The sequence below is a fragment of the Polypterus senegalus genome, chromosome 14, assembly GCF_016835505.1.
Source record: "Polypterus senegalus isolate Bchr_013 chromosome 14, ASM1683550v1, whole genome shotgun sequence".
Taxonomy (NCBI): Eukaryota; Metazoa; Chordata; class Cladistia; order Polypteriformes; family Polypteridae; genus Polypterus; species Polypterus senegalus.
Window position 1 is genome coordinate 9,903,606 of NC_053167.1, and position 72,089 is coordinate 9,975,694.

Genomic DNA, 72,089 nt, shown 5'->3' on the forward strand with positions numbered 1-72,089 from the left:
AGAAGATGGAACTTACAATTCTGCTCAGCTTGTCCATTTCTCAACAGACCTGGTATCAACGTAATTTTATTCTGTAGTGCAATTCACTTTGTTTTTGAGTTGTACAAAACCTTAATTTTCAGAAATCAAATTGCAATATGCAGTGCAGCTTTAACTGGCATGGCTGCGCAGCAAGAGAGAGAGAGAGAGACAGAGAGATTGGCTTCACCTTGTCCCACGTGACACCGGACTTGTCCTTCACCTCGCCTACCACCATGCAGCACGACGAGAGACAATGTCTCCGAGAACTTACTGGGAAGTAACCCAAGAGCTGCCGAGCCCTCGGGGCTTCTTGTTAACACAGCACAGATCAGATCAAGACTTCTAAAGGAGAGCAGCGGATGAGAATCACTGGGCAGGGCGCCAAGTGCTATGGGCTATGGCCAAGCCAGGGAGCGTGTCATGTCGCGAGAATTCCCAGCAGGCTTTAACACAAACAGCTTTGGGAAATTCTGCGGTGCCTCCTTTTCATTTAGTGAGCCCCCGGCTACTCCATGATGGGCGAGTCTTGCATAGCTTCCCAGGCAAGATGACATTTAATCTCACCTGGAGGTTTTGGTTACTGTGTGATGACCCTTCATAGGAGCCGGGGACCGGCAGGCTCGGCTGGCCTCCTTCGCGGGACAAGTGACGAGCCTGGCTGTCCAGCTGCTTAGTGCTCGGCTGCCACCCCGTGGCCAACTGTGCGCACTGCACCCAAGGAGACGGCTGTTCAGTCAGCCTTCCAATTTAAACAACTGGTATTCATTTCCATTTAGGAGGTGTGCAATGGTTAAAACATGAATCGCCACTAGTTTGAAGCATTTCGTACTGATTGAAATATGTTGCTATTGACCGTTTAAGTGTTGTGCTTCAGAAGTAATGTTGTGTGAAACTTCCAACAGAAACATTTAGACAGAACGTACCAAAAAGATGGACTGCAGTTCTGCTAACTACATTTGTTTAAATACAAGTCATGCTAAATAAGTTTTTCTTGAAAAAGCAAAACAATCTGGCACATCGTTTAGCATAAAAAAAGTTAACAAGAAGCGGAAGCAAGAAAATTAAATTTTTCTTCAAATAAAAAAAAAAATTAACCTTGGACTAAATGGTAACTTTTTCAAAATACTGCAGAGCCTTCCAGGACAAGAAATAAATACCAGTAATGTGAGGAGAAGTCAAGGGGACACGAACCTTTGCCAATATGTTTAAACACCATATCCTCAACCTTCCAACCATGTCTGCCTGCATGTTTAGATGTAAAGCTTCAGTAAATTCTGAAATTCAACTCTGCTTCAATCAAGACGACTTCACCAGCAATACTGACAGAAGAGCAGACGGCAGCACAAAGGCATCGCTTGAGCCTCCTATTGCTAGAATATCTGCACCAGGTAACTGGCAAGAAGTGCACACTCAGTGAGGGCCGCTAAGCAGCTTGGCTTCTTTATCACATTAAAAACTGAAATTCAAATGCATGCAGAGCTGTGCACTCATGTCCCGTGTCCTGCTTGGGACAAGATCAGGACATACAATGAGGATGTGTACCTACACTGGCCAGGAGATCATTTTAAAAACTGATTACCTTCTGAATGTTTCAGTCAAGCTCCATATAGTACTACAATTGCTGGACTGGAGCTAATATGGAAGCAGTGGGCGTCAAACAAATTCAAGTGGCAGCTCAACTTATGCCTAAAACCATGCTATCCAGTAACTGGCAATGTCATTGCAATCATAATCTTGTAAGCTCTGGGCTTAATGGGTAATCAGAATTGTGTATTGTGGCTAAGGTCTCCCTCCTTTCCTTTTGGGGGCAAATCTTTGAAGTTAACCTTAAACGAAATGGCATCTGGATGGGTAAAATGAGCTCAAACCCCTTTTTTTTTCTTCAAATTTCCTAAGTTAAACAACGTCGACGTTTTCAAAAGGCAAACGGATGGCATATTGCAGCTTCCTCCCAGATACCCCTATTGCCAACACATCTCTCATTCAGACACCAGTCACGAGGACCCCAGCAGAAGTCTAGCCACACCTGGGCATTAACAGAATGAAAACTGCCTGCTCCTCTCAACTTTCAGCAGCTTTGCGCTAGACATGGCCAGATTGAAGTCTACAGACCACTCATGTCTACTTTGATTAAGCTGCCTGAGGACACAAATTCAAATACTCAACTGCAATTAAACAAGGAAACAAAAGTTCCATTAAGACCATTCAGTGACATTTAACACAATAAATACCATCATTTGCTATGTAAACTTTGGATGATTCATATTAAATAATAAATTTGGATCCACTCTGAGGGCACAACACATGCCTTGAGGGACCATAAGATCTACTTGAAGGACTACACACTTGACATTATTTTCAAACTAGACTTTAAACAAACAAAAAAAAAAAATAAAATAAAAACCTTGTGGGAACCATGGATAAGATGCCATGCTGAAGTACCCAGTAGGATTAAACAGTAGTACTCCAATTTGGTGGCCTTTCAGCACAACTTTTAAAGATGGTCCCAGTCCCTGGCACCGAAAAAAAAGTGCTTTTAGTGGCATCCCACTGTAACTTGCTTGTCATACTGAAGGACGTAAATTCTTCTCCATATTTCCCAGGCCAAAGTTCAACAGAGGTCCCTGTGGAATGGAAAGAGAACGGATGATACACTTGTGCCACATGTAAATGGGAGGGGGTCTCCTCTCCAACAGGGCATCCACTTAAGTGCAGCATACCATAGGGGGCCCTGCGAGGATATTGGCCAAGCCAAAGGGCTCTCTAAAGTGCACGTCTGTGCTGAAGGAAGAGCTAGTATCTTTCAGTTTCCGTTAACGCTGCAGCCTGCTGGGGCCTCTTTTTAGATCAAGCTAACCCTTCCACACATGTGCAAGCGCACACACGCACACACACACATACACACACACTCCCACACACACTAGCACGTGTGATCACAACAGAGGCTTTAACTTGACAAGCCTTGGCTTGCAATTTATATTAAAAATAGTGCAATATTTCAACATTTATATAAATAACTCTATAATCGTGCTTCTTTTTACACAAAGGTTAAACACATCTTTGAGTTGGCACTCAAAAAAAAAAAAAAAACCAAAAACAAATCGACAGTTCACTTTCCTAGCTATCAAACAAAAGCAAAAACAGAAATGACTCTCTCTGCCCCTCGTTTCCCACCCACCCCTTATATCCCATCTGGTACAAAAATACCCTTGTCACATGTACCATTCACTATAGATATTGCGGGTCTTCAAATAAACTTCCTTTTGTGCAAATATTTCTTCAAAGGTCAAGTGAAGTAAAGAAAAACAAAAGCACCACGCAAACTGACCAAAGGGGGGTGGGGGGGGGAATCAAGTTTAGAACTTTAACACTTAAAAAAGAGAATATAAGAATTAATATAAAAAGAAGAGAGAAAGAACAGAAGATGAACATCGAGGCAAGCTGTGAGCACGCAGACGACACAGGACACGCAGGTATGGACTCTGTACAAAAGGGAGCAGGAGCCCCAGCTCTTTGGACACCCATGCTAAAAGGGGCGCACTTTCTGCTGCTCTTTGTTGCGTGCATTTGTGCTGTCAAGGCCACTGAGCTGTGATTGGTTGAGTCTGTTGCCCCCTAGGATGGGAGGAGTCCCCTGATTGTTGCTGTGGTTGGTGTGCTGGTAGAAGGCGGAGCCAGGGCAGTGTCCAATCACTTCACTGTAGGTGGGTGGGGGCCCCTCCATGCGGCCCTGACTGCCGTAGCAGGTGGCACTGATGCCAGAGTTGCTGCTTGGGGGGCAGGGCCCCCTATAGATTGAGCTGTCAATCAAGTCACTGTCGAAGATAGTGCGGTTGGGTGGGGCACGGACCGACTCACGGTTCAGCTCCAGCTGTTGCTCAGGGTCCCTCAGTTGCAGGGTGCAGGGGCCCTGATAGGGAGGGGGCTCCTCACCATCTGAAAGAGAGATGGTAGGGGGAAGGTCGATCTCATGCTGCAGGTAGGGGTATGTGGGCTGGAAGCGGTGAAATCGATCCCTCTGCATGTATGATGGCACTATCAGTCTGTCCGATGTTCTTGGAGTGTACATCTGCTGATAAAACCAAAAGGAAGCAATTAGTGTCAACAGCTCATTAGTATAATAAATCCACCTGGACTGCACCCACAACCACCAAAAACCTCCGAATATTAGTGACTGAAATCAGAGGCTCTCAAGTTCAGTCCTGACGCCTGCCAGGTGGCTGTGTTTTACCATATCTTTTGATGCTTAAAATGTATCATTTTCTTTTTAATTTACTTATTCTGTAGAGTTTGCTCACTTAATTATATCTGCATACTCACAATAACTGACAAGCACAGCAGGGCAGACAACACTCACTGCTGAAAGACGGCCATTTTACCGATTCCCATTTGTGTGCTTATTAGTAATACAGTAAGTGTCATAACCAGAAAATTTAAAAAGAATAAAACGGCAAAAATCTAAAAGCCTGAATTAGCGTAAGCCATCCTATTTTAGGTTGTTTATTTGAAATATTATGATTTACGCGTACTTAATTGGGTAGAAGTACATAATAAACTAGAACAGCTGCATCAGATATTTGAAATATTAAAATGTCTGCTTCAATGTTAAAGTCTACATATTCTCGACTGTAATAGAAATTTGTCACTTTTCACCCTCTGATAAAGGTCCATAGCAGGCTAGATTGCTAGTAAAGGATCAAAAATGAAAAATAACATCATATTCAAAATTACTGGCCTTGAAATATTTTACAATGATAACCCACATGCTTATGCTTGACATTTGTCATTTTTAACGTTCAGGGACTGGCTCTTAGAGGGTTAGGACTACCGGTAAAGAATAAAATATCAAAATTAAAGGTTGGCCAAAACAAAAATTACTGTAATATTCATGACCAGCAACCTGAAAATAGCATAAAACAATGCTCTACATGTCTATAATACTGATGCCCATTTTTTTGAAAGTAAATTTGACCCCTCGTGTCCCATTAAGGGTTGAACCCTTGGGCTTGGTTGATGTAGCAGGCACAACTTCAAGTCCTTCTGATCATTTTTGTTGAAGACACCTATTGGTTTACTCTTTATCATAGGGGTGTCACTTCCTGCACAAACATGGTCCAGAAATGGTCTAAAATGAGGGGGTTTCTGGTATAGAGGGCTAAAAATAGAGGTGAACAGCAAAAAAAAAGCTTCAAATCATGCATAACAAGTCAAACTGTATATCATATGTACAGATGTTCATTTATTGGTGAGTCAGGAGGCACCAGACAAAAAAACTAAAGTGAATTAAAGTGTTTGCATCTAAATTTCTGCTTTATTCAGCAAAAGAAACTACCAGTTTGTAATTTCAGAACTGAAACGTACACTAGGATGCAATGTCCTGCTTAATTAACATAGCAGTCCAAATAAAAGAAGAAATTGGTTGGAATGAAAACCTGCAGTGTTAGGGGGCCTCCAGGACTGAACTTGAGAACCACTGATGCAAATTGTCGCACTCTAGTTTGTCTCCAAAGCAGCGGTTTACATGCCAAGCTCATTTCCACAAAGAAGCTGCAATCCACATTTTTTTGCTCACTTTTTGTTGGAGACATTTGGTGCAGAGTAATGGACTCTTTTTTCAAAACATTGTTGATGAAATTGTGATTAATTTAAAATTTACAAATCAAAATTTTAAACAGTTGGACTGGATACTGATAATATGAAAAAAGTACATCACTTAATAAATAATGTGCATCATACCTAACAAACCATATAGATTGAATAAGATAAAATAGCATGGCTGAGAAATAAACAATAAGCAACTTTTAAAAGGGGCCATAAAAGAATAAATGGTGATCATTGTAACATATAGTATTACAGAATAAAGAAAAGGAAATGGTCACACTTAATGATGGGTGCATACCATGACAATCTAGAAAATAATTTGGTGAACAATCTACGTACATGGGAGTGCACAATGGTCACAGAAATGTACAATTTTGAAACAAACTAAAACTGACGAAAAAAAATTCCCTTTTTTCTGTAAACGGAACAATGTAAGCATGGTGACTAATAGCCAGAAATTAGTATTTTTAGAACTGCTTTCACTCAGAGGCTTAATGATGCCTACACTTATCCATTTGACTAGCCTCTCTTTTCAAAATGCATTATCAAAGATGCTGAAATATTTGCTCAGAAAATGGGGCAGCTCATTCAGTTCTACTTAAAATAAACTTTTAATGTATGCAAAAGCTGTGAACCAAACTACCTTGATTTTCGCAAGCATTGACAAATTAAAAAAAAAACCTGAATGCAGATACAAAAGTCATTACATATTCTAACAGAAAGCACCAGTCACATATCTTTGTAAAGAGTTCCAGATTTTACAAGGAAGCCAAAGAAACAGATTTACAAAAGCAGCTATTCATACAAAACAAAACCAAACCAAGTAAGAACCCTAAAGGCTTAATCATTTTAGACAGACAATTTGAATTTAGCATCATGGTGGAATGGTGGCGAGTGCTTCTGGACTCCTGAGTCAAATGCTGGCCTGAGCACATTCTGTATGCTGGCTGCATGCTCTCCTCATGGCTACTTCATTCTTCTTCAGATACTCTGTTATCCTCCAACTGGCGACTCTTAACTAGCCTCATGCGAGTGTGATTGCCTCACAACAGATCGGAGCACTGTTCATGATTGCCTTGTGCAAAATAGTGTCAGGATAGGCACCAGTTACCCACATCTGGAAGGGTTACGAAATGAATGGATGGAATCATTGAATAGGCAAGAACAGAAAGTGTTTTATTTGATCTTGATTTCATTAATTAATTTTAATTCACCAAACATTCGAATGGGCAAGACTCATTATCTCCTTAGCTTTGACTGTGGTCAGACATGATGGTCCAGCATCTCAGAGACAGCTGCACTATAGTCCCTAAATGTTTACAGAGAAAGGTGTGACAGATTTGTGTTTAAAAACACCTTATTAATGACAGACATCAGAGGAGAATGAGCCGAGTCATTCAAGTCACTCACGTAACTTTTTATAAACAGTGGTGTGCAGAAGGACAACTGCGGATGTAAAGTGAATTGGCTAGGAAAGCACAAAATCATGTCTAGTTCCAGTGTTGTCAGCTAAGAATAGGAAGATGAGGTGGAAGTAGACAAGACCACCAAAATTGGATGTATGAAGATTAATGTCATCAGGTTCACAAAGCTCAATTTCTGCTGAAACATGCAGATGTTAGAATCAGAATCAGAACAAACAGAATAAACAGCATGACTCTATGGATCCTTCATATCTTGTATCAAACATACAGGTGGTAATAGTGTAATGATGTGGAGAACATGTACTTGGTACACAATTGATCTCCTAATAAGAGCTGAGCATGTTGGGAGTGCTTATGCCTGCCTTTATTGTCATGATCTAGCCTTTTTTAAATGGATACTTCCAGCAGGATAAAGTGTCATGTTACAAAGTACATATCATCTTAGGCTGGTTCCACTAACAACCCAGTGACTTCAGTTTTCTCAAACTGGTCTGCACAGTCACCAGGTCTCAAATCCAATGAAGCAGCTTTGGGAGTAAGTGAAATTGGAGAGTCACAGCACAAATGTACTGCTGAACAGTCTACAGAGTGTGCAATGCTATATGGTCAGTATGGACCAAATCCCCGAGGGAATGTTTCTAGCACCTTGTTGAATCCATGTATCCAAGAATGGAGGCAAATATTGGGTCCTACCTGCTAATAAAAAAAGTATTGGAGGTTTTTCACATTTTATGATTATGCAGCAGTGGAATCAGAGAGAATTTAATCCAATTTTTTTTTTTTCCTTTTTACATTAATCAACAGTAAAATCTCTTTTAATGTCATAGTGATCTCCAAAAGGCATTCTAAATTAATTGCAAATATAAAACAAAAAAAAAATCTTCCAATGAAGTGAACACTTTCAGTAAATACTGTAGGGTGAAGCACAAAAGAGGTCACAGAATGTATAATTGCTCAAAAGAGGGGAGTCTTTAAATGTGGACAGTATCAACAAGTAAAATGAAAAAACTAATATAAAATACTTTGTGAATAAAAGCATTTACATTAAATTTTTAATTACAGGCTTTCCATTGTTGACAGATTTTGTCAAAATTAGAAATACAGGATAAGCTTGTAACTTTTAATGTTTGTCACACTGCACACAAGTACTACTACTGAATATCAAAACTGGATGTTTTACTTTAGGTAATTTTGCAGAAGGTTTCAGAAAGCACCACTGGTTGCAGACCAGTTTAAATTTACTGTACACAACTGTCTGTTGGTTTGTTCTATTAACAAATGAATGCAGATCAAACTGGACATTGTGATTGTAAGAACAAAAATGTGCATCATCAAGGCAATTACAACACCATTGCACAATGCCATTTGTAACCGTTTTTCCCTTAGACAATCCAAAAGTCTCAGAATGTAGAAATGCGCTCACAGATATCTCTCACGTCCTCAAACAGAGGAAGAGAGGTTGTCTTAAAGGGTCTTCGTTATATTTCATGTAATATATAATAAGCGGCACAGCAGCCAAAACAAGGAAACATATTTCCAGGCAAGAAGTACTCAAAATTGATTAGTGTAACGCTCTGAACAGATGACCAAATGATTGATGGGTGAATATTGTGTATATTGCTTCAGTAATTTTTCTTTTTACAGTTTAGAAAGCCTGTTACTCTTGCAAATTGTTGAGTTTGAAGGACAGAGCTCAAAAGGCCTTGACGACGGTAACAAATATAGGTATGAAAAAGTGTACCACATAGATGAGGAGCATGTTAAGGCATTGCAAAAGTGCTTCACATTGTTAAAAAATAATCTCCTAATAAGCACCACTCCACCTTGTGGGCTCACACTGTCTGCCTACTTGCGTTTAATTCTGTTGGTGTGCTAAATTCTCGGTATTTAATCCAGTCAATATACTTCAATGCGCTTTTGCTTCCTTTTTGACAGACTGATAAAAATATTGTGTCTAAAACTGAAATCATTGTTCATACTTCACAGCTGGTCTACATAATGGAAGTTTAGAAAAAAGTCATTACTGACAAAGATCATTCCTAAAACGTATGTGGTGCTTAGGACAAAGCATGTAATGGATAAGGAAGGAAGGGTTGTGTTCAGACTAAACAAAAGTACAAGTAAAAATATTAAGTCGGGCATCAGTCCAATCTAGCATACAGTCCAGCCAGCACTATTGTAGCAGCAGGGGGTTCGGTATTATACTGGAAGGATGTTTCTAGAACATGGTGGAAAGACTGCTTAAAAAAAAACAAAAAAAAAAAAAACAACTCACTAAACCAATTCATGTTTTATTCAGCCAAGGATCTATCAATTATCCTAATAAGACAAAGGTGAAAAACAAGCACAATAGTGTATTAAAGCGATTTAACAAAGTAAACAAAATCTTTCTCTCCAAAACCACAAATTACCCTAACCCAAACAACTTCAACGAGGCCCAAAAAACTGACCTAATCTGCCACTCACAGCAAAACATGTCAGCATGCACTTGATAGACATAATAAATAAAAGGCTGTCCTGCGGCCTTACCTCATTCATGTTGTGTTGGGATGCTGCACTATCAGAAGGCCACAAGGTTCCTTCCTAAAGTTGAGCGAACAGAAGGAAAACAGATAAGAACTTCATGGAAAATGATGTTTGGAGGACATGAGAATATTGTACTCGGAAGAGTGGTGTAAGAGTTAAACCCTGCTAGGTTAGGATTTCAGGAGGAGTCCAGTTTAAACGAACTTGGGTTATGGTTTAATTGCTAGTACTCATCACTTCATATTTGACACAAAGTTGCCTAATGGAAAAAATATTAGTATGGGCATGGAAAAAAAACCAAAACATGACATGTCACAACCAGCAAGCCACCCAACAGTTGGTTCCTTGACAGGACAAGTCAAATAATTGGGCTTAATTAACAAGCCATATGGCAAAGATGGAAGCTGAGAACAAGCTGAAATTGAACAGTCTCATTATAGAAAGGCTGCTGGCACATAAAAATGTCACATTATTATGGCAAAAGTAGAAAAACATTTTTTATTGTAGCTTTCTAAGTGTTCATACGGTGAAGTTAAAAATTGTTGTTTTTGCTGTATATTCAAGAAATTTGCAAAATCACAAAACTTTTAGATTTTTACTTCTGCCCACTCAATGCATATTTTATACCGTTCTAAAACAAAAGCAAACACATCAAAGAGCATAAATACATAGAAGGCTTAAGAATTATTGGCATCAATACAAAAAGGGCTTAAGAATTTTAATTAAAAGGAAAATGCATACAATAGCACTGACTATATAGTATACTTTTGTGCCCCAAACTGAGAACACTATAATCTTTTATTCAAATATTTAAAAATGTTATGTTTTGTTCAAAAATGTATTGGGTAGGTGATAGATCTTCTAGTTTACCCTTAAAGAAAAAAGTCCACATTTCACTATGGGGCCAATAATCAATACTGTCATAAGGTTCAATTGCATTTTGTCTTTATGCACAATGCAGAAGATGGTGAAGGAGTCAAAAAGAATCCTAAGGTTTGAGGTGCAGGATCTTGTTGTATCCTGGAGTGTTGAAGTAGGCACTTCAACAATCTGATGGTCCTGGCATCCACAAAGGGCATGGAAGAGACACCAGAAAAACATAAGTTACTGATAAGGACAAATAAAGTCAAGTTGATGGAATAACCCTAAAGCTACTTTGTGAAAGGCAAAAGCAATAAGAAAAATATGTTTAAAATAAAATAAAAAAATAATAGGAACACCTGTTAATCACTGAACTAATACTCATGCCCACTTAAGTTGGTAGATGAATGTGAAACTAGCTATTGTTTTAAAATGGCAAAACTTAACTTGCCCTATTAACATTGTGGTCTCATGCCAAATTCACATCGCTATTACGCACACAACTTGCCTGAATATATGGCAAAAATAAAATCCTTGCCTGAAATGGAAGAGCAGCGTATTTGGCACAATTTTTATCAAAGTTGAGACAAAAATAAAATAGACAGGTAGTGGCAAGCAAACATTTCACACTTGTACCAAAAAGCGAACACGTGCCAATGCTGCCTGGCAGATGCACTCCTCACAACTTTGTGATAATAAATGTTGTATTGGGGTGAGCTCAATTTCAGTACTTACCGAGGACAAGGTCTCCTCCCGTCTGCGAACTTGGCTGTGTCTGTTTATGAAAGAACGTGCCGACAGCTTATAATGGTTCAGCAGGCAGGTGATCACCACAACCATAACCATCAACACTACCACAATGATGATGATCTGGACGAACTCCAGTTGGGCTGCAAAAGAAGCAGAGATGTCAAAGACTGAATGCTTAAACTTCAAAAGGAAAAACCTTAGACAGGCTTTAAAAAAGCGCTAATGCCATCAACGTATGTTCGCCATAAGAGACAGCAGGATATTAACATGTACTTTGAAAATACTGTACATAATTATGGGAGCTTCATATTCCAAAGCTAACTGTATTGTGGACATGAGCACAAGCAGTTGAACAAATGGTACTATATCAGCAACCTTTTAGCGGACACATTCACACTATGGTTGTACCCAGACTAAACATTACAGCATTGAAAAACTTGTGTTACGTCTGGAACCTGATCAACAAGCACCGTGAGGTTGTCTGATGGTTTTCAGGATGTACTCTTAAATGTTCTGGGAATTCCCAGGATTTTCTCTTTTACTTCTCAAATTTTTTCCTTAACCTAAAGGAAAAACAGAGAAGGAGCAAACTAGTAGTTTTAGTTATTTAACTTATTAGTGGTTAAGGCTTTGAACAATTCAATCTCCGAGGTGGTGGTATTTCAATTCTGCTACTGATTCTGTGAAACCACAAGCAAGTCACTTCACCTGCCAGTACCCTAACTGGAAAAAAAAAAAAAAGAAATGTAACCTACAGTGTCCCAAATACTGCAAGTCAACTTGGATAAAGGTGCCAGCCAAAAAATAAGTGGTAATAATAATAATGGCATAAGTATCAGAAAAGAGTTCATAGTCTCATCGGAGGTGGATCTGACAGATCCATGCTAAAGGGCCTCATGAGAAGGAATACTGTGCAACCAAGTTCCATTACTAGTGGCCTTCCCAAAGCTTTAACACGTCTAACTCAGAGTTCATGCCCCTTTCTTTATCCACCTGAACCTTGACCATTACTTTCAGGTCAATCCCTATAGTATTTTTGCTAGCTCCTGGTTTGCCACCTGTCTCTAAACATGCCAATTTTAGGAACCAGTCCCAATTTCACAAAAGAGTAACTGCAGACAAAAAAAGGAACAGAATGGCTTTCTGTTCAAAAAATCCTCTCTCTCTGTTGGTACCCTTCAAACATTTCAAACACTGGAATTAAAGGGTGATAGCTAATATAGTGCCAGCAGGTCGTCAATCAGCTGAGAAATGCTTTCAAAATCCTACTTTATTACATAAAAATAATTAATTAGCATGAATATTTGAGTGGAAAACTTTGCAAATATAAGCAAACTTCAGACCATGCTGTTGAAAATTTCCTTGGAGTGGAATAACAGAATTACCCAAAAAAATGAAACATACAAAAAAAATCAAAACTTAAGTCAGCATCAGTCAATCAGCATACTGCAGCTGAACGAACGGTATGTGCTAGAACAGCACTGGAATGGACAATTTCACAATAACGTAACTCTTATTTTTATGGTGCCTTTCAATAGAAAATGCAATTTCAAAGTCATTTGCAACCATGAACTCACAGTACTGTTGGTTTCATAAATATTTTTCTTCTTTTGGAAAAAGGCAAGGTCCACACTTCAAGTTACACAATAAATCAGTGGCAGGGGTTCAGCCAGGATCCTTATGGTGAACTATTCAAGACCATAGACACTAAGCCCAGCCTACTGAGGTAAGATCCATGTGCAGGTGGATTAGCCTATGGTGTCCTGCATAATGGACCACCTGTCAGGCAGACCACACTGTGAGGCTCAAGGATTATGCCTCAGATATGGATATGAAAAATACTGAAGCACCACAAAGAACAGCCCTGTCTCCTTTTTGCTTCACTCTTTACACCTCATGCTAGAAATGTATCACCTAGTCATTTCAGTTGTCAGAAATTCTCAGATGACTCTGCATTTATGGGGTGTCTTGATAAGGGTGATGAGTCCATGTATAGAAGTCAGGTGCAGAACTTATTTTCTGGGTGCAGAAATAATTGTCTGCAGCTTAACATCAGCAAAACCAAGGAATTGCATATTGACATTGCGCCTAAGTCTGGTTACTATTCAGGGAGCTGATGGAGAGTTGGTCCATATCAAATACATGCTGTTCTGTTCTTATAACACAGAGGAACTATATAAGAAAGGGCACTACAGCCTCTTTTTTGTTTTTAAGGAGAGACAACATTCCTTTATCTTCTACAGCTCTGTGATAGCCAGTGCAATTTTCTATGCTGTGATGTTGCTGGGCTGGTAGCATCAGTTCAAAAGAGGCCCACCGAATCAATAAGCTAATTAAAAAGGCAGACTCAGTTATAGGACGCACTCTGAAACCCCTGGAGGTGGTAGCGAAGGAGGGAATTGAAACAAAACGGAGTGCCATTATGAACAATGCTGCACATCCTTACTCTACTTTATACCAACATGTATAATATCCTCACTATGACATTTTCAGTCATTCTGGTGTATTTTTACACTATAGTGTGTGTCAAAAGCCAAATTTCCCCCTTGGGGACAAATATTGTTTTATCTCTGCATAAGTATATGCTGCATACAGTATATTATTTCATCCATCAATTTTCTGAACCTGTCATTCAATTAATGGGTCATGAGGAATGAATGAATGACATTAGCAGTATGACACAGACCAAGCCCGACAGCCTTCAAGTCTGTAACACTGCCCCATCACATACACTATGCTAGGCTCACTCATACAGGGACAATTGCGAGACACCAATCAATCTGAACTGCATGTCTTTTAAATGATGTAGGAAACCGAGATATGAACCCAGGTCCCTGGAGGCTTAACCATTGCATACACTATCAGTCTTTTGTAATTACTTTCACACTAACTTGTCTTAAAAAGCTCAATAACATGAACCTCGCTACCCCCTGCCAGAGCTGTAAAAAGTTTATACAAACAAAAAGGATTCCTGCTGTTAAGATCAACAGCACAGTGATTAAGCTTCACCTACCCAAAGATGAACCAAATTGTTTGCGTAGGCAATATACCATCTGGCCACAAATGTTCTGGTGGTGGCTTTAAGATGCTATTTCTTATGAACTTTGCCAAAAAAAAACTTTATTTGCACCTCTGTGTGCCAAACAATGCTCTCATAAGTTTAGAGATGGGACCTACATTTACCTCATCTGTTGGATGATATTCACAGAACAGTGGTTTTTGCACCAACACAATGCTCCATATGGACTGTACTGCATATATGTGCCATAAAGCAACTATGATAGGCCACTTATAGAAAGCAAACCACTATGTCCACCTATCTGACACAAATGATGAATTTCACAGCAACTATTTTTCTTCAGCTTATTACCACAATGCACAGAATACCACAAGAGCAGACTATTTGCTTATTTTGAATATCAACCAATGAAATGCCAAGTCAAAAAACAAGTTACAGAATTTTCAGTTCTAAATATATGGTGCTCCCACAGGCAAGGTTAGAGATGTGCTACACAAACACCTTTAGTGCACAAGGACCTTAGATTTCAAACTCAAAAGTGCCCTACCTGCAGGAAAAACAGTACTGACAAAATAAACAGAAACCCTTATATCATACTACTGTAAAATACCAATACAATAGCCAATGGAACACAGCAGTAATATAACCATCCCATTTATGTTTCTGCTAATCTAATTCAGGGTTATATTCCAAGTGTAAATGTGGACAAGATTAAACTCAAAGAACTGGTACCAGTGCACTCTGGCCATAGCAACTTAGAACCCACATACAAAATAATCAAAGAGGTCAGTGGTTTCATGGTATTGTGAGGAATCCACCAAACCTGTAAGTGCTGGTAGAGCCCACAACAGGCTCAACATGTGGAATTCTTCAGGAACAAAATGCAGGTGCTTGGGAGAATCTCTAATAATGCAAGCAGAGCAGAAACACACAGCTGGCCGTTGCTCATCTCTACTCAGAAGACACTAAAAATAAATGGCACACCAGTAGACAAGCTCCTACAGGAGTCAAATGTATTGTGTGGCTTCACAAACAAAATGATGTAACTGCAGCAAAAGGTAATAAGGCTGCGTGATGCAAAGTTAGCACTTCAAACTTATGCCTATTGATAATCTGCTGAACATATTTTACAAGAACACAGTGTGTATACATAGTCTTGTAGCAATATCAGCTACATTATTAGTATTAGATTAGTGCAGCATTTATACAATATGTCTGGAAACACCTCTCATCTTCCAAGTTCTCAGTTGACTATTCAACCGACCAAAACTTCCACCTTGTCACTGCTAATATTTCAGTCTTGCTCAACTGTTGATAATTACCTCAAATAACTAATTGTTTGAACGTGTACTTTGAATTCTAAAAACTAAAAAGAAAAAAAAAAATCCTCCTGCATGCAATGTCTTCTGAAACACACTTCCCCTGTGCCCACTTTAAGGTAAATTTTCATAATAAAGGCCTAAACATGACCAGTAACTCAAAAGACAGCAGGAATATTTTATATTATATATACTGCTCAAAAGAATTAAAGGAACACTTTTTAATCAGAGTATAGCATAAAGTCAATGAAACTTATGGGATATTAATCTGGTCAGTTAAGTAGCAGAGGGGGTTGTTAATCAGTTTCAGCTGCTGTGAAATTAACAACAGATGCACTAGAGGGGCAACAATGAGATGACCCCCAAAACAGGAATGGTTTAACAGGTGGAGGCCACTGACATTTTTCCCTCCTCATCTTTTCTGACTGTTTCTTCACTAGTTTTGCATTTGGCTACAGTCAGTGTCACTACTGGTAGCATGAGGCGATACCTGGACCCTACAGAGGTTGCACAGGTAGTCCAACTTCTCCAGGATGGCACATCAATACATGTCATTGCCAGAAGGTTTGCTGTGTCTCCCTGCACAGTCTCAAGGGCATGGAGGAGATTCTATGAGACAAGCAGTTAATCTAGGAGAGCTGGAGAGGGCCATAGAAGGTCCATAACCCAACAGCAGGACCAGTATCTGCTCCTTTGGGCAAGGAGGAACAGGATGAGCACTGCCAGAGCCCTACAAAATGACCTCCAGCAGGCCACTGGTGTGAATGTCTCTGACCAAACAATCAGAAACAGACTTCATGAGGGTTGCCTGAGGGCCCAAATGTCTATTGCGCCCTGTGCTCACTGCACAGCACCGGGGAGCTCAATTGGCATTTGCCATATAATACCAGAATTGGCAGGTCCACCACTGGCGTATATGTGAAAGACGTGAAAGGGTCAGGAGAAGCCGTGGAGAATATTATGCTGACTGTAACATCGTTTAGCATGACTGGTTTGGTGGTGGGTCAGTGATGATCTTGGAGGCATATCCATGGAGCGACTCACAGACCTCTACAGGCTAGACAACGGCATCTTGACTGCCATTAGGTATCAGGATGAAATCCTTGGAACCATTGTCAGACCCTACGCTGGTGCAGTAGGTCCTGGTTTCCTCCTAATGCACGACAATGCCCGGCCTCATGTGGCAAGAGTATGCAGGCAGTACCTGGAGGATGAAGGAATTGAAACAATTGAATGGCCTTCACGATCCCCTGACTTAAACCCAATAGAACATCTGTGGGACATTATGTTTCGGTCCATTAGGCGCCGCCAGGTTGCTCCTCAGACTGTACAACAGCCCTCATACAGATCTGGGAGGAAATGCCACAAGACACCAATCCGTCGTCTCATTAGGAGCATGCCCCGACGTTGTCAAGCATGCATACAAGCTTGTGGGGGCCACACAAGATACTGAAAAGCATTTTGAGTAGCAGAAATTAAGTTTTTGAAAAAAGGACTAGCCTGCCACATCTTCATTTCACTCTGATTTTAGGGTGTCTACACAATTGAGCACTCTGTAGGCAGAAAACTTTTATTTCATTAAAAGACTTGGCATCCTTTTGTTCCTAAGACATTGCCCTGTCGTTATTTGTATAGATATCCAACTTCATATTGAGATCTGATGTATCTAATGTGTTTCTTTAAAGTGTTCCTTTAATTTTTGTGAGCAGTATATATATATATATATATATATATATATATATATATATATAAATAAATGGTTGAAGGAAGCAGGATATTTCCAGATGATCTGGTATCTGGTCTAGTTTATTCCTCTCATTGAAGGCTACATATTTTAAGCCTCTGACAATGCTGTACTTCTTACCAAAGAAGCTAACATAACACGGAAAATAAGCCAAAATGATCAATTTCATTTGTTTTTTTATACCCTTTTTAAAGTCATAGAGCTTATCAAAGAATTCTCACAATGTGTTGTGGTATAGAATTCGTTGTGAAAATTTTTCATCTAGTTTTAAGGAACAATTTTTGAAACAAAAACCTAAACCTATCTTTCATAACGTTTTACACTCCCTGAATGATCTGCTCAGGGCCTTATCGTCTGTCTTTTTATTGTTAGATTTGACGAACTACAGGATAAAGAAAACATGCTACTTCACAACTGATAGTTGAAAATAGTTGAATCCACAGATTTCCTGATTTGTCTCATACAACTGTTGAAAAGAGGGCGGATTTTACAGCACCAAGGAACACTTGCACTAAGCTGACATTAGCCTTTTGTTTCCAGCCAGGCTCTGAGTAATAGTGGGTGGTCAAACCCATATTTACTACCCTCCAGAGGAAGCTGAAGAAGAGTTAAACAGAATCATTCCCACAATTTTAAAAACATGAATAGGTCCTATTAAGACTTGAAGCAAGACTGGAAATGGACTGTCTGAAGTGAATGCTTACTTCAGCGAAGGGAATAAAAGAAGAATGCCAGTAAATGTGAAAGTTTGACTAAACTATACATTGAAACATTCATTTTGATTAATATAAACATTTATTTTTTTTGTTATGAAATAATGATAGTAACAGCATTAATGGTATACATACAAAACATAACATATATAACATATACAATATTTTAATAACCAATAGTAAACCACTGTAACTGGTGTTTGTGGCATAGACCTGTGGTTCTCAACCTTTATTCCTCTAAGGTCCCACAGTGTACCATGAGAATATATTAGGGTCCTCCTACACAAGGCAGAAGTTATTTACCCTCTTATACTTTTGCTGCAATCTTGGCAAAAGTGCTTGTTTTTGAACTTTTGTTTATTAACAAAAGTATATTTGCCACAAGTGCTACACTACTTGTGTATTTTTAAAGTGTAATACAAAATTAAAATGCGATTTCAAAAACAGTCTGCATGTTTTTATTAATTAAAAGTTGTTTTTCCTAGGGCATGAATTTTGTACTCAAACAAAAAACAATTAGGCACTTTTTAGGGTTAAATATTAACCAGTAAATTTCCAAAATATTGAATCTGTCATTGCAAATACTTTTGATAACAACAAAAATCTGTCCAGTTTTCATTAAGACATGATGAGGAGACTGGAAGAAGCATCTTAATGCTATGTGTAATCCACACAAACACTATATACAGTATATATATACAGTATATATATATATATATACAATATATATATACTGTATATATACACATACATACAGTATATATACACATACAGTACATACAGTATATATATATATACACACATACAGTATATATACATACATATACATATATATATATATATATAAAGAAAGCACATTTTAAAGATGGTCTTTGAGAAAACATTGAATTATTGTACGCTGTATGAAAAATGTTTTGAATATTGATGAAAGAGGCTTCTTTAAAAAGAGAAGCTTGAGAGCCTACTTGCTTGATTTTTAGTGATTTAACTATTTTGCTTCTACTTATTTTCTTATCTTGTGTTACTCCACCCCAAGGGGAAGTTTCCTGTGGTCCCTTAGTAGACTGTGCCCCCCCCAGCGGAGAACCACTGGTGTAAATGACTTGTTGATACAGCAGGTGGAATGCCCATAATACAGTAAGTTCAAAAGTTTCACGAGACCAGTACCCCTGTGAATAAAATGTAGGAAGTGGGCCTCTGTGGTCTCTGTAAAAGTGAGCCATTGGTACAAATCTGAAAACCAGAAAAACTTCAAATGCAATGTTGTGTGGTTGAGGCTAAGGCCAACAGTGCCATATAACTTAAGACTTCAAAAGCTATCCAACTCATGAAGGCATCTTGCCATTCCATTGCCGTAAAGATGCAAAACTCATCAAGTTTGTACTACAAACAAACTCTCCAAGAACAGAAACACAGGAGCAGCTGCAACCAAAGCCCGATTGAATTAAGTCAGTTTCAGATTTGGTGGGGGTTACATGAAGCACAGGATGTCCCTGGAAATGCCTTTCACTCCATTCTGGGCTCAGCTCGTAAAATACAGCACACCAGGCCCCGCCGCTCAAAGTTTAGCAGCAGGTGGGAGATTTAGTTTTCTCACCAAGAAAAGTTTTCTGAGGGCAAAGTTCAGGGGTCATGGGAGTTCCCAGGAAGGAGAAAACCTGCCCCTCCTTTGGAGGCACACAGGGCTTGTTTTTATTGGCTGGGGAGAGAATCAATGATGCTTGTAATGATGTCTAAAGACTAAGAGTGTGTTTGTGTGTGTGTGTGTAGGAGGTGCCCAAGTTTTATGGGAACTTTCCTGTGAACTGCAAAGGATACAGACAGCAGTGTAACCTTCACTGTGGGGGTGGGGCTAAATTCCAAGACAGGACAGCGTGGGAAAAAGCCAAGTTACATGGTATTGGAGTGAACTCTTCCATTTACTACAGTGGACAATGTCACCCTGACACATGGCAGGCCAGACAGGAACTTTAAAGGCATGCAAATTAAAGCTAACTGGATGCCTGAAGTCAGTGTAAAGAGGCGAGTGTTGCGGAGGACCTTAATGCTCACTTGACTGGTCTCTTCATTGAATAGACTGCCTGCCTGAATGGTCAGCAAAAAAAAAAAAAAAAGTTGTTCAATATAAAGTTATCTCCTGTATGCTTCATAGTATTATTAAATCAGCATTTGAATCCAATAAACTCACAAGCATCAGTCGTGTTGCACTTCAGCAGCCACTAAAAGAGAACAAAATTACAATGCAAGTACAAACTGGCAACTCTAGAAAAAAAGCTAATCTCAAAGTCAGCTATATCACTGTGAACCTTAAGGAGAAATTACACACCAGACGAGAATAAGCCAAGTGACCAAAGCCCAAAGAACCCAATGTGGTCATTGTGGGACAGGAACTTTAGAGAAAGAGACAGAGTGTCAAGTTTTGCTGCCAAAGAAAGAACACTTCCCGAAATTGACAGAGACCCCCCCCCACTCACCATATGGGAAGAAATGGAGCTTGCAGAACAAGACTTAACTTGAAGCTTTGTGGAGGAACGATAAATGTGGGAACTTTTCTTCATACCTGTGTATTATTTATTCATGTCTGTTAAAGTACTCTTTAATAGTACATACTGTAACATGACCGTTTTGTGATTTCCAAAGCTTAGTGGCATTATCAATATCCTCCAAGCTTACACTATATATTATATGTTTAGGTAACATGGCACCATTGACATCTCACTGGAAGGGGTCCATAACACTTTCGTAGTATTTACCCTGATTTTTTTTTTTTTTGGTTTTTACTAATTTACTAATAATTTTACAAATTGCAAACCTTTTAATGTATCACCTAGGCTTGCAATTTGACAGGATAGCAACAAATGCTCTGGTTGTCAATTTCAATTAATGATGCTATTACATCTTTCACCATACAGATCATATGCAGTTTCTATTAAACAGTTTGCAAATGTACATGCCCTTGCACACAGCAAATACTGGCACGATAAAGTACGGGATGGATGGATAGATAGAATTCTTTATTGTCATTATGCATACACATAACGAAATTTTTCTTGGTAAGACTCAGCTTCAAGGCAGAATACTTAAAATACAAAATAAATATAAGAAGTATAAAAGACAGCAGCAATAAAACATCATCAAGTCCAGGCTCTTCCTGAGGTAGTACGCCTGCAGAGACCAGTGATCTGTGTGCGTGGGTCTGCAGGGGAGGAATACAAGTGTGTGTGTGTTTGATTACGAGGGAAAGTGTGTGTGTATGTCTACAGGGGGGAAGGTTAGGGTAGATGTAGATTATGTGTGTGCATGTGAATCAGCAGGGGCAGATGGACTTCACAGCTCTGGGGAAAAAGCGGTCTTTCAGTCTGCTGGTACATGTTTTTAAGTTTCTATACCGCTTTCCCGAAGGAAGTGGTACAAACAATCCATTTCCCGGATGGGTGAGATCCGCTGCTATATATTTGGCCCTCTTCTGCACCCTTCCAGCATATACAAAGTCCAGATCTAGGAGAAGACTTCCCACGATCCCCTGTGCTGTTCTCACCTCCCGTGCCAAGTCCTTCCTTGACTCTGAACTGGATTAAGTGCATTTGACATTTAATACATGGATAAATTGACACTTTTTTTTGTTGTTGTGCTGCCTTAAGACACTGCAGAATGTCCTGTGCAGAGAATGCAGGGAATTTCCATGGCTTCATCAGTAAACCTACCCATTTTGTACAGGTATATTATATATGTAAATGGTACTTCTCAACCCATTGACTGGGGAGCCTCTTTCTACTTGTTTACAGGTTCAGTAACCAGTGACTTAGCATGTAAAACAACATGTAAACATACAAATAGAGTGCTGGAAATTTCCATATGGAGGGTTCAGGAGATGAGAGCTTGAATGTTATTTGCATTTATATCTTATAGATTGTGTTTGATTGAGTATCAGCTAGACATTTGTTATTTTTATGCTGCAATAACAAAAAGACACATAAGCATACTATTCATTTATTAATCCATCCATCTATTACTTGAACTAAATCAACTTTAAAATCTCTGGGCGGAAGAACCAGTTTTGGCAGCATCAACCCACAAGGCTGGAAGTAAACCTGGACAGAATTCCTGTCCACCACAAGGTACATTCATTTTTATATGAGGATAATTTAGGGTTGACTATCAACAGTACAGTCATGCTGCAGTATGTGTAACTGGAAAGCTAGACAACTGGAATACCACCACATTCATTAAATGTCTCAAAGCCAAAAGACCGAGCCACTGGCCTCTACACTGTTCATGAATGTGGTATTTTTTTCATCAAAGCTCTTCATTAGCAAATTTAATAATCTTTTGCTTTGTTTAATACGTGAATTATGTGCTTGTGAATGACAGGGCACTGCTATGAGCTGACACCCTGTGCTTCTGCTTGTACCCAACACTATCGGGATAGACACCACCCTCAATAAGCCTGGAATGGTTTAAATGAGTTCGAGAATAACAGAACATCCACACTATACACATTTCCTGGGTAACAAGGTAAAGTAGAACGATGCCATGTAATAAAGCACTTCTAAATAAAATCACTTAACTGGGTCACAGATCAGCACCAAGGAAGCAGAAACATTGTTTGAAATCCTTAACACCTTCATATATGCTGCAAAAGAGTTGCAGAGTGAAAGTTAAAAAAAAAAAAAAAATCGGATGTGTACAAAAATTTAGAATGTCTTACTTTAACATTATTTGCTGATACAAATTCATTACGAATACAGGCACAATAGGTGCATCAGCAAATTGAATATGGTATTGCCATTCTCTGGACTGTTCACTAGTCATCTTTAATTCTGATTTCTTTCTATTAGATATTGTACATTTTTCAAACATAATGTTGATGCTTTTGAACTGAACCCCCCATGCTAAACTGAGTAGGAACAGTAGATCACTTTGAACCACTGGCCAGACATTTGAAACAGTGGGTTCATCATGCCACCAAGATAGACGTTCCTCAGAGAAGCTGTGTTATAAACAATCTCTGTAAAGAACTCCAATGTCAATTGATGGCTGAGGGAAATTCAAATTCCTTACACTCTCTCCAACCCCCTAAAACAATGAAGAGAGAGTAAAAAAACCCAATCCCCGTACATTAGATTTGACTACAACATCCTCTTGAAATACTTGTAAAGGATGCCATTCAACTGATTATCTTATATTTTTTTAATGACACAAGGGATCCAAGAATAACACACCAGACAGACATCACTTACATTGGGAATACTCCCCTCAATATACAGAAGGAATCACACAATAGCCCCCAACCCAGACAGAGCAGCTGCCGCAGACCCCTCAGAGAGGTGCTCTGAATGAAGCAGCCAGCAAAGGCCCAATTGAAATTCAGCAACGGCGCTGGGTATTGTCATCTCCCTGAACATGAAGCACTCTGCCGACAGCACGTCTAGACAGGGCGGACAAAGAGGCAGCGGCGCACACGTGCGGGACAGCAGCCGGGGGCGAAAGGAGCACTTGAGCACAGGGTCAGCAAGCCTTTTCAAGTCAGTGCTGGCAGGAGGAAGCAAAACAGGCCACTCCCACTGGCAAGGAAATGCCATCCTGGAAATGGCAATGCCATCTCCCACAGCTCTGCAAACAAAACAGAAAGTGGCACGCTAAAATGGTTTAACTGAATCTATGCATGTCACACACAAGCATTAGGAGTTGTCAGTGGGACCCTTCCGAGACAGACAGAGCCACAGCAGGGGAACAGCCCCTGGCAGAAAGGGGAGAGGGATACAAACATAGGATGCTTCTATAGTTACTTTGGCCTCTACAAGACTGCTCAGCTCACAGCCACTGTGCTTCACTCATTCATTCATTCATTGCTACTTCTCAGATAACATTTTCCATGTGAGAGATGAATGACCCCCAGAGCTGAGGGAGGGTGGGTTACAAGAAAACTAGACATGCCCACACACTTCAGGGAGTTGCAAGATGTAAAATTGTCTGCTGCCAACAGAAAGAAAGTCAATCATTATTGAATGTAGGCACATTTTCATAAAGTGATTTTTAAAGAAAATGAACACTTCACAGTACAAGAAAACTGAAGTCAACGCATACCCACAAAGTGATGCAAGAGACATGTTACATGTGGCAGAAAACAATACCACACTCAAACAATATGGAAATAAAGAAAATGAATTACTTTTTATTTTACTTGGCAATATTAAGAGTGAGTTTTATCATAAGGTGGAGGTCAAAGCTAATTAGTAATAACACAATAAACGAGGGTTCCAACAATACAATTAAAACACCAAGACATGAAACTAAAAGAAGGATCAAAAACATTTATTGACAACAGTTGTTACAAGAGACACTAATTCACTAGAGATGACAGAGAATGGGGTTGAGGACAAAAAAAAAAAAGAAGATATCTTTCCATCAGGTAAAGCTCAAGTACAGACAAGCATCCTACCCTTATGGAACCGCTTAATTCAGTTCAGGGTCAGAGCTTTTCACAGCAGGTTGCGTATGTCAGGATGCAGCCCTGGATGGAGTGCAAGTTCATCATAAGGCACACTTGTTCACCCACACAAGGCTAAGTTACTTACCATTACTTATCAACTTGACACACACCTGCTAGGGATGTTGGATTAAACACGAATCAGTATTTTATGCAGCACCTTTCCAAAGGATTACTGGATCACTAATGCCAGTTAAAAATGACCGATTCTAGCATAAGCTGTAGTACAGTGACTAAGAATTTGGAAAAGGTTCTCCACTTCTGACTGACATTCACATTTAACCGGACTGGACACCTATTGTAAAAATAAATTAACATGTGAGCAATTGTGCTGCAACCTTATCTTGTAAGTCACCTTCAATAAAGTTATGGAACAAATACAGTATAAAATAAAACAAAATGCACTGCTGCTCTTCCACAGACCACTTGCTGAGACATAGTCTTTGCTATCTCCCCAAAGACAACTGGAGAACAAACTGCATGACAAAAAGTGTCTGCACTTCTGTCAACCACAGCTGACACACAGGCACCCAGTGGATGAATCTTTATTTTAAAATGGAATCTTTGGCAGCAGCCCCATCACAAAATGAGCTCACCATATTAGAATTCAGAGGAAAAAAAAATGCAGACTTAGGAAGGCACCCCAGTCATGGCACGAATACGCATTTCTGTAAAATACATTGTATAAGCGAAATAATTTGGCAATGGAATTGCTTTAAAAGCATTTCATAAATGAGAGGAGGACTGACTAGTCAAAACATTTATTACCCGACACAAATTTAAAAGGCTGTTGTGTAATATAATACACTCCCTAGAATTGATAAGAGTGTCACATGATACAAACACCCCATGTATAATGGCCACCTTTACAGTCCCAGCCCAGACCAGTACAACAATGGAGGTTTTTACACTGCTAAATGTAACATCACCATTAGGAAAATATGGAGTTGGCAATTCATAGGATTATTACCGTCATTACTGCCATGTGTGCAGAGCACAATAAAACTCTCAACTTGCAAATGCAAATCATCATGCAACACATTTCCAATAGTGTCATTTCTGATGAAGAATAATTTCTTTATTAATTTATAGATTACTTGATTTCAACATAACAACACATATCCTAAGAGAGACCAATGCCTCATAAAAAACAGAAAAATCAAGGTTTGGTAAAAAATAAAAAAGATTTCATATATATAGAGAAACACACTAAATTACATTTATTTAAACAGCCAATCACCTGCATGATTACATAATGAAACAACAAAAGACAGCTGAGTGTGAAATACAATGCATTTTACATCACCAGCCGTGAGTAGGTACTTCATAGGTTGCCGTCCATAAACAATGACTTTGGAATTCGATGTGAATTTCCCCTTGGGATTAATAAAGTATCTATCTATTGAATCTGTACTCATCAGCATTTGGTGCATCAAGGGGTTGTTGTGGAAATTTTGGAAGAAATTAATGATCACAAGGACTCCTTCATGCACAAACTACTGCATCATGCAGCAGTTGACTACAACCACTAAGACAGTCTCATATCAGCTGATGGCATGCACTTTACAATATTTTAAAGTGACGTGGTTTTTGTGATGCCTGCCTATGGTAAGTCAGACTTAAGAGTTTTTAGTTTAGTTTTCTGAATATTTCAGTATAGTCTACAACCCCTCGGATAGCACGCTAGTTAATTCCAGTTTGCAAATTAAAAGCAGTCCGAGATGCCACCAGTGAAAAATTGTAAGGCTCCTTGTAGAACCCTGTGGTTTTGAGTAAACTCCAAGTGATAAACTGTTGTTCCTCACAACAGACATACAGAATTCTGAATGCAATGACTAAGACAGCTGCATCTTATGAACCATTCCTACACTGGAATTTAACAGGTATGTAGTATGGGGCAAAAAGAACCCCCTTCATATAGATGATATTTGAAGTGGCCATAATGAAGGCAAAGGTTCCATATACAGTTCATTTCTGTATGTCCAACACACTGTGTTTAAAATGCAAAGCCACCCTCACTGAGGCCTAAGGGCCAGCACTTTTTGCTACTAAAACTTACCATAAACATATTTCCAGAGGACGTGACATTTAATGACATTGGTAAGACAGTACCATTAAAGCAGTTTGCGATACAGCGTGCTGTTAATGATGTCATATAAACTAAAGATTAAGTGACTGATAAAAGTACAAAATTACTGCATAGCGATGACACCTATGATTAATTGAGTTGGCATATGGTCAAAATATTAGATGACATGTCTTGGAAAATGGATGCAGTACATTAACCAAAACATTCTTAAATTCTCAGTCCCAATTCAAGGTCACGGGGGTCAGAGCCTATCTCAGCAGCACTGTGCCCACTTGCAGGGTGCACTCATACAAGGCCACTTTAGAGGCTCAAACGAAATGAACACACATAGTTTTGCAAATTTGGGAGTTTAACTTGAGCACAAGGAAGAAAACACATGGAAAGCATGCAAACTCCACACTATCAATGCGTAAGTATGGGAATTGATCTCAAACTCAAGTCAAAGCGAACTTTATTGTCATCACAACCATATACAAGCATACAGATAGACGAAATTGCGAAGCTCAGGGTCCACAGTGTAACAACATGAAGTGCAAATAATAAATTAAAAATAGAATTAAAATTTAAATTTAAATCACAAACAAGACAAAACAAAGACGTAGCAGCAATATTGATGTGTAGTAAGCAATATGAACATTGATGCAATGTATGGCATTTGAAATCTAGACAAATATAGTCAATAGATATGTAATATAATAAATAAATAATAGATATAGATAATACAGAAATTATCAGTGTATGACAATAGTTGTTTAAGACGTGTAAACAATGACAGGTCAGAATGTTTCACAGCAGGATATCAGGAATGTCAAAATACTTAAAAGGTCAGTGTGAGATTTTAAGTTCTTTTCTACATGCACACCTGTCTTTGCTGGAGACTGGCTTGCATGTATAAAAGATCTGCTTTTAGAGGTGGTTGAGGCTGTGTGGAAGATCCCAAGTGGCAGCATGGTGTTAAAGAGTCTGACAGCTTGGGGGTAAAAACTATCCTGCAGCCTGGCTCTGATGCTGCAGTATCTTCTTTTGGATGGCAGAAGTGTGAAAAGCCCATGTGAGGGGTGTAAGGGGTCCTGCACAATGCTGCAGGCCTTGCGGACACTGCGTTTGTAAAATAGGTCCTGTAGTGAAGGGAGAGGCACCCAAATAATGTTCTCTGCTGTCTTCACTATACTTTGCAGGTGCTTGTGGTCGGATATGTTGCAGTTGCCATACCAAACAGTGATGCAGCTGGTCAGAACACTCTCAATGGTGCCTCTGTAGAACATGGTGAGGATGGATGGGGGAAGATTTGCTCGCTTCAGCCACCTCAGGAAGTGTAGTCTCGGCTGGGCTTTCTTGATTAGTGATGAGGTGTTATGCATCCACGTAAGTTCCTCAGTTATGTGCACACCGAGGAACTTGGAACTCCTCATAGTCTCCACATCTAAAATGTTGATGCTGAGTGGGATGTGGGCAGGATGTGATTTTCTGAAGTCCACAATCATCTCTTTTGTCTTGTCGACATTGATATATAGATGATGGATCTGTGAAGAAGCCGGACTGCATTCCACACTATATTGTTCCTGCTCTTTGCTCAAGTTTAAAATGCAAGCATTTCTGAACTGTTTTGGCTAGGCCCAATAACATATTTATAGTTTTTGTGGAATTTTGTTCAGTGTCTCTGCAATGGATTGACACACCATGTACGGTTGCTGGTTGCTATTTGCTTTTACTAAATGCTGCTAGCACAGGACTCTGCTCCCTGTAACCCAGAATGAAATTAAGTGGATTTGAGAATGCTAGTTTATGCTATGTTAGGTTTTGATATACTACAAACACAGTCACTCCAGACTGGCTCCCAGGAAATTTCTAAAAATCACATACATTAACAAGAAAAGGGCCATGGTCCCTTAAACCATGGCTCAACAAACTACAATGTGTATACCATAGAACCTTTCAGTCCATCTTGATGTCACTGTCAAAGAATGAGAATAACAAAGCTATTTTAAATACTAGGAAGCCTCGTTGACTTCAGATCATGTGAGAACTACACCTATAAAGCATGTGGGGGAAAAATACCTGAACTAGTCCCTGGAGTCTTGCCAGTCCCACATCAACACAAAGGCAAGTCTCATCTCATCTTTTTTTTTTAACCACCTTGTCCCGCAGTATATTGCAGTGTTAACAGACAGTGAATGCACGGTCTATGAAGCACAGATAATCACAGCCCCAAAAACTCTCATGTATGCAAAGACGCCATGCGGGCTCAACACCTGCAAGGCAAATGGTGATGATCAGCTGCAAAGCCTATCAAGTGACAGAAAACAGCAAATGCTACCGATAAAACCCTGTGATTATCATTGTTAAGGTTATGAATAATGAAAGACACCTTCTCTTAAATATTTTGCTTTGTCACCTGGAAAGAAGTGTTTTACAAGAATAAAAAAAATAATACTTACAATACATCGCTGTTGCCATGATAAATCTTTAAAAGCTTTCATATTAACATACTAAAAGGAAAGGTGCTGCATTTGTTTTAGAAGCATAAAACTAAAATTTTCCCCGTCAAATCTTGTCAACTGTTAATTATTCCTGATGTGTATATTTGATTTAGGTTTTACTGTTTAGTAATAGGGCGGCACCGTGGGTAGCACTGTTGTCTCCCAACTGCCGGAGACAGGGTTAGATTTCTGGTCTGATTGCTGTCTAGCTGGAATTTGCTTATCTGCCGGTGTCTGTGTTGGGACTTTGTCAATGTGTCCTGGTTTTCCTCTTGTATCCTAAAGATGTGTAGTTTAGGTGAACTGGCAACTCTAAATCAGCCCAGTGTAAGGGAATCTGGATGGAGGAGAGTCTGTGTATGTGCATCCCAAACGGGGCCTTGTGCTTAATGCTGCTAGAACGAAGACTAATGCTATAGAATTGATTACAATTTTGAAAATAATATTTATTATCTTTTTAGCATTATCTTACACTTAAGAATAGTAGCTTTTTAAAACTGGCATTTAAGAACAAAATGTGCTATCTTTACCAAATAGTTGAATTAGTTGGGGTGATTTCATGTAAATTTAGTGAGTTTTTTTATTTAGATAGTTAATATTATTTAACTTAAACAGCAGACTCTTTATGTGCCTTACTCAAGGGCACAGTGATTATGGCAGCACTGAAATACTTGCAAACTGCAACTTTCACCACCAAATAACTAAATAAAAGTATGACCAAAATGAAACTAACAAAGCTATTTTCATTAACCAAAATAATTTGATTTTCATCATTCTCGTTTTGCCTAAAATTAATGAAGGCAGCATGACTAAAATGTGACTAAAACTAAAATATTTTAGTCTAAAGACTAAGACTAAATGAAATATAGGTGGCAAAAACAACACTGCTGGTGGAGGAGGTGTGAAGGCACTTGACATTTTACAAGATTGCTTGAATACAGGTACACTGCTGCCTTGATATATGCCTTAATAATAATAATAATAATAATAATAATAACAGTAACACATTTCATCATATTAAGAAAGAACTGGCAAACTCTCACAATCAGATTGAATACTCTGCGCAATACTGGCTGCATTCAGTGTTTCTGAATACCACATAAATAACTGCCCTTTACTTTTGGTTTTCAGTTAATCATAGTAACAAAAACTCCTCTACCCTATTATTTATCAGCCTTGACATCATTTGAATTTGAATTTTTAATCACTGTAGCAGTGTATGGAGAAGATTCCCATTTCCTTTCTTGATTTTTCAAAGTAGTAAAACAAGCCATTACCTACTGGGCAGGAACATTTAGAGGCAAAATGGAAAAGTCATTAATTTGATTGCAGGTGATCTGCACTACTGCGAGGCGACATGATTAGTGAACTAAAGTCAGGTCGAGTGGGAAGCAGTGACACCCTGGACGCAGGTTATTGAGACTAATCATTCAGCCCTACTGATTTCTAAACACTTCACAATGACATGCAAAGTGGCCAGCACTACTGTGCTGTTCTTTCAGAAAAGAGGCACACTGCAAATACTCCTCTATCTCTCCTTTTCTTTTTTGTTTATTCCGACTCCTGGTTTCTGTGAGTGTGAAGTAGCTGGAGCCCCATGGCATAAGGTAAAGGAAAGGAATGCTATGCATTCCCAAATTTGGGAAGGGGATGCTTAAAAGAGCTCCTCTTCTCTAATCTGTGTCAGGGTCAAGATCGGCGACAGTGCACATGCAGCAGCCATGGAAACCATGTCAATGAGCTTATTGACATGTACACAGCCAGACACCATCCCAGGATTGAACCCTGACCCTGAAGAGAAAGGCGACCCCCAGTCAAACAGCTCCTGAGACTCTGCTAATGGGAGGAGTGTTGCTGTAGCACAGAAAGCCTTTGCCGGCTGCTACGTCACACAGCCACCCATCTGCTTCCAGAGCCACGGCAGGGCGGTCAGCCAGGGGTTAAAGCCCCTCCGACAGGCACAGGCCAGCTCGTTTGCATCACGTCTAGACAGCTGAACAAAGGCGGTTTGAAGTGTGGGGAAGTGGATGGGCAGCCACAGCTCTGAAGCATTGCTCTAAGCAGTCCAAGCCAGCCTAACTGCTGGGCTGACTGCCACATGACCCACACCAGGTGTGGACAGAGCCAGGGTGGAGCAGAGAAACGTGCCCCAAGGGTCCCCGTGTCTTGCCATTCAGTATGTGTCACAATCAGCTTCATGGTACAACAAAGAGTCAAGCACGGGGGAAAAAAAAAAAAAGTGTGGCCACCTACTCTCAAAGCAGCCTACACTGACTGCCCAGTCTTTAAGTGGGTGGCAGCAAAAGTCACTAATTAACTGCTGATACCAACAAAAACAACAGCACAGAAAGGTGATTCACAAGCAAAATTGCTTAATGGCACTGTAATGACCATCCCTTCTAGACATCCTTTATTAACCCTGGGCTGTTCACGGAGCCAGCAAGATACCAGGAATGCTTAATGGATAGTGTGCACCTGAAGAATACACATCACACTTGGCAGAAGGCAGCACCTGCTGTGACTTTGGGAAAAGTGAGAGGTCAAAGTTCAGATCAGGTCACTTAGCCTCAATAGTTCAGGAAAGAACTCTAGCAAAGTGCCTCCCAAAGGGCAGACACCAAGGGATTAAAAAGAAATGTAGACAAGGACTTGTGTCCACTTTGGGGTAGCCCAGAGGCATACAACTGTATCTGTGCCCCCACTCTGAGAAATTCAGCTGCTGCTATTGACAGGATTGCATGCATGTATTTCTAAGCAGCTCAGAGGGCTATGCTTGGCTACAGACTGGAACATTGTGTACCTTCTGTGGGGTATAAAAGAGTGACTCTAACCCAGAATGTACGTGTTGATTCACAGGCAGCACTGGGGCCCAGACATGTTCAGCAACGGACAGACAGACACGTACATGGTCATTTGTGGCAGGACTACAACATTCCCCAGTTATTTTTAGACTAGTGAGAGCCTCACTCACTCACTCATAACCCTGGCAGCACAGTAAACAAAAGCCCAGACAGGACATGACGGGCCAGCCAGCCAGCATTCACACAAAGCTGCTTCTCACATGACTAGTGAGTCAAACTGCATGAGCCATGCCAGCAGGACACCCTGAGCGGGAGAGTTAGGAATGTAGCCACCCTGGCTGACGCCGACTCTCTTGTGCTGGACAGGAGGGAGGGGGGAAGGAGCACAGACAGCCCTCTTGCCCCGACCTCCGCTGGCAGAGAATGTAGGAGGTTAAAGGTGCAGGGCAGACATGGAGTGGGTGGGCAAAGACATTAGTAAAATAAGAGGTTAGGGTAAAATGGGTCAGCACTGCAAGCTGCTCTTACAAACAGAAACCTGTGCTGCTTTGGATCAGTACAGTCCAGTAACATTTCCAACAGCAATAATGACAAATGTGAATGTGCTCTTAACACCTGTGCTACCAGTGACCTTGGCAATTGAGGAGGGGAAATAAAAGGAAGGAAAGCAAAAGGAAGCTCCAGGGAGTCAAAGTAAGAAGGTGTCGTCCGGAGGTGAATGTAATAATTAAATCATATGAGGAGAGAAGCAGCAAAGCAGACAGAAATAGCGGTGGCCATGTGACAGGAGAGACATTTTCAGGGAAAAGTTATTTCAAGCCTAGCTGACCGGCATCCACTGTTACCTCCTCCCTAACCAATCTGTGACTGATGCAGTGTCTTTCACTGCAGAAAGCTATACATCCAAATGACAGTATATGGATCCCAACAAAAGCAGTTCTAAAAGACTGTGAACTCCACAATCTCACTCCCCCCAAATCATTCGACAGTGAACCCAAGATGGACTTGGCAGACACCATCATAGCACTGCATAGGCTCAGACAGTCCTGTGGCCAGTGCTCAAGTACAGATGGACCATGCAACCCTATCAGCTAGAAGCCACATAGCCAAAATTAAAATGTAAGGCCAGCCATGGTCCGGCAGTCTCACAGAGTGGGAGCTTTGTCTCCTTCATAAGAAACAAAGGCAGAAGTCAAACAATTGTGCATTGTGTGATCAAGCTGTCATTTAGAGCAGATTGATGGCCCTGCTGTCTGCCGACTCGGGACGTGCCGGGCAAAAAAACAAAAAACACAGAAATGGCTTGGAATGAGATACAGTTGCCACGGCAACAGCTCCAAAGGCAGTGACAGTGTGAACTCCATTTGGACAGGTCTGAAAATGAGGTGTACTAGTTGACCATTATTTGAATGGATGTGTTGTTTTTCACCATGGTCTTTGTCAGAATGATATCAGGCCATAAGGATAAAGTGCCTTGCATTAAAGTAGAGTGAAAACCCAGGGAATTTCAGAAAATGCAGCAGCCCGGGGACAGATTTTGGAGTGCTTCTGTCATTCACTTTCAATGCAGCAAGTAAAGCACCCAGTCAGTGGTCTCCATGAACAAACTAGAGTGTGGCAGTGGTGATTTAATAGGTCACTCACTGGAATGGCTACTTGATTTGATTGACAACCCTAAGACTTAGAAAGAAGGCCTTCAAAATCAAACACGGCCTCACACAGACATCCCGATATGTCACAAATAAAGGTCAACAAAACATAAGGTTAACAGCACACATAAGCACTGATGGGACTAAAACCAGTAACATTAAACATAGAGCCAACAAATGCCTCCAGCTGGACTGTGCAGAGATCACTCGTCGCACTAGTCAGCACTGCCAAGCCAAGAGGGAAGGGAGGAGTCCTCACAGGATGCCAGGAACATCTGGCTGCCTCCTCCATTGAGCTGTCTATGTGCCCCCCTAAATTCAGCTTTCTCCGGTCTGGAGAACACTCGGCAGCACAAGGAGAGCTGCGTCATTGCAGCTGAGCTGTTCTTTCCACTAGAGCCGGCCAAAACAAAGTTTGACTCACAGCATAAGTAAGGGTGTCCTCCAGACCCAGGCGAGACATGGTTGATGCAGTGGAAAACTGGAGAATTTCGGAAACCAGCGAGATCCAGTTTAGCTAAAGAGCTGGACTGTCACATTCTAGAAGCAGTCCACAAATCCAGTGATTAGAGTGCATCTCTGGAAGATAAACCAAATGGCCCAGTAATGCAAGACAAAAATTCACATAAGGTGCGAATACAAACTTAATGTATACACACCTAAACATGAACTGAATCATAAGCACATACATAAGTATACTCTACATAATGAGCAAAGGCACAGAGGTACTTTAGAGTTTCTGCAGAACAGACATACAGTAAAGTGCTGTGATCATGCACCATATGTTTATATGCTCAAGTATGTACAAGGGCATACTGTATATATAACAAAAACTTACATGCCAGGACAAACACACATTTCTACAAGGCATTACATACACATAGCATGCCATGCCTACAGGCATAGTCACACATTTGCAAGACAAAAACACACAGGCTACGGTACATACATAACACAAAGACAGAAACTGCACACAACTCAGATGTTATTGCATGTCCATACCTCTATACAAAAAGAATGAACATACAAAGCCGCTCCAGACCCATGTAATGCACACATATGCATATCACAGGTCTGCACAACTGAATACAAGGTGCGAACATACATAGGATTTTCAGACACACATCCAAAGATCACCTTCATTCTTTTGGACACGAAGCATACAGTATATTAACGTTATTTCTGCATGTACACACACACACACACGTAAGTACTGACAAACACGTTAACACATGTATAATGTAGATATAAAGGGGCATGCATATGTGTACCAGGTACACACAAGACACATATGTAAACAATTAAATGACAATTAAAAAAAGTTCATTCACACAGGACAGTAAAACACCATATAACTTAATAGAGCCACAGTGACCAATGGCTCTTTTTCTGCACAGATTAAACTTGTGCGGTGGAAAACTGCAGCTTCAGGAAGGGGGTCCCAAACTGCAGAACGAGGGCTGTCATTGTTTAACAGCTGACTTTCCGCCTCGCTTACAAGCCCTGTTTCGGCTGACCAAACCTTCATACCCTTCAACCATCATTGTCCAGAGCTTAACACTCACAAATGTTCCTTAGTCACACCTTTATTGGATTTGGAATAGCTCAAGCATCACCCCAGGGTGCTTCAGTCCTCCACAACCTAAGCACTCTGTGCTTGTAAAACACAACAGCCTACACATGTACAAATCCCACTCAAATGATGAACAGTTCTCCAGATTTGTCTATTTTAAGTGGAATAAAATAACTGCACCCATCACACACGGCTTAGAAAGCTCCTACTGCCAAAACTCACAAAACCCAGATATGACAAAGCCTCAGTCACATCTCAGTGGCTTATCTAAACTCAACCAGAAAGATATAAACACACACACACAACCTACCGCTAAGGTCACAGGATCTCTTCAACCTCCAGGAAACACAAATGTGCAAAGATTTCCATCACAACAGTTAAAACACTTTTAAATCTTGAGAAATCATACTTTAATAGAAACCTACCATCACCCATTGTGACATTCTCCAGCCAACCCTGCAAATCAGTTAAAACACAATCTTGAATTGACACATCACCTCAGCGAGACGTAGGGCTATCTACATATCAAATACACATCACCCACTTTGTAATAAGTCATGTAGTCTCAGAATCTCTTCTTGAACCCCAGTGCCCTCTGCACCCACATGCAAGCACTAAGCGCGCCTGTGGCCGCAGCAAACGCAAGGCACAAAACAACCAATATGGAAAAACCCTCCGAATTTGTCTAAGCGAAGATACAAGGTATACACCAAGCACCCCATGATTAGGCTGCTCAGTACCAGCAAATGGGTACAAACACATCCTCGACGCACCTGGGTGACCAGCTCCTTTAGACATTTAATACACACAGTGAAGTGACACAGTTCTGGGTGCACAGGAAATGTAAGAGACACCGAAACAGCTGCCCGAAGTGACACAATTCTGTGTCCGCGGGATGTGTAAGCGACGCAGACAATCAGCCCCGTCACTCTCAAACGCGTCTCCGCGGCTTATCTAAATCCAGCCGCTCCTGTCCTCAGCTCACTCCCGCGGCCCGCCGCTGCCTCCCCCTGCTCTTGTCACTTATTACAGTTCGTAGCGTCCTGAAGTCTCCTACCAGTCTCCTCAGCGCATACTCTCCCCCTCTTTTTTCCTGCTCTTACCCAGCCTGGGTGGTCGAATTGTTTAGTAAGTTGAAGCGGATGCTTGTCCAACCGCCCCTTCACATCAAGTTTACTCGGCGGCCCTCGGCTCCCCAGCCCCACTTACTGATTTCCATGCTCTGGAACAAAGACGACCTCTTGCAGTTACAAGTGCAGGAGACATTGGGCTGCGAAGCTGCGGCCGCGGTGCTGTTCAGCCCCATGAAGCCGAACATTGACGGAGAGCAGCCGGCTCCTGGCGAGGACGTGGCTCCTGGTGGCACCGCTGCTCTCGGCCCTGAGAGACACGGCGGTGTGGAGCTGCTCCTCCCGAGCGGATCGGACCGGATCGCTCCCCTCATTCAAGTCCAAGGAGACGCTACCGGTGCGGGCCAAGGCAGACAGGTGACGTCACCGCTAGACTGGGGGCCGCCGAGTGGCGGCGGAACGAACCAATGGCTAGGCGCCGGGGGCGGAACTAGGGTAATAAGCCGAAACGGGGGAGGGATGTGGGGGAAGGGCTAAGGGTCTTTTAAGCAGTTCGCTGAACAGGCGCTATAGAGGAAGATAGTCTGGAAGGTTTTCAGTTTGAGCCTGTAGTATGGCTTCAAAAAAAAAAAAAAGTCTGTCTGACATGTTCTTCTGCGCATGTCTCATTGACTGATCTTGAGACATGGGATTCCATTAAGTGGACTTCAACTGCGACAACTCCGCCTTTAGAACCACCTCCAGCGCGATAAAAATAACAAAAAAAGCTCACAGTGGTCGCAGTTGCTGGCGTTTTGCTGACACAAATAACCGCAGCCAAGCGCTAGATTCCCGTGTGTCGTTTATTGTCCTCCAGCCTCCCTGTTGGTGGTTTGGGAGCTTCTCGCCTACAACCGGCCGCTTCAAGATGAATTTTTGTCAGCAGAAAGGCGTAATTTAAGGTGGTATCCAGCACATAATGTACTTTTTCACGGACCATCAGCTTGTTCCACAAGCTGGCTCTGTCACTTTGGCACAATGCAGTTCCCATACCTGATAGGCATTAAGATCTTTGTTGTGAACGAATTAAATATTTAGCTGTTCATCTAAGCAAATGTATGCATACATTTAGGTGTTCTGTTGTGTTATATATGCCCAAACACCCAAATATGTTTATGCACATCTATAATTAGAGTATTACAGAAATTGGAAACGCTTGTGCTCTGTCTGTCTATTTTCTGAACCTGCTGTATCCTGAGCAGGGTTGCTATTCCAGCAATCATTAGGCATTAGGATGGAACAACCCCTGAATAAGACAGCAGTTCATCATATCTATCTATCTATCTATCTATCTATCTATCTATCTATCTATCTATCTATCTATCTAGTAGTGCCTTTCACATCTATCTATTGAAGTATATACAATAAGATTGGTGACACCATGCCACAATGGTTTACATTGTTGCTCAACAGCTGCAGTGTCCTGGCTTCAAAGTCCAGCCGTGTAGTCTGCATTTCCTCTCCATGTTTATGTATCTTTTAGGGCCGTCTTAACATATGGGCACTGGCTGGGGGCTCTAGGAGCATAGGGACCCAGAATGTTTCTGATGCCTATGTATGTTTCTGTTTTGCTGTCAAAGCTGGGGCCCCAGCGCACTACTTTTCATGGGGTCCTATGATTCTGTTAAGATGACCCTGGGTCTATGTACTGCAATGTTTCTGTCAAATTCCAAAAACATGTATGTTAGGTTTATCGGTGAAGCTAAAATGGCCTAATGTGTGTGTATGAGTGTGCTTAATGATTGTCTAATGTTCTGTCTGGGCTGTTTGGATAGGCTTCAGCCCACTTTGTAGTGCAATTACTAAATTTAGAAAATAGTGTATATGTATAGACTCTAAGTGTAGGCAGTGGCTCATAAAGGAGCATTTAACCCCAAAAAAACCTGTAATGTGTAAGTAAAAAAACAAAATTGTAACATTCGTTTCCTCTACTGACAACACTGATATAGATTAAGCTGGTCCAGGAGAACCTGCTTACCCATTTTATGGTCACAGGAAGCTTATTAAATGCAGCACCAAGAACAAGGGAGAAACTAACCCTGGACATTTCAGTTGATAAAACTGGTCTCTTAAAGTCCTATAGTTGGTTAGGTGGCATACAAAACTATATCACAGAGGCACTAGGTTTGTGCACTGTTTAGTTTAAAGCTCTTAACTTGTGTTGATCAATTCTGCAACCTTGTCCTGTAACACTTGTTCCAAAACAGTTCCCCAGATTGATGTTTACTCAATTATGTTGACTCCTCTTGTATATCCCTATAGATAGAAGAGTCTTTGAAGCAAATAGATGTAAATGAGCATTCAAAGCAAATCCAAGATAAATGTAGTGAAAAACATTAGTAAAAAAAAGGAGATAGAGATAAGAACATTTCCAAAGCAATGAAAATCCTTCAAAGAAAACCCAAGTCTTTCATGAATAAAGAATGTGGCACCAGAGTGTAGCCTTACTAGTTAGACAGGCTACCAACAGGCTTGTGGCAGATCTAACAGAGCTGCCATCTACTGCATCTGAGATCCAAAAGACTGTGCTAGTAATAACAATAGCAAAGTGGGCTTCAAGTGAGCATCAAACCAAAGCTACTGCATTAGCTGAAAAAAAGTTCACATCATATATTACTTACAGCTTTACAGGAGATGTGCAAAAGATGCTGTGACCAAATTAATTAAGATTCTGTGGTACACCGAGACCGCCTGAACTTTCATTTTCAGCACTTAGCAATACTTTTGGCAAAATATAATTCCTATTCTGAAGCATGATTATAATTTTACAAGGGAGCTTTCTCTGCTTTAGTTTATGCAAAGCTAGTGGAGACAAAAGACAAAATGTATACAGAAAAGCAGACAAGTACAGAATGAAAATCTGCTGCAATCAGCAAGAGACCGGAGATTTAGAAGAAGATTCATCTTTAAGCAATAAAATGACAAATACATTGCTCCAGTATTACTAAGAGTGTCCTGTTACAGGCAGGTGTTCAGTCAGGATACATTTCTGCCATGCTACTGATGCTTTAGAAGAGTCTCTGGCCTCATCAAGACCCTTTATAGGACAGAGGTGCAGAAACAAGATGGCTTTTAACAATAAATTATGGAAAATTCCAAGGAACTCAGTATTATAGCAGCTGTCTACATGGCACCATGGAACAGTGTCTCCATTAAGACTGATAATGCTGATAAAATTAATATCTCGAGCCGCATCAGCTAGCATGTTCAAAAGCTAAAATAGATCAAAGTTAATACAATGTATATGGAGCATTATGTATACAGAGATACACACTCTTATCTCTCAGGTGATAGATAGCAGGCATTTCATTAGTGGGGGCTGCTAACCCCTCCTTGAGCAGGACTCTTGCATTTTTCTCTTGCTGACATTTGTGAGAAATGGGGGAGGGATGTTGGGAACTGTGTGAAATACGTGGCTCTCATTTACTTCTCTCCTCCTCCTCCTCCTCCTCCCCCTGCCTTGCAGTGACCACAGTCCTTCTCTTTTTCTGGTTAGACAAGCATTTTTGTGTCTCGATGGCCAGACTGTGGTCACCTCGCTTGGGTCTGGCTCTGTCTCATATATCTGTCTGAAAGCACACTGCTGTTTGTTCTCCAGTAAATGTTTTTAGTGTTGTCCCTTTGTGGCCCTCTTTAAACTTTTCATAAATCGTGTAGTAGATTGAATTTTTAATGCAATATTAGTGAACCTGGGTCCAGTGGAGTGAGAAGACACTGTTGAGTGATGACCGTCTGAGCCTGGATGAGTGTTTCATCTAGCTCTCAGCTGGTCTTCCAAGTAAACCCCATCAAGGGCTAAAAACTCTTACTGAGACTCCCATTGAGCAATGCCTTCCCATTCTTTCAAGAGTGCTGTTAATTCTTTTACGTGGTGTCTTGGCCATTAGCAGACCATCTCAATTGTACTCAGTCCTTATTGTGCTTTACTGCATTTTGACCTACAGTTTTGGGTTTTGAAACAGCATGCTAATCTTATACCTCACTTAAAGGACCCAACTCAGGTAATACAGGTAGAGTATAACTTTTGACCTGTGTAGATATTTGATTTTCAGACCATGCACAGTGAGTGTGAGACCTCCAGACTGTTCATGTTTTTGCTCAGTGGTAGGTTTATACCACAACCCTTTTCCCACATGTTTTCACTCCACTCATACATTCCAAGACCTTCAGCATGATTTTACTGTGCCTTAAGGTGTCTGCTTAGCAAACAAAGTGTCCAAATTGGTTTTTAAACCATGAAGATAAGAGCCATTTAATTTAGCCTTCCTGATCTAATACATATAACCAACAATTCATTTAATGAACTCTACCATATCCTGATCTTGTAAGTCTTCTCAAATACAAGCATCAGCCAAACTATCCACCTTAATAAATGGGTAAGTGTCTGTGTGTCCATGATATGTCTCTGCATGTCATTCCAATAGATGTCACATCACAAATATTAATGCTGCTTTTACAATTCCCATACTAAATGGCATATAATAGAGACATATGCATTGTATGGTGCATTACAAATGTTAATGGTGAGGTCTACATTGATGACTTAGATGAGTAGCGTAGCTAGTATAATATATTGGTCTTCACATACACAGTGTGACAGATAGGGGGCGCTGTTGTCCCCTTGAACCTTCAGATCACACTCCAGACACCAGATAAAAGACCAAATATTGAATTTATAATAATAATAATGTGCACAAAGCACTCTGCACTGCCCAATACTCATACAATAACCAATCTATACACTAACAATAACTCCTCCACTCTCCCAGACGCGTTGCCACCCTTCCTCCCGACTCAGCTCGTCTGTCTGGAATTTCCCATAGTCCTGTATAGTCCATGACTTGGAAGTGCTTCTAAACCCTCAGTCCATGTGACTTCCTAGCACTTCCGGGTCAGATCAAAACTCTTCTTTTTCATCCTGGAAGTACGTCATTTCCTCTGTTACTGTGACCAGCACATACTTCTGGGTTATAGGGCAAATAAAAGTATCTGAGCCTCCCTGCAGCGTCCCCTTGCGTCCCCCATGGTATAAAGCAGGGCTGTGAAGGAAAACTCCAATGTCCATGATGCCCTGCTGGAATTCGGGGCACCTCCATGCTGCCGGAAGGGCTCCATCTAGCGGCATGGGGGTATTGGCCGGGATGAACGGCCGGCCATATCTCACAACAGCTATTCATGAAACAAATCATTCAATCTTCATTTTTCTCAGAGATTTGCCTCCATACCCCCATCCAGTAGGTACTTGGACTTGAGTACTCATTAGTGTAATAAAACACTAGGCAAAGGTAATTATACATTTTAGGGACCTGTGTACATGTTAAATGTTTCATATAGCACTTTGCAGTAATGCTATATAAAATAAGGAGTGATTGAGTAAGGCTTGTGTTGGTCTGTAAGCAAGCCAGTCTGATGCCTTAATTACTAGCAGAAGAAGGTGTTGGGATATTCAACAGGCTGAGCAAATTGAAGTACCCACCCCAGAACCTCACTCAGAATTACACCAATCGATTTCATGTTGAACCAATCACTCAATGTATCATCTCAAGGTATTTTATAGAGTGGTTTACAAAATATTCAGCCATAGGCCATCACTGTTAATTTTAAGGCTTAGTCACCTCAGCAGGGTCTAACATCACCAGACAGTAAGATAGAAGTCAGCCCTAGTATGGCTGAACTGAAGTTTCATTCTGAATGCTTGGGAAAATTGGACTGGAAAGTAACAGTGCCCCTAATGACCCCAAAGGGCATAATGAAGTGCTGAGACAAGTGCTACCAATGCTCTAGAAGTAACAAATACCAGGAGATGACAGATTTGTTGACAGGGAGCTGGAGGTAACAGAGGCAATAACTCTGTGTGCTGTTGATAATGAGAACAGGACATACAACAAAGTTTCAATGAGAGACTAAGGTCCTGGAAATAACCTTTAAAGGCCAGGCCAGCCATGCCCTGGCAGGAGTGGAAAGATACATTTTAAGTCAAGAGGAGTAAACAAAGGTTGGTTCACCTAGTGAGTGCTCATTGGATGGAAGTTAAAAGGGTAGAATAGAAATGGACTGCTCTGTTTTTGCATATAAGGTCAAAAAGAGATCACAAGGCTTATCCCACCGCCACCCAACACCTCATGCCAGTCAGCTAGTCATTTTAAAATGCAGCTTTCCTTTTTTTCTATGCTGTCAACATTTAAGTGCGTTACATAAAAAGGAAAACAAAGGCGTTTGAAATTGAAGAACATATTCAGGGAGTGAATTTACATGACAATAGCACTGAGCACACAGTGGCCTCGCAAGACTTCACAAAGGCCTCTTCATTTACCAAGGGGCTGTTTAAATATATTTTCATCACTTAGCCATTACAAGGGGAAAAATAATAATAAGTATTTTTGTTAAGTGGCCAGTGTTGTCTAAAAGCAAAATTAGAGTTCACAAAGTGATCGGCAGCGAAACAGTGCTTCGAGAAAAATGCTTTCTAGGGTTATAGCTGAGGCTCTCACTAAGTGCGTCTGATGTTAATGAGGTGAGGGCTCATTTGTGGGTTTATGGCTGTGTCTTACCCATAATGCTCTTGCTCTTTGACCAGGCTTTTGCAGGAGGCAGCACAAAGGCAACATTATGGCCCTTTGGAGGCTTATTTTAATGATAATCATACTTCCATGGCATCGCAGTGGCACATTGGTTAACACTTCTGCCTCACATTTTCAGAGATCTGAGTTCAACTACTGGCTCATTTCCTGTCTGTGTGGAGTTTCCGCAAGAACCCCCCAGATTTCCTCCCACATCATAAAGATATTGATGATAGGTAATTTGCTGACTTTAATTGGTTCACTGTGAATGAGAATTACCTGCGATGAACTTGCCTCTTATCTAAGGACAATTATTTCTTTCTGCCTGGTTTCAGCTCCCAGTTAGATAATGGTGGTCTGAATAGTAAAAATACTGACTGCAACGTAACATCATCATACACTATTAACCAGCGGTAGAGGTCCATTCTGGGACCAGCTCTGACTACACACACACACACACACACACACAATCACATGTGGCACATTCGTCAAACTCCATGCAGGCAATAGCTACACCTGAAATTCAAAACCATGGACAACAGATCCATATGGCAACTGCACTAATTACTGTACTTTTGTCAGGTAAAGTAGGGGAGCATACACTAGTACAGCGCATTGCTGCACCCACCATATGACGAAACAGCTCGTGATCCCATTCGGCGACTTCCCAGGAAGACACACGGTCCAGTCCTACCCTCCGGAAACAACCATCTATGTGCCACAGACAGGTGTTACGTGGGTGTCCCCATGATCAAGTCCAGATGCTTAGGTCCTCAACAATGAGGATCTTCTGAGCTGGATCACCATCAGTGAATCACACCACATGGCTGAAGTGCTGCAGTTGACGCTGCTTCACAATGCAGGTAATGTGCTTCATTCGGTGCTCTATGAGTAAATGCTCATTTGACACAAAGTCAAACCTGTAGTACCCAAGGATTCTCCAAAGAGACAGTCAGACCAGTCTTTGTCTCATGTCACTGGGTAGCATCCAAGTCTCACAACTATATAGGAAAACGGGAAGTGCCAAGACTCTAAGGTTCTTCGTCCTTTTGCAGAGATATCAGGAGTACCACACACCCTTATCCAGCGACCTTGTGACACCTATGCTCTTCTAATCTGTGTACTAACTTCATAGGAAGAGTCACCAGAGACAAGAATTTCATTGTTAACATTCTCTCTGTAGACAGACAATCTGCTGATGGCTGTGCCCAAGAGGTCATTAAAGGCCTGGATCTTGGTTTTTATCCAGGACACTCGCAAGCCCAGAAATTCAGACTCCTCTCTCAGTCTCTCAAGAGCCCCCATTGACTCCACAAAGATCACAGCATCACTGACAAAGTCCAGATAAGTGAATCTTTCTTTACCAACAGATGCCCGACAGACATGACCCTGCCCAACACCCAGTCCATGCAAACACTGAACAGAGTAGGAGCAAGATCGCACCCCTGACAAACCCGAGAATCAACTTGGAAAATTACAGAAGTTTTGCCTCCACTCTGCACAGCACTCACAGTACTAATGTACAGGCCAGCCATGATATCCAGCAACTTCGGGGGGACATCTCAGGATGTCTCACAGGGAAGCTCGATCAACCGAATCAAACACTTTATGAAAATCGACAAAGGCTGCAAAGAAACTCTTCCGATATTTGTATTTGTGCTCTTTGAGAACGCTCAGTGCCAGGTTGTGGTCAATGGTAGACTTCTTAGGCATAAAACCAGACTGCTCTGGTTGCTGCTAGGTCACCAAGTGATCACAGATCCTATTGAGGACCCTACCAAGGACCTTACCCAACACCAAGAGCAGAGTTATCCCCCCACAATCCAGATGATCACCTTTCCCTTTCCAGATAGGGATGAAAAATCCTGTTTTTCAGTCAGTTGGGATGATGCATGTCTCCCAGATGGAAGCAAAGATTCATTGTAATGCCAGAAGGATAGCCTTACTACCAGCCTGGAGAGGTTTTCCCTGGATACCACAGATCAGATTAGATTTCATTTAATAAAGGTAAATGAAAATACAGTGGAACCTCGGTTTACGAGCATAATTCGTTCCGGAAACATGCTCGCAGTCCTCATAAGAAATAATGGAAACTCAGATGATTCGTTCCACAACCCAAAACTATTTATATAAAAATGATTAATACAAAATATAAAGTAAAAATAAATAAAACAAATTAACCTGCACTTTACCTTTGAAAAGAATCATGGCTGGTGTGAAAGAGTTTCTAAGCTCTTGTGGGATTCCACCCAACGGGACAACACGCGGAAGAGTGTCTCAAAACAATTGCAGTCTCCCAGTGCTGTAGCAGAGACACACACACACGCGTGCGCGCGAGCGAGACACACACACAGACGCAAGAGCGAGGCACACACCTACACACACGCGCGAGCGCGAGACACACATACGCGTGCACACACACCCGCGCACGCGAGAAGAACCATCAGCTCAGTTGTGATCACATGACGCTCAGCAGACAAAGCATATCCATACTACTCGTATTGCAAGACATTGTTCGTTTATCAAGTCAAAATTTATTAAAAATTTTAGCTCGTCTTGCAAAACACTCGTAAACCATGTTACTCGCAAACCGAGGTTCTACTGTATAGAAAATAGTAAAAGTAAGTGTGTATGGTTCACAGTTCAAAAAATTTAAAACTACTTTGAAGGGATGTGTTCATAAAATAAACATCCCAGAAGGATCTAATTAGATTCATCCATTCATTTTTCAACTCAAAAATCCAATTCAGGAACATGTAGAAAGTATTAGTTATGATTGTAAAATTGTTATTTAGGAAGTAGAAATTACAGATAATGAAAAGTCTTGTGGTCTTAGGGGGTTCATCACATTATACAGTACCACCAGACAGAGTACAGAAGCAGTTGAGATGGCTAATAAACTAAATGACAACTTTTCTATTATGCCTATCTAGAGCATCATTCTGGCTCCAGGTACAGCCTGAAATCTGGAGATGTTTCTTTAGGATTTTGATTCATGCTGAATTACTTTTTCTACCACACATTCATGTTAAGAGTCTCCTGCTGCACTTCTATTGAATTGAGGCCATCAGACTAAACTAAAGTCACTGTCATGTTCATGGAACCAGCTTGGCATGATGATGTGTGCTTTATGACATGACATGTTATCGTTTTTGGAAATATTTATTTGAGAAAGGCTAGACTGTGGCCATTAAAGGGATGCAAATGGTTAGCAACAGTACTTAGGTGCCCCGGGGCAATCAAATGACCCTCATTTGCCATGAAAACATTCCCCATATCATTACACCACCACCATCACTAAAACTTACTTGACAGAATGGATTTTGGAGTCATGCTGCTTACTCAAACTTCTGATCCTAACATCTGCATGTTGTAGCAGAAATCAATATTCATTACACCAGATGACATTTTTAGAACATTTATCCAGTTTTGGTGACTATATGCCCAATTCAGCCCATTTTCCATTTCTTAGGTTGTTTTTTGTCCACAGAACCACCGCTCACTGGATGTTTTCTTGTTTATCACACCACTCTCTGTAAACTCTGGAGATGGCAGCGCATGGCAATCCCAGGAGGGCAGCTGTTTCTGAGATGCTGTTAACACATCTGGCATCAACAATCTTACCACTGTCAGAGTTGCATCGATCACATGTTTTGCAAATTTTAATGTTCGGTCAAATTAACAGCTAAACCTCTTGACCATGTCTCATTCTCTGTATATCGAGTTGCAGCCATATGAATGTCTGTTTACTTTTACAAGAGTAAAAATGCCTGAGTGTTTAGTGTCCTGTGTATTGTTAAGCTGTGTGGAGTCACATCTGGAAAAATGCAATAAGCTGGTATTCTACCCAGGGTGGCTTCCATGCTGCCTGGGTAGGTTTTGCCTCCCTGTGACCAGAGTCTTGTTTAGAAAAATAATGAATTAAACTCTTTGTATAATTATATAGCACTTTTCTGGTGCAGAGTGATGAATAATTTATTTGTTTTAAAGTGTGAAGGAAGTGACATGGCAGATGATGAGGGAGTTATTCAAATGGAATATACTGTCCAGATGATGATAATAAAGGTTGATAATAAAGGCTGATGATGAAGGTTGAGCAAATGTCAAAATAAATTCTTCAGGCACAGAGCAACACACATATGGTGGAAATAGCATAGTATCTTTATCTCATTTTCAGAAACTCAGAGTTGCATGGGGTTGAATCCTATCCCAGCAGCATCAGGTACCAGTCCATCACAGGATCCAATTTGGAATCATTAGTAAACCTAATCTACACATATTTAGTATGTGGGAGGCAAACCCCAACACCAATGGGAGAGCAGGAAAACTCCCCATGGACGATATCTGGGTGTAAAATACAAATCTAAAATGCTGAATCCATGAAGCAGCAAGGTAGTTAAAAATAGCACCTTAAGGGCCATCTTGATTTGAAGTTATTGCACACACACACTAGGTAGACAGGAAATGACAAGTCATGTTGGACTCAATGGCCTGCTCACTGCAAAACATTTTCTTATGTTGTTATGTAAAATAAGGTTCTTTTGACAGATGTCAAGAATGGCACACTCTCCTCTCTTCCAGGCTACTCTGTGGCCTCTCTGCTGGTGTTTATTATAAAGAAAAGATAACAATAGACCTGAAGAGAAAGCATAAGAGGGAGCTGTGGTATCAAAGGGACAGGCACCCTCTAGTGGGAACACCTAGGAACAGCACTCACCTTCTGCAGCCTCTCAAACCTGCATTCCAGCAAACAATGTTTATTTATACAGACAGCACTTTTGAATGGGAAACATCATCCAAAGTGCTTGGGTATAAAACATTCAAATACTGGTATCAGACATGTTTAGGGTACAATGAATGACTGAGTTGGAGATGCCTGGCAGAGACCATCACTGACCCACACACACTGCTTCATACTATTTTGTCTTTCAGTGGGAAAGAAGTAGAGGACTTTGATCCTCAATATAGCGTCCAAATTACCATGCTTAAAAATAGTATTCACCCCATTAGAAGTTTTCATATTTTCTTGTTATACACCTTGGAATTACATTACATTTGATTTGACTTTTTTGACACTGATCAACAGAAAAAGATTCTTTAATGTTAAAGTAAAGAGACATCTCTGAAAAGTCTTTGAAATTAATTAGAAATACAAAACACAAAATGATCGATTACATAAGCATTCCCCTCTTTAAATATGACACACCTAAATCATCGTTAGTGCAACAAATTGATTTTAGAAGTCACACCATTAGTTCAATGAAGATCACCTGTCCAGGGTTTCAATTGATTATAGTCTAAATGCACCTCATCTGGAAGGGCCAACTTGTGGCAAGTTAGTATGGTAGCTCTAATCTACACAATGGAGACAAAAGAACAGTCCAAGCAACTCTACGAAAATGTGACTGAAAAAGTAAAAGTCAGGGGATGGAGACAAGAAAATTTCCAAGTCACTGAATATCCCTTGGAGTCCAGTCCAGTAAAGAGTATGGTACAGCTTTAAATCTGCCCAGATCAGGCCACCCACATAAACTAAGTGATCATGCAAGAAGACTAGTTATAGAAGCCCACCAAGAGACCTATGAGAACTTTAAAGAACTTGCAAGGTACAGTAGCTGAGATTGGAGAGAATGTGTAGACAACAACTGCTGCTTCACCAGTCATATTTTATGGGAAAGTGGCAAAGAGAAAAAGTACACATGACATTTCAGCTAGAGTTGGACAGAAGGCACATGGGACATTCTGAAGTCAGCTACATGAAGGTTCTATGGTCTGGTGAGACCAACATCTATCTTGTTACCCATTAGACTAAGTGACTTATTTGAACATTTTACTTTATGGAAAACACACCATCTCCATGGTGGTGGTAGCATCAGGCTGTGGGGATGCATCTCTGCAGAAGGCTCTGTAGGGCTTCTGAGGGAAGAGGGGTAAATGAATGTGGCTAAATACAGGGACATCCTGGAGGAAAACCTAAAGCAGTCTGAAACCTGCTCCTTCATAGAAGAAAGACAACAACCCCAAGCATACAAACAAATGGCTTAAAAATAATGTAGTGGCTGAGTCAGAATCCAGATCTCAATCCAATTGCAAATTTGTGGCTGGCCAAGAAAATGTCTGTTCAATCATGATCTCCATTTAGCCTGACAGAGCAGGAGCAGTTCTGTTGTAGTAAGTTCTAGTTTCAGCTAATGTTATTATTGATTTGTATAAATCATTGAACTTGATGAACAACCTCTTGAAATATCATGTTTGGACTTTGGCTATATTCAGCTACTCTTCAGTAAAATCCCTTATATCTCTGATACTCGCTTTAATAATAGTGTCCTGTGTCACTCACGTGTGATTGGGAGGCAGTAAAAAGGCCTGAAAAATAGTAGTACCACGCCAGACCAGGGGGTGGCGAGCTGCACTGACTTTCTCTCTCAATCCTGACTAGACCATCCATGAAAAATTCTGCTAGGTCCCTTCTGGTACCGGCGCTATTGATGACGTCACTTTCTGGTCCTGAAAACGACACTTCCAGTTCTGGTGCTATTGATGACGTCACTTCCAGTCCCAATGATGTCACTTCCTGTCCCGGCCTTTAAAGCCACCATATTTGCACTCTTAAATCAGTTCTGTTTTGGACTCCAACCTGTGAACAACTCAACCAAAATACCCATTTGCAGCCATGGCATAACATACGGGTGGCTGCCCCAAATCTTTTTGATGACTGTGGTCTGTTATTGTGACACCTGTTATTTGTTATTTGGAAAAATTGTGATGGTCATAATACTGTCTCAGACATTCACTACATACAGCATGATGTCCCTCATGCTAGTGCCGAAGAAAATCAAATTAGAGAACTCCTCTGTAAAAAGTCAAAAAATGAATAAGCCAACTACCAGGCTCAAACCCAAAAATCTCCTTCACCAGCTCCACCGATGGTGTGACATGGGAGCTTTTCAAATTGTTGAGGGGATTTGATATTGCAAAGCCTCCACTATGATGACATTCAAAGCCATTCTTTGCAGATACACCCTTGTGACTTCTTTCAAGGCCCTTCATACCTGATGTGTTGTGTCTGTGAGCAGACAAGGTTTGAGAGTGAGCCAGGAGATTTACAAAAATCCAGAAACCAGGAGATTAGAAAAAAGTACGACAAAGCCAAAAAATGAGACAAAAATCATGGTCAAAAAACAAGAGCAAAAGTAACAATACAAAGAAAGTACAGTATATGCTTACATATAAGTCGGGTCTTGAAACCCGAAAAATTGATCATAAAATCAGATCCCGATTTATACGCCTGTTCAAAAATACGACACATTTTTTTTTTTACATCTTCTTGCCTCCTCCAATCTCGTATCAGTTTATCAGATGCATTGAATTTTGTTGCAGCAGCTGAGTTAACCAGTTTCTTTTGCTACTTCAACAACGTTTAATTTAAAACCAGCTTCATAATTTCTTCTGATTGAACGCTCCATTCTAGATCAGGGATGCTCCTACGATAAAGGTGTATGAGGGTGTGAGATACAAAAATTCAAAACAGTGCAAATGTCGCTTCGGAATATTTTGGGTATTATGTTGTGGTCACGTAGGCACAACAGAGAGAGAGGTTAGGAGTACACGCTGATAAAGCACATTGCCGCACCCATATAGAAAAAAAAGGCTTCGTTCTCCGTGGTCACTCTCTCAGGTGGGTGTTAACATATCATAATCTCTTGTACCAATAGATTGAGTTTTCTGCATTTCACTTATATAACCGACATTATAAAATACCAGAAATTATACTGTAAAATCAAGTCCTGACTTATCCACGGGAGAACTTATCCGCGAGTATATACGGTAATTAAAAAGCAATTTGAAAACAGGTTTTCTATCTGTAGCTTGGGCAAGGAAATGATTCTACTGATGATGTTTTATCCTGCTACATTGTTATGAAAGGTTTTGATTTTAGAAGGTATGCCCCTAACAACCTGTGTGTTTGTCTTAACAATGGGCACATACAATAGTGGTGAATGTGAAAACACAAGATGGCAATTGAAGGGCCCAAAAATTTATCACAATGAAGATTAAGGGAATTGCAAAACATGTCAGATGTCAGAATTTGCTTCATTGATCCAAAAACAAAAAAACAAAACAACATGAGCATAAAATTACAGGATTTGATTCAGGAAAACATAAAAAATCACAAAAAGAACTAAAACCTAACATTATGATCTTTTTGCATGGGACAGTTGACTTAAAAAGGTCTCCACACCTAGCAATAATTAATTAAAAGCTAAAAGCGCGGCTGCAAGCACCAGAGTGACTCAGCGTTTTACTTTTGATAATTCTCTCCCACTCACTCTCTTTCTATTTGACTGGTTGCTTTTTGCCTCTCTTTGTTTCTGTGTGTCTATTTCCTGTCACATTTTTTCCCTTCTTTCTCAAAACCTTCACAAACTGTAGGCAACTTTCCTCTTTTCTTGTTCTTTGCTCATCACTTTACAGGCTTCACTTCCAAATGTCTTCATTACGGACTTTTGCTTTTTGCATGAAGACAAGAACATTCCAGGCTGCAAGGGTGTGAAAGAATTTGCCAGGATGATTGCAGATCTCATAATACTCATTTTGGAAATGATCATCAAGACTTACGTGGTGATTGTTTTACAAAATTTTTTTTTTTTGATTAGACAAGATGTTCATGTCACAAAATCTCAAAGGTGAATTTTTCGAGTTATTAACTCCAAGTTTCTGATGCATTCATTTAGGTAAATTGTCAAAAAGAAGAACAAACAGGATGTTCACGGAGGAATACAGGGAATTGTTGTGCCTTCATCTGATGCAGCCAGCAGCAAATTATTCTTTCACATTCCTTTTCATTAGAGTTTTGCGATTTGCTGTGCTGCATTATTGGGGACACAGTCATTCTAGTGCTGTTGGCTTCTCTTTCCACTGGATATGATTGTAATTGCAACTTGTGTATGCTATGCCTCAGATTGACTGATTGCTGTTTCTAAATTTCTTCAGGCTCTCTGTATTGTCAGAAGGGCCACAAAGAACAAGGACCCTGGGGGAATTGCCTAAAATTAAAAACTAAGAATCAGTGATTATGCTGGCAGAGAAGGAAACCTTGAGGGGTGAACTGGGAGATGATTAGACTGATACTAGGAGTGAGTAGACCTGATCACGGTCATGCTGGGATTTATGTTCTAAAGTGAGAGGTAAGGAGTAGGATCATACAGGAAATCAATGGCTTAAAGTGGAAGTAAGCAGACCTAGTGAAGAGTCATAGTGAAGTCAGAGGTTAAATAGGGTGTGACAATATATGACTAAAATGAAACCTACTTTGAGTCATATTGGGAGTGAGAGGTGAAAGAAATCAATAGGTTAAATCTGTTATGATTAGGAGTCTCAACCATAGACAAAAGGGGTTGCAAGGTCTCCAAAATTAACCACAAACCAGGTGAGGCTTATCTAGTGTGGTGTATATCCCAGCCAATACCACTAAGCCGCCAGGTGGAGCCCTACCTGCAGTATGGAGGTTCCCCGAAGACCAGCAGGGCATCATGGACATTGCAGTTTTTATACGCAGCCCTGCTGGATGCCATGGGAGCCACTAGGAGACGCTGCAGGGAGGAACAACAGGTTTTTTCCCTACGCCCCGGAAGCACACATGGACAAGGGGAATGACGTGCTTCCGGGGTGAAGAAAAGAACTTTTACCTGACCCGGAAGTGATACAGGATCACATGGACTGGGGATTGGGAACACTTCTGGGTCAGGGTATATAAAAGGACTGCGGGAGCTCCCAGACGTAGAGCTGAGCTGGGTGGAAGGGTGGCAATGCGTCTGGGAGTTGGAGAATTGTATTATTGTGTTTATTAGTGATTTATATGAGTATAGTGGAGGAGAGGGTGCTTTGTGCACTGTGGCGATTTAATAAAGTCAAGTATTGGACTTTTGCCTGGTGTCTGGAGTCGTGGACAGGGGTTCAAGGGACCGATAGCGCCCCCTATCTGTCACACTAGATATAGCCTCACCTCTAGGTATCCAGTATCTAGCTACTACCAGCAGGCTTCGGCCTGCTCATGCTCAAAATAGGGAAGTGACTTTAAAAGTTAAAAAAAAGTAAAGACTATCCCAAAATGTATCTAAAATGTTTTACAATGGAAAGAAAACTCTAAAAATATAGCTTATAATAAAATCATAAATCACAAACAGCGCAATACTTGTAATTCCATCAATCACCAGAGTGTATTTGATATGAACTTCAAAGCCCAGCTTCCTTTAAAAGGTCTGAGGGCCTTAACAGAGAAGGATGGATGGATGACTCTGACTCTTCAGAATCCTTGCACCTGCAAAATACAAGGAACACAAGAGAATCTTAAAACACACATAAATATTACATAATTGTCAGTCAGTCATTTTCCAACCCACTCAGTCCTTAACAGTGTCTTGGGAGTCTGCTGGAGCCTATGCTAGCTAGCATACTGGACAAGGCAGGAACAAACCCTGGACAGAGCACCTACTATATAATAACTAAATGGAATAAGATTAACAGATAACACAAAATTAGACAAATAATAAATGAACATAACAATATTATAAAAAATGATGTAAAATAGTAAACAACACTTAAAAGTGAACAAGTGAGATAAAAAGAAGAACTTTAAACAAGAGCCAGGGCAGGGACTCTGGCTTGATCATAACATTGAGGACTGATTTATTAACAAAAACAGAAAAATAAGAAAAAGGCACCAAAAGGGAAATAGGATTTGGCTTAAAGGGAATCTGAGTTGAACAAGTCCCCAATCACAACCCAAAGAGAAGAATCCAGTAACCAGAGATAACAAACAAAAAGTAGTAGTTACACAACTCTAATGAAAAACTCAATGATCTACTGCTGGGTTCCCCTCTCTGACCTGAATAAAAGGGCAGTGGGAAGACCCAGAAGATGTGATGCCAGAGTGGCCCTGCCTCCTGGGGCTCCATCCTCAAGGTACAAGGAATAGAAGAACATTTAAAGACATAATACACCATTAAATGATAAATAGATCTAACAGAAACCACATGAAAACTTGAAAAATAATCATTCAGTGGTAAAATAAATGTGTATCTTAACTGTAGCATAACAAAATCAGAGGTGAGGAGACACTTTCAGAAACACACTTGGATTAACAAATGAACTGGGATATGAATGAACCCTCAAAGCGTCACAATGAACTGGGAATTCAACCACTGCCTTTATTTGGTCAGGATGACACAGACTGAATTGGTAAGTAAAAGGCTCTGTTCACATTCCAAATGTTAATTAATGGCTGTCCTGGTAGGTTGAGAGACTTCCTGTTAGACATACTAAGCCAGGGGTTTCTCAGCTCCAGTCCTGGTGGTCAGCAGTGGGTGCAGGTTTTCATGTTTAGTCAGTTTTATAATTAGAAGCCAGCCCTAGCATAAAATGAAACTTGGTATTTAGTTATATGGCTTATTAGTGCTTTCATTCTTCCAAGACTTAAACTTTATCACATTGTACATATTTTCATTATCTGTGAACCTTATGGAACCTGAATCCATATGTTTTGTGACCTGGAACAGATTTGTACCTCTTGGCCCTTCCCTTCTCTCTCATTTATTTCAAAACATTGTACCAACACAGATACTACATGATGCCCATACACAGTTTTAAATGGAAGCACGTTAGCTGTAGAGCTGCTGGTTACTTTGCACCTTATTACTAACTGATGGCTGGTTAAGAAAACAGGTAACAATTAAAACCTAAATGCAGCTGTTTAAAACTAAAATAGGCAATTAAGGGCTCTGAATCTTAACAACTGAATGAACTAAACCTAAGGCCCAAAAGCAAATTGCTTTAGTGGTAAATAAATGTGGTCAATGAATTAACCTGCTGCCACTGTGAACCTCCAGGACTAGAGTTGGTTACCCCTGCACTACGTTATCAGTGTACAGACTTCAGCAAGAGGGCAAAACATGTTATGAGACAAGATCACGAAAGAAGACAAGGCAAGGAAACAAACAAATGGTCAAAACTAGATATCAACAAGAGAAACAATAAAACCAGAAATACTAACCTAAATATCAAAGTCTAAGTTCATAGCCAAAGTCAATATCAAACAATCGATCCAAATAAAGCCTGCAAATTGCAAAAAATGAATCTAATCTCAGATAAATGCAAGTCCACTTTTAAGAGGTTGCATTGATTATGTCAGCGTGGTAACCAACCCATTGCATAGTGGGAAGGATTCCCATGACAAAGAGTGATGTGCTGACCATGAAATAGTGGAGTATGGAGGAAAAAAAAATGGCATTGAAAAAAAAATTTGAAATCTAAATAAAAATCTGCTGCCAGAAAATGAACCCCTGGAGCAGAAAACAATACTGACCTGAACAAATGTGTTGGTATCCTTAAAGTTCATTTAAAAAGTGCTGTATACCTCCTGAAAAGTGATTAAATGAAAAGGAATTGTCCCAAGTATACCTTTGATATGTCTGCGATAAAAGCAAAGCAAGTGTGACAAGAAATCAAGCATTGCTTATTCTACAAAGTTATTCTACAATGGCATGGGCACATTTGTTGGTATCACTAGAAAAGATCAAAAATAATTGGATTAGGATGATTTTTCAAACTAGCTGTTTAATTAGTATCACAATCAGTCATTCAGAGTTATTTAAATCAAGAAAAGTAGTCATTCTGGTGCTCTGCTGTGAGGTATCACCAAGCTCATCCCACTGAACATGGACCAGACAAAGGAAAGGACAGAGCTGTCTGAGGAGATCAGAAGGAAAATGACAGACACGCTTGTTAAAGGCGAAGGCTATAAGACCATCTCCTTGCAGGTTGATGTTCCTGTGGCAACAGCTGCAAAAATTATTAAGAAGTTTAAGGTCCATATGACTGTAGCCAATCTCCCTGGATGCGGCTGCCAGAAGAAAATCAACAAAAAGCGAAAAAAGCGAATGCACCATCCGTCACTTTTTGAGTAGCAGTGGGCTCGTGGGAAGAAGAACCAGGAGGACTTTACTGTTGAAATAAAAACATAAAAAAGTCAGAGTGGATTTTGGCAAAATATATATTAACAAGCCACAATACTTTAAATGTACGCTATAAATAAAACTGATTTGACATGACTTGACTATGTGCACACACGAAAAAATGTAGCTTTCCAAGAAAAGAATACCATACCTACTTTGAAACATGGAGGATGCTCGGCTATGTTTTGGGGCTGCATTCCTGCATCTGGCATGGGATGCCTTGAGTCTGTGCAGAGAACAATGAAATCTCAAGACAATCAAGCCATTCTGGAGCCAAACATACTGCTCAGTGTCAGAAAGCTCTGTCTCAGTTGGAGGTCATGGATGCTCCAATGGGATAATGACCCAAAACACACAGCTAAAAACACCCAAGAATGGCTAGGAATAAAACATTGCATTATTCTGAAGTGGTCTTCCATGGGCTCTTATTTGAATCCTATCAAGCACCAATGAAAGAAATGAAACATGCAGTCTGGAGAAGGCCCCCTTCAAACCTGACACACCTGGAGCAGTTTGCTCAGGAACAGTGGGCTAAACTACCTGTGGACAGGTGCAGAAGTCTCTTTGAGAGCTCCAGGAATCGCTTGTTTGCATTGACTGTGTCTAAAGGTGGTGCAACAAAATATTAGGTTAAGAGTTCCATCATTTTTGTCCATGCCAATTCCACTTGTGTATTCTGTTAAATCAAAACTCTAAATCAAAGTCTACAGCATGAAAAATGATTTGTCAATTTCAAGTTGTAGTGTAGTGTCTTCATTTTCTGTGGAGGAGTACCAGCAAATTTGTCCACATATCATTTTTATCATTACGGAAAAGCCTGAGAATAATTTAATGCAAAAAGCAATTATAACAAGTTAAATACAAGCTGAGGAGACCTGTAAGAGTCACACTCGAGGTCAGTGACTGACTCGGCCAGTAAGTGAGACCTGCTCAGGGTCACAGTGGAGATAAATGACTAAACTGGGAAGAGAATAGACCTTCACAGAGTATCACTAGAGCTGTGCTGAATGCACATGTGCACACATTTGTGGCCACGTGCATGAGTGCTCACTTTGTAATACTTGTTTCTTCTTCTTGAATTCAATAACAAAGTATTAATTGCCAAAGCTCAGCAGACAGTCAACAAGAAAGCAAACTGCAGAAGCATACGTTTCTTTCTAGAAATGTACATGTGAGGCTAACGGCTCTATTAGCTGTCGTTGTCTAATCCAGCAAGGGCCACGGATTGACACCTGTGAATTGTGACATTTCCCAGATTTTTACAACAAAATGTTGCTTTCTTTGTCTGGGACTTTGTGATCTATGAAGGAAAACCTTCTTTTGTGAGCATTACAAGGCATGGGCTGCCTACTCAGAGGTTCATCTTAAATGACTGACTGGGTTTCGGTTTGGCAGGAATCATGGGTGTTGAAATCCTGCCCAGATATTCACTGGCCAACTACAGCAGTCTGGGACTGAAACCGCTGCTCTGCAATGATACATTCCAGACCTGATGGTGATGAGCAGAGAAAATAAAAACCAAAAAAAACCAAGGTTCTTATTTTTTTTTCCCGTCAGCCAGTTCCTTCCCATTTTATTTTCTGGCAGCCCTTTCTCATTCTCCATCCCATTATCTATGCAATTTCCTTGTTCCTGTTCAAAGTCAATGGCATCTGGAGCCTATCCCAACATAAGTGAGGTTAAGGAAGAAACTATCTCAGGAAGGGGCGTCTGCCAATTAGTGGGCACACTCACGCATGCAAACAGGGGTCATACAGCTTCACTGATCCTCTTAACATTAGAAGGAACTTGTGATGCAGGATCCTGTGGAAAAATCACAGGATGTACCCCTTCCTCACAAGAAATGACACTAAAGAGGAATATTTTAATGCCCTTTGTAAAGGGAGTGGGGGACAAGTGTCTCAATTATCAGTGCTCTGCCGCTTGCCTATCCTATAAATGCCTCTTCTTCAGGGATAATTGAGCTCAGAGTCTGTCACGGCTGTGTTTTGCAGCTTGTGAGTCACTCATACACACAGCTCCTCTGGTTTGGATGAGGGCCGGGATGGTGGGTGAAGCTGAAGGCACCTCCGTCATGGCGAAATCCAGGCTAACTTTAAAGGTTCTGGCTAGATAAGGCTTCTTCTTTTGACAGACTCGCTGGGCTGCAGCACAAAGTGGATTTCCATTTGTCCATGTACTTTTACAGACCTGTGTGCTCAGAGAGTAGGATGCCAGTCAATTTTTTTTTATTTTAAGAATTCACCCTCAAGCCAGTGTGAATAAGGAGGTCATGGAAGGAGAGAAAGCCGGGCAAGTTTAACCTGTTGGAAGGATTAAAGGGTGGCCACCTTGGGACAGTTTTGGGTGTCTGAACCTTTACATTTAGGATAATATTTTGGGGTGCACTGAAGGCAGTGGCTGGCAGAAGAGGCTGTAGTTGAGGTGGCTTCAGGACTTTAGTGGACACCCGTGAAAGTAAAATGCAGAACAAAGACCATATGGCTGGCGCTTCTTATAAGATGGAGCAACAAAACATGGGATAGAAGTTAAGGGTGACAAGTCATTGGCATGGAGGCAGTGCACCCACATTAATAAGACAGGCAAAGGAGGTAAGAAGGAAGTGAAGTGTTCTGAAGGTAGTCCAGTGGGTAAGCCACCTCTCCAACTAGTGAAGGCGCCATTACAATTAATCACATCCGTTGAATACCCATTTTTAAAAAATAAATAACAAATTCTCTTAAGGCTGATCCACTCACATGGACTGTGTCAGCAGCATGTCAGATTAAACAAGAGCCAAGCCCATTTTTTGTATTTAAAAATTTCAATGGGGCTTCTTGCTCTGGCATCCCAGCACATAATAATTTGCTGAATCTTTTTCTGTCCAGTACATCGACTTTAATGCATTTCGGGGTATTCATTTATGTAAGTGGAATTTGGTGGTTCGAGCAACACATCTTTATTTTATATAGCACCTTTAACAGCATGTAGCCTTGCAAGATGCTTTACAGTACAAATCAATTGTAATATCAAATATTCAAAAATAAGCAGTAAAATATGCATGCAATTATTTAATCAGCCAGTCATGTGGCTGCAGTACAATGCCAGGAGTTTCCATTAATATTCACATCAAAAAATGTAAGCTCTGTGATTTTGACTGTAGCATGATTGTTGTTGGGTTGAGTGTTTCTGAAACTGCTGCTCTCCTCGGATGTTCACACACAACAGTCTCTATAGTTTACTCAGAATAGTGAGAAAAACAAAGAAAACCTTCTCTGGATAGAAATGCCTTTGTGATGGGAGAAAATGGCCTGACTGATTTGAGCTGAGAGAAAAACTACTGACACCCAAATAAGCACTCTGTATAACCGTGGTGAGCAGTAAAGCATCTCAGACCTTGAGATGGATGGGCTACAACAGCAGAAGACCACATTGGCTTTCACTCCTGCCAACCAAGAAGGGGAAGTTGAGGTTGCAGTGGGCATTGGTTCACCACAGTTTATACCTAGAAAAACATTGCCTGGTTTGATGAAATCTTGATTTCTGCTGAGGCACACAGATGGCTGGGTCACAGTTTGGCACCAATAGCATAGCAATAAACCCAGCCTGCCTTGTGTCTGAGCTGGTGTGTTGTGGTGTAATGGTGTTCGGATTGTTTTCTTGTTGCACTTCGGGCCTGCACGGCCTATTTCCGTTTTGCTGCTGACCATGTGCGTCTCTTCATTATCCACAGTTTACCCATCTTCTAATGATTATTTACAACTTGAAAATGCACCATGTCTAACTCAAGTCACCTCAGACTGGTTTCATGGACATGGCAGTGAATTTAGTTTTCTTCAGTGACCTTCTTAATCACCAGATCTGAATTCAATACAACACTTACGGGATGTGGTAGAACAGAAGATTCACAGTGTGCATCTCCAGAAACTGAATGATACAATCATATCAACACGGACCAGAATCTCAAAGCAATGTTTCCAACATCTCGTGGAATCCATCCCACAAAGCAACTGAGGCAGTTTTGAGAGCAAAAAGAGGTCCTACCCAGTATTAGTATAGTGGTTCTAATAACTTGCTCTTTGTCAAGCAAAGAGGGTAAAATTTTCAGATATGGGAAGGCCTTTCAAAGCTAGAAGTTCAATTAGTACAGTACAGAGGGTTGTAATGGCACTCTTAAAACTCCATGCATCTCCTTAAACTGATCTTCTCATCAGTGGGTGGCAGGAAACAGGAGTCTATCCTAGCAGCAGTCGGTCAAAGCAAGACCTGCGTGATTGGTGATAAATACGACTACAGTCTGTTAGGCCCGGTGACAAGTCTGTGTGCACACATGACCTGAGTATTCATCACTGTGCTTGCCAGCATTGTATACATACACAGCTGAGTTACCTTATAGAAAGGTATATATTTAATTTTACCTGTTAATAAAATCCCTTTTGACTCATTGCCTAGCAGATTGTGTATAATATGGAACCAGCGCTACATACAGAGGACAAATTAAAAAAAAAATAAAATCCAGCATGCTGGGTAAGGGAGAAAAAGCATCTCAGTTTCTATGACTAACCGATCACTCCTCCGCCTCCTCCTCCTTTTCCTTCAGGGTGAATTCAGCTTCTTGCATTCTGCCAGACGCTAACCTTCAGCTCCCCCCACCCAGACTCTGTTGCACTATGAGAAAATCAGGGGCTTAGCTAAATAATGCAATGTGCGGTACTAAATCTGGATATAAGAAAGCCAAAATGGAAATCAGAAACAGTCTCTTTTCCTGAAAGCTCTCGCCCCCTGCTAGCAGACTGTTGTCCTTCTCTCTGCAGTGAGCTCTGGCTTTGAGGTCAGGAGGAAGGCCTGCAGTCAGCTTAGCAAGAACATTAAAAGACAGGAAAAGGTGTCGCACTGTGGCTGCACTCTGCAGGCTTTGCCTCCGTGCACGTTATGCAGTCTATCGGAAGGCAATTTTGAAGTGTGACATGTCACTTTCTCTAACATGACTGTTGCTGTTTTTAAATGGGTAGGCAGTAACTGTGTAGTGTCCTGGCAGTAAGTACATATCTACTGCCACCCTAATACTGCCTGTGGGGTGACTAAAGGGAAAGACCCTTGCTGCCAGACCACCAGCTAATGTTGTGCCTCTTTGTGAGGTGCCATACAATGATTATTCCTCAAAACCCTGGCCAAATGACAATGAATTCTGGGCCCTCCGATGGGTTTCCTTTCCTATCCATGGTGTTTCACCCTGTAACAGAATGCATGGGTGGGACTCAGCTTTACATCGCTTGTTCATGTGCTTCATATTTTCTAAACTCATTTTGGAGATTTAACTGGCACATTACATATACTAAAGTGTCCACCCCTCATGGTGAACCAAATCTCTTTTTTTATTTTAGGATATACAGTATATACAATACAATTTATTTTTTGCATAGCCCAAAATCACACAAGGAGTGCCGCAATGGGCTTTAACAGACCCTGCCTTTTGACAGCCCCCCAGCCTTGACTCTCTAAGGAACAACTCCCAAAAAAAACCCAGTAGGGAAAAAATGGAAGAAACCTCAGGAAAGGCAGTTCAAAGAGAGACCCCTTTCCAGGTAGGTTGGGCGTGCAGTGGGTGTCAATACAATACAGTACACAGAACAGAACAGAACAAATCCTCAATACAGTATAAAAATAAACATTTTTAGAAGTACGTAGCAGAATTTAACAATGGATGACATCACATAAAATAATTTGGATTTGTTTAGAGTCCTGGAGACCTCATCCATCAAGCTGCCTCCCCCATTTGGCCAGTGCTGGGCCAGCCAATCCGATGAAAAGACCTCTCTTTCCCATGATTCCAGCGATCCTCCATCAGGGATGACTTTACCATAAGCAGGCACAATAACTTGGCAGGTGGGCCGTGGCACCAATTGCCACATTTGAGTACCGAGAAGAGAAACAGAATAGGTGAGGGTTAGTATCAAATTATAACTATCATGTTACTTATGTTTTAGTGCTAATGACTGACAACAGAGATGCAGTCTGTACAGATATATATGTTACAACATTTCACAAATTTGCTGTTATTGTCATGCATTGATTTAATAGTGCTCTTTTTTGTGTGGAGGTAGAATTCTTCATGCTTCATTCATGGGATAACCTACCTCAAGTAGATAGAGGAATAAAGCCTGGAAAAACAAGACAGAAAGATCACAGACAAGGAAAAGGAAAAACATTCAGTAAGTGGTCAGAGCCAAGGGATATCACTAGGGGGCGCACTTCACACGACACGTGCTTCAGGACAGAGAGGTTCATAATAACCCCAAACCACCATTCAAGGGGGATCTTGGCAACCCAGTAGATTATTTAATGCAACAGGGGACCACCATGTCCTAGTTGTGTAGATGTAAAGGTCCAGAAGGTCAGACAAATGCATATTTTCCATTTAACTGCAAGAGGAAGAATCAGCAAGTAAGATCTGAAGTCCTGCTATACTTAGAAAAGGGATGTCAGGCAGCTCACTAGTAACCATGGCACTTTAAATAAGGTAACTAAATACCAGAAACATCCAAGAGTTGACAAGAAGCACTGTTGTCTGGTATTCGTGTATCCAAAGGTGACTGTATGCCAGCATGCAACTGGTCACCTACTTGTGGGAGGACACAATCCTAGAGATGGAATGTAGATTGGTTCTATACAGTCACAGAAGAGTGAAGATGACAAGACAACATGTTTGCGGCTATTGTAATGGAGGGCACGCTATATTTTGAGGCACTCACAGAAGGAGGTGTTTCATTCTGAACCGACACTCAACAGAGTTACAAACCAAATTTGAAAAGCTAGTGACAACAGCTCTTTAATTTGCTTAATCATTCTGTTTATTTCTGTTTAAAATCTTTCTGTTTATTAAACGTGGCATCCCAGCTGCTGCCCCCACTTTTATCGAGATCCAGTGTCATACATAAACACGACTGCAGTATATACAGTAGATTATTATTATTATTATTATTATTAGCAGTAGTAATAAGTTGTAGAAGTAGTAGTCTTAGTAGTAACCGTTACAGTACATCCTTTTAGCAGACATCCAAGACCAAAGAGGTTAAACTCGCTGTCAATACAAAACGTATTAGTGGTGATAAAGAAAGCACAAAGTTATTGGGAGCTTGACAGCTTAGCTATTGTTCAACTTCAATACTTCAGTCTTGACAGGTCTACATGATGAACAATTGAAACAAAGACCCAGTAAATTGATTGTTGATAGCATCACTGTTTTTAGTAAATTATATTAGGTGATCACTAGGATTTCCTAAGGGTAGAATAACATGAACCCATTATTTTACTTTTCACGCTAATTTTTTCTAATACAGGGTCTATCCTGACACTTTTGGGTGCAAGGCAGGAGCCATTACTACATGGGACTCTAATCCAATATGAACACATACCTTTTATTAATATCAGTAAGGTGAGTACGGTATTGTAAGAAGCAACGCTGCTCCATGTGCTACCTGCTAGTGGTGTGGAGGACTTGCCCATCTTCCTCAACTTCACTCACAGAAATGGCATTCACCTGCTAGCTGCTCCAGTTTACCCACACTGGTAAATGAAGGTTTATCCCTGCTGCCCACTGAGCTTTCTGTTTGCTACAGGTGTTCTTAATGTGACTGCTTTCTGCAACACACCAGCTTCATACAAAACGTATTTTAACCAACCCCTTAGCATATATGCAAGCAACTGATAATTTAGAAGTGAATTACTGTATACTCATATGTTATTAAAGCATTGTAATAAGGACAGTAAGATTCCCCACCAAAATAACTCAGTGAATAGTATTCATAGGCACAGTCTTCTGGGAATTTGGAAATTAACAAAGTACACACATGTACAAACTGACTTAAATAAATAAGTTTACAATACACAAATACCAAGGAAATGAACAATAATCATACTTTGCCTAAAGAATCTCCCAATGTCTGGAAATGTATAATGCACATAATTCCTTCAAAAGTACAGGAATTATAAACCATTCCCCAGTACAACCCTGCCTAGTAATAAGGTTTAAAAGTTACATGCAGTATACTCACAGGCTGGGTGCCATTGTGGTGCTATGGGTGGCTATGGGTAGTGCTACTGCTTCATTGAGCCCAGTTTCATTTGCCAATTATAAGTAAACTAGCTGTGTAAGCCCTTGCTGTAAAAAGGCCGGGGTCCTAGAAACTTTTGAAATCGTCAGAAAAAAAAAAAAAAACGGAAATGTAGAGATGTCAGGTTATTGAAAGGAACTACTCTGGGTATCTCTCTCCTAGGACGATTTGTTTTGCCGACGTGTTCGCATCACTTGTGTATTAGTGGCGGGAGGAAAAGTAAAAGGGATATTTTTTTGCCGATGCTAGCGGCTAAGCAACTTTGTCATTCTTCTGAGGTTTCATTTTGCTGACGTGCTCTCCCCGCTTGTGTTATTAGTAGCTAAGCGAGTTTTCTATTTCCTCGGAGGAGGATAGCTTACCCCAACCTCTTAACTCCCTCTCACTTCTGGGCCAGACAGACACACACTTCCACATGTAGACATTTATATATAAGATGGGAAAAGCTGAGTTGGTCCCCCAAAATTTATTGTAGTTTTTGAACCGTCATTACCTCGGATGATGTAATTGGGTTCAGTTCACTACACAGTCACTGTCTGGACAGTTTACATGTTCTTCATTTATCAGTGTGGGTTTTTCAATGGGTTCTCTGAATTGTGTCCTACATTCCAAAGACATGCAGTTTAGTCCAATAAGCGGCCTTGTGAAAGAGACAGACCCTGTGATGGCCTGGTGTCCTTTCTTGGTTTGATTCTTGCCTTGACCCTAGTGTTATTTTGATAGGCTCAGAAGAACCCAGTCCCTCACGACTCTAAAATGAAATAAGCTGATTAGATAACAGATGGAAGGACACTCACAGACTTCTGCCTATGTGTAAATGGAAAAATAAGGACATAGAATGCTATGCTGTGCCCCTTTGTATAATGTCATTTGTGGGATAAGGAGGTGTGCCATCTGGTGATTATTCCTCAAAACCCTGGCCAAGTGACACTGGTTTCCCCCCACCCATTAAATACCCAGGACCCCCTGATAGGGTTCCTTTCATTTCATATAATGATCTAAGTAAGTCATTAGAGGACACACATACACCGCCCTTGTCCTAATTTGTCTAAAAAGCAAGACCCTCTGCCATCATAATCTGGAATAACATTGTCATGGACCTACCCACTACCTCCTTCTCTAACATCACACTTTCCAGGCACGTCACACATTTCCAGGTTGGAAACCTTCACAGGAAAATCCTGGCGCCAGTAAATGAGGGTGCAATGTGGCATGTTAGGGCATTGGCAGTCAAGTTTCTTCATTTTAGAACTGAAAGCAGAACATTAACAGATCAAGTGAACCAGTTGTAGGGCTTTCTATGTACAAGGAAGGATGAATTTGTGCTGTACAGGAGGCTGAAGGAAGCCAAAGTGAAACAGGACAGAGCCTGTGCCAGAATAAGAATTACAGCTGGCAGGTGTTGTGGTGCCCATGAAGCAGGGTGGCTAAGATCTGCAAATAATGTGCTGTGTTGTGTATTAATTGATGCAGAGCTTCAAGAAAAGAACACTAATGACCTGCATGAAACTTTGATATTCATTATGGGGGATTTGTTTTTGATGATGATGTGTTCCATCCGGGTCTGAATTCTGCCTTGTGCCAGATGTTGCTAGGATAGGCTCCACCACAATCTTAAATAGGAAAAAATGGAAAGATGACATAAAAGTGTTGATATACAGAGAGGATGAGCTCTTTATGTTAATCAGTCTGTGATAACTTTCATGATGAAAGACACCTCTGTGTATAAAATTAATGTTACTGGTCTGAACACTTTAGGGATGGATTCTTTAAATGCAATCTATATAAAACTCTGCCTAAGAATTTGCCTGCTTTCTCTTCTCTTTGCTTCTTTTTGCGTCTCAATTTTATTTTTCCACAAACTGTAGGCCATCATTATTCCAAATAATAAAAACCATCTGTACATTTAGTATGACCCTGAGCATGTCTCACAGAAACACTGGAATGAGCCGTAGAGCGCCTGCCGGCCTCCTTCACTTACTTCACTTTGCTAAATGCTTACCGAGGTGCCAGTCAATGCCCTGGAGTGGACCACGGGTCAGGCTTTTGATGGATTGATGCAGACAGAAAATCTTTGGCTCTCTAGTAAAACCAGAAGATGGAGTGGCTAATTGCATTCTAAGCACGTGAGTGTGGGCTGCCCTGGGTTCACAGACTTCTGACAACCACCACTGTGATCAAGTTGTAGGCGGCCAAGGGGAGGTGTGTGGCACAAACCATAAATCATGAAGGATATAGTACAGAATTATCATGTGACAGGATCACCTATGCAGGTATAAATACTATTTAAACTTGAAAGTACATTACTTTCAATTTTTTTTGGTCCTAGGTGGAACAGCATCAAGGACTTTGGTTCTGGCAACCATTTTATAAAACTCTGCATGTGCACATACTAAAGACATGCATGTGAGGGGAGCTCTGAGTTGGCCTGTTTTGAGTTGGTGAAGGTGTGAGACATGCAATGGATTGACACACCATCAACAACTTGTACCCAAGTGTCTTTTGTTCTCGAAGGTAACATAGCTATGATTATTTTTTCTACAAAATCTCCCAGTATGGCACATTCCTCCCCTTATCAGATCACAAATCATTTTGCATACCAACAGAAACCTTTTCTCTGTTTTTCCGTATTTTTGTGGTGGAATATGGGGCAGACAGTTAGGATCACCCTGAGGCAGTCATAACATCGTAGAACTCCCTTTGGGACTCCTGTAACAAAGCAGTCTGGCAGCTATGGAATTCAATTCTGGTAAACATTAGAAAGGAAAAAATGATCAATCATCAATGAGAACAGGCCGTTCAGCCCAAAAAAGCTCGCCAATCCTATCCACCTCCTACATTCTCCAAAATAATATCAAGCCCATTTTTTAAGGTCCCATACTCTCTGTCACACTACATGGCAAATTATTCCATGTGTCTATGGCTCTCTCTATTAAACTTTCTTACATCTGTGCAAAATTTACACTTAAAATGTTCCCCACTATGTTCCGTTGTTCTTGTTGAACTCATTTTAAAGTAATGGCCTCATTCTGCTGTACTAATTCCCTTAATAATTTTGATCATTTCAATCCTGCCACCTCTTAATCTCTGTTTGCTTATACTGAAAAGGTTTAATTCCTTCAACCTCTCCTCATAGCTCATAACTGTATCTCTTAGTCATGGAATCAGCCTGATCATAACCTTCTGGATATTTTCTAGTGCTGCTACATCTTTTTTGTAACTTGAGACATTTGAAGAGAATATTTCTGAGATGGAGCTTGATTGCTCTACAGCAGATATGACACATCTGGGGATGTCAGGGCTGAGGATTCCAGTGCTGAAAAGTGGACTCAAAAGGGAGACAGGCAAGAAACCTCAACAATATCCAAGATTGTGGACGCAGACACCATCTCAACATCCATACACATGTATGGAATATTACACACAATGGCATGATCATATATTGAATATTACATACAATAGCATGGACATGTAGAGAATATTACACATATTGACACCAAATATACAGAATATTACATGCAATGGTATGAAAATGTATAGAATATTGTTCATAATGGCATAGACACATTCACAGTATTACACACAATGGCACAAACATGTTTAGAGTATTTAATGCAATACAATGAACATGTATAGAATCTTCTTCTTCTTCTTCCGGCTGCTCCCGTTAGGGGTTAACACAGCATACCATCTAATGAACATGTATAGAATATTACACACAAAATGGCATGCAAATATATAGAGTATATGATACAATGGCATGTTCATGTGTCTGCGGTGAGCTGTCACCCTGCCCAGGGTTTGTTTCCTGCTTTGCACCCTGTGTTGGCTGGGATTGGCTCCAGCAGACCCCCGTGACTCTGTAGTTAGGATATAGCAGGTTGGATAATAGATGGATGGATGTATCATCTGCAAGACAGGAAACAAACCACGGGGAGGGTGCCAGCCCACCGCAGGGCACACACACACTAGGGACAATTTAGAATTGCCAATGCACCTAACCTGCATGTCTTTGGACTGTGGGAGGAAACCCACACAGACACGGGGAGAACATGCAAACTCCACGCAGGGAGGACCCAGGAAGTGAACCCAGGTCTCCTTACTGCAAGGCAGCAGCGCTACCACTGCGCCACCGTGCCACGCAAAGGTGATACAATGGGAAACAAATACAGTTTTTTATCTATCTCCTCTTTGCTCGATCAGCTGCTGGCTTGCTGCGGCTGCCGTGCCACATGATCTGCATCTTGCATGGCGCTTCGAACGTTTAAAAGCCTGTGTAGCAGCTGTCCTACTCTTAATTTTTTATTTCCAGCCCTGGGCATGGTTAAATCTTTTGGCACAAAGTCGCGTCATGTGGGATGTGAATTCTTGATATTTTTTAGCTTATAATTTATAAACAGAATAAAAATCAAAAAATCTAACAACATCATTACATCAATAAATTCTGAAAAGAATTATATCAAACACATATATATGTAGGTTTTAAAATAAGCCCTATTTAAAGCGTGCCAAAAAAGTGACATAAAAATGTCACATAAAATCGTTGCACAAAATTATTGCACTTGTAGGCTTAGGATTTTATAAATAGAGAGTAGATTACATGCAAATGCAGAAACATGTAGAGAATACTACATGTAATGGCATGAGCATATATAGAATACCACACACAATAGCATGAACATATTAACACACACAACTGGTTATCCCTCAATGTGCAGGTGCACACGCCAGTGCAAAGTGGTACACAAAGTCTATCCACGTCACACACAAAGATACCCCTACTTACATGCAAATAAATTAGACAAACCTAAATAGTCCATCCATTCATTCTGAGGCCAATTTTACCCTTTTTAGGGTCAAGGGGGCTAGGGGTCAAGGCAGGAGATACCTTGTGATAGAGTGAGAAACACGTGCTGTATATTGATACACAAACACAATTATTAGGGCAACCTCACTGGCATCTGGTTGTAGCTGGCTGTGCTGCCTACAGTCCAGGACTTTGGCCTAGAAACCATTAAGGTGCTGGTTCAGTTCCCACTATGGCTTTCACATGTGATTCTGTGCAAGAGAGTAACTGAAAAAGTGTCCTAAGATGATATTTAATGTGGAATGTTGCTATATAAAAGAAGGTTTCTGTTAGAATGGCAAAGAAATGTTAACAGAGAAATGCTGATTTTTTCCCTCCATTTAATTTAGATCCATACACAATCACACACCCTCGATCCATTTTCTGAGCCTGCTCAATCCAGTTTTATGGCTGCAGGGAACAAAGAAGGAACCAACCCAAGATGAGACAGGAGTCCATTACAGCATACACATCCACATAGGAATGTATATTTATTTCCAAACAAATAGATATATTTTGAGACTGAAAGAAACATACAAGTGGCATACAAATGCTGGTGATACTTAAGGTACATTGACAACAAAATCCTCCACAACTGCTTTCCTTGCATAGCCCACACAAACCCCCACATACGCCACATGCACATTCACACCCACACATGCCATTGAAAATCCGCACGCAGATATGCAAATACTATGTCAGACACACGCATGGCCCACTCACATTCCTATCACTGACATAAACACACGTACATTTAAGGTGTACACACACACACGCACACACGTTCCCATGTGGCCTCTAGCAGGATGGTGGGTCTGACTTTTGTCTGCCTTTGTGCGATTTGTCCCCACTCACCCCCATCTCCACCCCTGACAATGAAGCTGCTGAAGGGAGGCTGCCGCACGTCTGCAGAAGTACTAACTAAGCTCCCTGAGTGTCACGGCTCCTGCAGAGGCTTGTCTGGCTGCAGTCATGAGGTAACGTCTGGCCTTTCTGCCAAGCTGCAGGGCTCGTCTCGCACACCTTGCCAAAGAAGCTGCGCTTCCTGCCACCAGAGCCTCCTCCCCCAACCTGAAAGCTGTAGCTGTACGCTGTGCTGAGGGTGCCAGCTGAGGCTGTCCTGCTCTCCAATAGACAGTCTGCCCCATCAGATTCACTGTGCAGGATTCAGTTCGACTGTCCTCATTCTGCTGAGCCGCAACAGTAACACCAGTTAGCATAGAAGACACCAGGTGTTGAGTGTGACCTCCAGCAAGCCCTTCAAAGTTTACAATGCTCCTCTATTTAGGAACCTGTGACTCAGTAGATCCATGCTGCCTAATGACTTCACAATTAGGCCTTCCCTTCAAGGCCACTTGATACCTGTTAAATCTCTAACCGTTCTTCTGAGTCCCTACACATTCCTTTGACTTGGCATGTCCCTATAAGTCCCACTGAGCTCAAAGAGGATAACTACATCTTCCATTGAAGCTCCAGGTCCTCTGAGTGTGTGAAACATTTAAAGTTCATCTGTGCAGCTAAACAATGGTGGAGGCAGCTTTCAAGCAGTCAACTAAAAAGAGAATGTCTGTGTGTCCATCAAAGACAAGCATGACGAAAGCTGATCCAAGCTATTTCAAGTGTTAAACATTAAAGGAAAGCTCATCAACCTCCAAACACCTGCCTGCTCCAGTGGACACCTAACAGTGGTTTATGTTTAAGGCTATTAACTTATCAACTACATAAGGACTCACCTATCCAAATGTCTAGGAAATGAAGGGGGCCCATACACTTTTTACTGCACTAGAGAAATATTTCAGGTGGCTTCCCTCCAGCTGACATTGCCAACCATTCTCGCTATCCTTCTGCCCATTTTGGGGCACAGTTCCATAGATCTTAAACATCTAAATAATATTTGCAATTGTTTCACAAGAATATCAAGCTGCTTTGAGATGGTCTTCTAGCCTTTGCCTTTAACATGCTAGTTATAATTTTCTTACTGATCTCCTTGGACAACTCTCTCCTTTGCTTTTTCTGGTCTTGGTTCATTGTGGGACATGTGATGATATCAAACAGCAGAATGATGACTTTTCTCCATTTTTGTACAATTGTGACAATGTGTTTAGTAGCATTGACAACTTTACTTTATTAGGATTAGAAGTAAGACATTAAGTTCACAGCAGGTGATCTGTTACACAGGTCAGTACCAGGGATTCATCTGTAGCCCATGACATGTATCTACAATTTATTGTGTTAAAATCACTTTAATCTCAGGTACAGCCCTAAGAAATAGAGGCAGATTATTTTATAGCAATGCTTTAAGCAAATGTCACATTGCTACTTGCTTTTAGTGTGGTAAAGGCAATTACAGTTTGTTTTTCCTTCTCCACTTTAAGCCCCTCTGTGAGCCCACCAAACACAGCTGTTAAAGGATTAGGAGGGATTGTGACTCCAAGGCTGTCTGAAAGGCGTTTCAAGATTTTGGCCCAAAATGATGTTAATTTCATGCAGGCCCAAAACATGAGGCTGGAAGTTGATTGCAGCGTTCGCAGGTTAGATTTTACCCTGGAAACATTTGGGACAATTTTAAACGAGATAGATGTGCTCAATAAAAGATTTTAAGTTGAATAATTGTATGCTTTGTGCATATGGAGCGCGAGTGAATTCTGTGCGTGGCTGCCTTCCACTTCTTTTCTGAAATGTTGAGTGAGAGATCCTTTTCCCACTGTACTCTGGGATCTTTGAAAGGGAAGGACTTTAAAATGCTTTTATATATATATAACAGAAATACTGTCTGAGTCCTCAAGACTAATAATATTTCTTCCAGAATAGAAGTAGGTGGGAGGTGAGGAAAATTGGGCAAATTTTGTTTAGCAAAGTTTGTAATTTGCTGGCCATATCTAATTAAATGACTGCATCCTGACCTTGTGGTGTATCTCTTTTTATCTATCTATAAATAGCATGCTGCCTGATGGAACCAGCACTCTATGAGGTCATTAACAGGTACGACGAGTTCAACTGCAATCTCGCCCCGTTTCCTTTTTCCATTCTCCCATGATATTTAAAACACGAGGCATCAGATGAGTTTCTTATCTGTTTGTGAGGTCTAAAGTACCGCTTTTCCTTATTCCCTGTCACTGCATTATAAATGAATTATACTATTTGATGATCATTCAGTGTTTATCAGCTCTCATGAACACAAAGCCTACCCCTATGACTAAAGGCAAAATCAAGCAAGTGGTATACTAGTTGGAGTGAGTCGCTGGGTATGTTGGACTATGTGACTAGCTTCATGGAAGCGTGCCACCGACTGCCACTGACTCATTAATATTATGCACTACAAATTAGTAGCACAAGAAGAATCAAGGAAGAGATGCTGTGTATCAGGAATAGTAAAAATACAAAGTGAAATAGCTGATACCTTAAGCT

The 72,089-nt window shown here is 40.7% G+C and overlaps 1 protein-coding gene across 3 annotated transcripts; it reads right to left on the reverse strand.

Annotated features, from left to right (window-relative positions):
• Positions 1-3,407: 3,407 nt before the first annotated feature.
• LOC120514230 (protein TMEPAI-like) lies at positions 3,408-36,562 on the reverse strand. Of its 3 annotated transcripts, none has more exons than XM_039734493.1 (4): positions 36,270-36,561; positions 11,169-11,323; positions 9,576-9,629; positions 3,408-4,090 (listed from the first exon to the last, which is right to left on the reverse strand). In XM_039734493.1, the coding sequence occupies exons 1-4, from the start codon at positions 36,502-36,504 to the stop codon at positions 3,548-3,550; spliced, it is 987 nt and encodes a 328-aa protein (XP_039590427.1). In that variant the 5' UTR covers positions 36,505-36,561; the 3' UTR covers positions 3,408-3,547. The 3 variants fall into 3 exon arrangements, with proteins under 3 accessions (XP_039590427.1, XP_039590426.1, XP_039590428.1); XM_039734492.1 differs by having other exon boundaries at positions 3,408-4,093; positions 36,270-36,558; XM_039734494.1 differs by lacking the exon at positions 9,576-9,629 and having other exon boundaries at positions 3,408-4,093; positions 36,270-36,562.
• Between the last annotated feature and the right edge of the window lie 35,527 nt (positions 36,563-72,089).

Excerpts from the sequence above, each read along its gene's own strand:
- LOC120514230 (XM_039734492.1), bottom strand. The coding sequence starts at position 36,504 with ATGAGGGGAGCGATCCGGTCCGATCCGCTCGGGAGGAGCAGCTCCACA. Across the intron at positions 11,324-36,269 it reads GTTCCAGAGCATGGAAATCA|CCCAACTGGAGTTCGTCCAG; the intron begins GTAAGTGGGGCT and ends CTTCTTTTGCAG. Across the intron at positions 9,630-11,168 it reads GGGAGGAGACCTTGTCCTCG|GAAGGAACCTTGTGGCCTTC; the intron begins GTAAGTACTGAA and ends GCTCAACTTTAG.